The sequence below is a fragment of the Triticum urartu genome, chromosome 6A (assembly GCF_056163025.1).
Source record: "Triticum urartu cultivar PI428250 chromosome 6A, HENAU_Tu73, whole genome shotgun sequence".
Lineage (NCBI taxonomy): Eukaryota > Viridiplantae > Streptophyta > Magnoliopsida > Poales > Poaceae > Triticum > Triticum urartu.
Genome location: NC_141878.1, coordinates 288,461,712 through 288,533,800, shown reverse-complemented (window position 1 = coordinate 288,533,800; position 72,089 = coordinate 288,461,712). Strand labels below are relative to the sequence as shown.

Here is a 72,089-nt window from a genome sequence, read left to right as displayed (position 1 = left end):
TGTTGGTTCAGATGTAGGTGCGCCGGTCATCCAGTCCTGACCGGATGTCCGCTCGTTTGCTTCGGGTGCAGGGGCACCGATCGTCCTGTCTGGACCGGACGTCCGCTCGGTAGGTCTCGGCTGATGCTTCAGGCGCCGGACGTCCGGTGGCTGGGAATTTTACTTCAGCCCTCCTTCTTCTCATCCATCTTCCTCTTCTTCTTGTCCTTGCTCCTTAGCTTCTCCATGGTACCTGAGTATGCACAAAGAATCCATATGAGGTAGTAGCCATGCTTCATGTGCATCGAAGTGGAATTGTGAGAGGAGAGATGTCGCCTCGGTTTCAAGAGTTCTTGCACGTGATCGAGTCATGGGTCCACTAGGCACTTGATGAGACGATGGTAGGTCCATGGGGATGACCTTGGGATGCTCCGCATCATCTCCCCTCCCTTGGGGAAGATCCGACCTCGGATCGAAATCCTCATCACCATGGTATTGGGACAGATATTTGACGTTGAAGATGTCGCTCACGGAGTACTTGTCGCGTGGGATGTCGATCTTGTATGCGTTGTTGTTGTAGCGGGCAAGCACCTTGAATGGTCCATCGGCTCGTGGTAGTAGCTTGGACTTGCGTTCGTTGGGGAAGCGTTCCTTGCGAAGGTGTAGCCACACAAGATCTCCAATGTTGAATATCATGTGATTCTTGTTGACATTGAGCTTGGTTGCGAGTCATTGTACTTGAAGCTCAATGGTGTGCCTTGTATCTTCATGCATCTTCTTGAGGTGGTTGGCTCGGTCACTCGCGTCCATGTTTGTGCGCTCGTGGAGTGGTAGAGGTAGCATGTCCAATGGGGACAACGGGTTGAAACTATAGACACCCTCGAAGGGGAATTTGCCGGTAGTCGAATGACTTGAGCGGTTGTAGGCGTACTCGGCGATGGGTAAGCACTCCTCCCACTCCTTGATGTTCTTCTTGATTAGCATGCGAAGAAGGGTGGAGAGCGTGCGGTTTGTCACCTCCGTTTGGCCATCGGTTTGTGGGTGATAGGCCATGGAGAATAGAAGCTTGATTCCGAGCTTGGCGCATAAGGTCTTCCAAAAGTAACTCAAGAACTTGACGTCGTGGTCCGAGACGATAGTCTTTGGCACACCATGTTGATGCAATATTTCCCTACAAAAGAGATTAGCCACATGTGAAGCATCATCTATCTTGTTACAAGGAATAAAATGTGCCATTTTTGAGAAACGGTCCACAACGAGAAATATAGAATCTTTCCCATTGCGAGTCCTAGGCAAACCAAGGACGAAGTCCATGCTAATGTCTTCCCATGGTTGGTATGGAAACGGTAGAGGCATATAGAGGCCATGAGATGGAGCTTTGCGACATGTCGAACATCAGTTGGTGAAGCGGTTGACGTCCTGAAACATCTTTGGCCAAAAGTAGCTCTTCGAGAGCGTGGCGAACGTCTTGTCGTGTCAGAAATGTCCCATTAAGCCTCCTCCATGTGATTCCTGCAAAAGCAACAAACAAAGGGACGACTTGGGGATGCAAAGTTTGTTAGCTCTCATAATATAGCCGTCTTTGATGTAATAGCGTTCCCAAGATGTATTCGACAAACACTTGGCATAAGGAGTGGCAAAAGTTTCATCATGCTCATACAATTCTTTGATATGCTTGAAGCCAATGACATCTAACTCAAGTTGCGTGACTAGCATGCATATGCGGGAAAGAACATCCGCTATGATGTTTTCTTTACCCTTGATGTACTTGATGACAAAGGGAAAAGACTCAATGAATTCACTCCATTTAGCATGACGCTTGTTCAACTTAGTTTGACCCTTAAGATACTTGAGAGTCTCATGATCGATATGAATGATAAACTCATGGGGATGAAGGTAATGTTCCCATTCATGTAAAACGCGGACCAAAGCATATAGCTCTTTGTCATAGATGGGGTAGTTGAGTTGCGCTCCGGAAAGTTTCTCACTAAAGTAAGCTATGGGGCGCTTCTTTGCGTTAACACGCCTCCTATGCCATTACCACTAGCATCACAATGAATCTCAAAAGGCTTGTCGAAATTGGGTAAAGCGAGCACGGGAGCATGAGTAAGCAAATTCTTAAGCTCATTGAATGCGGTATCTTGGGATGGTCCCCAAACAAACAGTGCATTCTTCTTGCTCAAAGCATGCAAAGGCGAAGCAATGGTGCTAAAATCCTTCACAAAGCGACAATAGAAACCCACAAGACCAAGAAAACTATGCACTTGATGCAAGTTGGTTGGTTGCGGCAAGTCTTAATAGCATTGATCTTGGACTCATCTACATGAACACCCTTAGAAGAAACCACAAAACCCAAGAAAACGAGCTTATCAACACCAAAAAGGCATTTCTCCATATTAGCATAGATGCGCTCTTTTCTAAGAGTTTGTGAAACGGTGTGGACATGGGTGACATGCTCTTTGATAGATTTGCTAAACACAAGAATGTCATCGAAGTAAACCACAAGAAATATACCAATGTAAGGGCGAATGACATGATTCATAAGGCGCATAAAAGTGCCCGGTGCTTCCGAGAGACCCATAGGCATGAATAACCACTCATACAAACCAAACTTGGTTTTGAAGGCAGTTTTCCATTCATCGCCCTCTTGTATGCGGATTTGATAGTAACCACTCTTAAGATCAATTTTGGAAAATATAGTGGCACCACTTAGCTCATCTAGCATATCATCTAGGCGTGGAATGGGATACCTAAAACGAACGGTGATAGCATTGATAGGTCTACAATCAGAGCACATGCGAAAACTACCATCACGTTTTGGCACAAGAATGACCCGTACGGCACAAGGGCCTACACATCAAACTTTCACGCACATGTCCATGGTCTATGAGATGCTTTACTTGCCTTTGAATTTCTTTGGTTTCTTCAGTGTTGACGCGGTAGGGAGCTTTGTTTGGAAGTGGTGCTCCGGGGATGAGGTCGATGCAGTGCTCAATGCCTCATAGTGGAGGTAGTCGCGGAGGTAGCTCATCGGGCAAAACATCTTGAAATTCCTGCAAAAGAGAAGACAACACTAGAGGAAGAATGTGAGAAGTGTTAGTTTGTGGTGCATTGTCCTTGCACACGAGGACATAGTGTAGGACACTAGATGGGTTCTCACACACTTCTCTCATCTCACGTTTGGTGGCAAATAGAACTAGGTTCTTGTTTTCGCTCATCGTGGAGGGACTCAATTTGGGCTTGTGGCGCTCACTCTCTTTTTGGTGGTTCACTATCTCACCATTCTCTCCATGATGGGTGGCTTGCTTATCGGCGATCACTTGGCTTGGAGACATCGGGCGTAACACAAACTCCTTTCCTTGCATCTTGAAGCTATAGTGGTTTGTACGCCCATTGTGGACGACTCCTCTATCAAATTGCCATGGCCGTCCAAGGAGAAGATGACAAACGGTCATTGGGATGACGTCGCATTCCCAGGTGTCTTCGTAGGCACCAATCTTGAAGGAGACTTGCACTCGGTGCTTGACTTGGATGGTACCGGAGTCACTAAGCCATTGCACTTTGTATGGATGTGGATGCTTCGTCTTGGGCAATTGGAGCTTGGAGCAAAGTTCTTCACTTGCGAGATTGTGACAACTCCCTCCATCGATGATGACCTTGACGGATCGTCCATTGATGCCGGCCTTGGTGTGGAATATGTGGCATCGTTGGTCTTCTTCTTGGTCATGTTGGAGAGTCAAGACTTTGGACACAACAAGTGCGGGACTTGAGTCTTCATCACAAATGACTTGTTCGTCTTCATTGTTCACTTGGCAGTGCATGGCGACTTGCTCAAGGGCTTCCATTTCTCCTTCGCTCATGGAATCATAAGTGCCATCGTCGTTGAAGATCATGGTGCGCTTGTTGGTGCACTCATAGGACTTGTGGCCTCGGCCGCCGCAAGTGAAACACTTGAAGGAACTCGACTTGAAGGTCTCATCGGTAGGGGTTGATGATGATGAAGCTCTCGGTTTGAAGTTGCTTGTATTAGGATTGCTTGTGGTTGGCAAAGCTTTCTTGGAATTCGACTTGTCGATGTTGGAAGTAGAGGGTCTTGTAGTCGGTGTTGGAGTCGTTCAAGCTTCGTTATTGGAGAAGCCGTAGGACTTGGATGAGAACTTGGCATACTTGAAATCATCTTGCACTTGGCGTTCCGCTTTGGTAGCTTGGTGCACGAGCTCGATGAGATTTGAGTATGGTTGGAAGTCGGCGATCTTCTTGATAGGATGATTGAGTCCATTCAAGAAATGTGCAATTGTTTTCTCATCATCTTCCGTCACATTGGCTCTTATCATTGCAATCTCCATCTCCTTGTAGTATTCTTCAACGCTCTTGGTTCCTTGCTTGAGTTGTTGGAGTTTCTTGAAGAGGTTGCGGTTGTAGTAGTTAGGCATGAAGCGTGCTCTCATTACATCCTTCATTTGTGCCCAAGTAGTGATGGGTGGTTCATGTGACGCCCCGAGACCGATGCACCAGGTGTCTGCCAGTTATTCGCCTTTGTTGCCATATCATTTTCTTGCGTGTTGCATCTTGTCATGTCATCATCTGCATTGCATCTGCATGTTTTCAAAACTTGCATTCGTCCGGGTCCCCCAGTTCCGTCCGTTTTCCGTTCTGAGCCCAGACACACTTGCACGCGCCCACGGCACGACCGAAATATTATTTTATAAGTGGCCGAAAAGTGTTCTCGGAATGGGTTGAAAGTTGGCATGCGGTGTTGTTATGTTCTAGGTAGGCCTCCTGCCAAGTTTCATCGCATTCGGAGTTTGTTTGATGCCCCAACGGATAACTACAGCGACATTATAGTCGGTCAAAACGTCGGACGTTTTCGGTCTGCGGAAACAGTTGCCGGGCGGCACTCCTCTCCTCTCATCTCAGCCCAGTACAACTCACTGCCAGGCCCTACTTAACTTCTCTCGTCAGCCCGCGACCCTCCTCGCGCGCGTGCCCGAAAGCTATCCCCGACCTGGCCCGGGCAGTCGTCACCGTTGGATCCGGATCATCCCCTAACGTCTACAAAACATCTCTGTTTTGTTAATTAGGACTTCCTAGCCTATTTATTCACGACCGTCCGATTACGATCGGAGGGACGATGTAGCCCCTAAGCCTAGTCCACCTGCTATATATTCACCGGACCAAACTTTAGCCCAACCCTAAAATCTAGGAAGTTTGTCCCTGCCGCCGCCGCACTCATCTCCCACCTCGGGATCTTCCTCGATCCAAAACGCCACCAACCAGCCACTCCTCTCGATCCACCTACCACAGCGCCTGCAGCCTCCGTCCGGCTAGCCACGCCGCCGACGGACCCAACAGATGAGCCTCGCCCCTGCTCCTTCATTCCTCCTCTGATCCTCTCTCTTACTGCTCATCTCTCCCCCCTATTTCTTCCTCTACAGGAACGCCCACGCCGGCCGCTCGCGAAGGCCACGACCAGACCCGCCGTTTTCCGCGCCTGCCGGACCCCCTCTACCGCGCCGTACTCCTTCCCCGAGCTCCTCCTCGTCGGCCCAGCAGCAGCACCGAGCCACCGGCAAGCAGCAGCGCCTCCTTCCTCCCTGACCGCGGCCATACTGCGACCCTTGCCGGCGAACCCAGCAGCAATGTCGTCCTTCCACCCCTGCATCCTCACGTGCTTCCCCGCACCACCGAAGCCACCAAGACCCCGCCGCCCTGCCAAGTACTTCGCCGGAGCACCGCCGTGTCTGCGTGTTCCTCTACTTCATCGCCGCCATGGGTCACGGGTGCCTCGAACCCCCCTGCAATGCCGCCTTGCTTCGAGTGGGAATTGGCCCAGCTCCGCGCCGCGTTGACCTCCAGATCCACTGGGTGGACCACACCGTTGCAGGCCTCGATCGCCTCCAGTGCCATCGAAGCCTCGCGCCGCTGCAGGCTCCCTGCCGCGCCTCTGCTTCTACAGTCGAGCAGGAGGGAGACGCCCCTGCCTCGAGCCTTCGTTGGCCGTGGCCTCACCCTGGCCCAACTCCAGCGACAACATAGACCTCCTCCAGCGCCAAGGCCCAGTCCACCCCGGTCTAGATCCGCAACGCCAGTCGGGCCGATGTGAGCCGCCCTCCAGATCCCCTCTTCCTATTGGGCCAACATGATTTACAGAAAACCCCTCATAATTCAGGCATATAATAACTTAATAACTAAGCATCACATGTAAAAACTTAATATATGAAACTTGCTTAGAATTTTGTCTAGTTTCATAAATTGCCATTTTCATCTATGATTAAAATGTTTAAAATGCGGTTTGATTAAATTTGCCCCTATGCCATGTTAAAATTCTTTAATTCATAACTAAATAACCGTAACTCGAATTTTAATAAACTTTATATGTAAATGGGGTAGAATTTTGCCTAGTTTAACATGGTGGCATCATCTTGCATGCTTAATAACTATAAAATATGGTTTAGGGCAGAACAGTACCAAAACCTAAATTATGCACATGAGGAGTTTCCAGACTTGTTGTTTGTTGTTCCAGCCTCATTTAAACATGCCTAGATGGGTAGTTTTCATATGCTTCACCTCTTGCCATGCTAACCAACATTTAATTTTGTTGAGTACGTAAACAAGAGAGAACTAAATAAGTCATGTGGTATTTTCTTCAAAATGCAACTCCGTTGCATATTGAGCTCCACTTAATTTGTAGGGTTGCTTGTGCACTTTGCCATGCCATGCCCTCTTTAAACCGGACATGCATCATACCTGGTTGTGCATCATGCCATGTTATGTGGTGGTTGTTTACTATGTTGTTTGCTCCTTTCCGGTGTTGCTTCTTCGGGTTGGTTCCGATAATGTCGCGTTTGTGAGGATCCGTTCGACTTCGTCCATTTGTCTTCATGGACTCGTTCTTCTTCCTTGCGGGATTTTAGGCAAGATGACCATACCCTCGAAATCACTTCTATATTTGCTTGCTAGTTGCTCGCTCTTTTGCTATGCCTATGTTGCGATACCTACCAATTGCTTATCATGCCTCCCATATTCTTGAACCAAGCCTCTAACCCACCTTGTCCTAGCAAACCGTTGTTTGGCTATGTTACCGCTTTGCTCAGCCCCTCTTATAGCGTTGTTAGTTGCAGGTGAAGATTGGAGCTTGTTCCATGTTTGGAACATGGATATTTTGTTGGGATATCACAATATCTCTTATTTAATTAATGGATCTATATACTTGGTAAAGGGTGGAAGGCTTGGCTTTATGCCTGGTGTTTTGTTCCACTCTTGCCGCCCTAGTTTCCGTCATATCGGTGTTATGTTCCCGGATTTTGCGTTCCTTACGCGGTTGGGTTATAATGGGAACCTCTTGACAGTTCGCCTTGAATAAAACTCCTCCAGCAATGCCCAACATTGGTTTTACCATTCGCCACCTAGCCTTTTCTTTCCCTTGGGTTCTGCAGACTCAAGGGTCATCTTTATTTTAACCCCCCCGGGCCAGTGCTCCTCAGAGTGTTGGTCCAAACTAGAGCCCCTTGCAGCGCCACCTCGGGGAAACTCGAGGGCTGGTTTTAGTTGTACGGACTGCTCATCTAAGTGTGCCCTGAGAACAAGTTATGTGCAGCTCCTATCGGGATTTGTCGGCACATTCAGGCGGTGTTGCTGGACTTGTTTTACCATTGTCGAGGATGTCTTGTAACCTGGATGCCGAGTCTGATCGGAATGTCTTGGGAGAAGAAATATCCTTCGTTGACCGTGAGAGCTTGTGATGGGCTAAGTTGGGACACCCCTGCAGGGATTTGAACTTTCGAAAGCCGTGCCCGCGGTTATGGGCAGATGGGAATTTGTTAATGTCCGGTCGTAGAAATCCTGAAGTTGACCTTAATTAAAATACATCAACCACATGTGTAACCGTGATGGTCTCTTCTCGGCGGAGTCCGGGAAGTGAACACGGTGTTGGAGTTATGCTTGACGTAGGTTGTTTCTAGGATCACTTCTTGATCATAGTTGTTCGACCGTGCTTTTGCCTTCTCTTCTCGCTCTTATTTGCGTATGTTAGCCACCAAATATGCTAGTCGCTTGCTGCAGCTCCACCTCATACCTTTTACCTTACCCATAAGCTTAAATAGTCTTGATCGCGACGGTGTGAGATTGCTGAGTCCCCGTGACTCACAGATACTTCCAAACCCAGCTTGCAGGTGCCGTTGAACCGTGCAGATGACGCAACCAAGCTCAAGGAGGAGCTCGCTGAAGATCTTGCCCTTTGTGTTGTTTCGTTCTAGTTGATCAGTAGCGGAGCCCACTTAGGGTCGATCGGGGATCTGTGTAACATTTGGGGTAGTCTTCTTTTATTTTGGTTCCGTACTCGGACCTTGATTCTATCTGGATGATGTAATGCTTTATTCATGTAATTGTTGTGAAGTGGCGATTGTAAGCCAACTATGTATCTCTGTCCCTTATGTATTACATGGGTTGTGTGAAGATTACCTCACTTGCGACATTGCTTTCAATGCGGTTATGCCTCTAAGTCGTGCTTCGACACGTGAGAGATATAGCCGCATCGAGGGCGTTACAAGTTGGTAATCAGAGCCTTCCCCGACCTTAGGAGCCCCCTGCTTCATCGAATCGCTGGCGTTATTGAGTCTAGAAATGTTTTGAGTCATTTAGGAATTATATATATCAGAGAGCTAGGACTTCTTTTTACTCCTCAGTCCCTTCGTCGCTCTGGTGAGGCATCCTGACGTAGAGTTTTGACTCTTCTTTTCTCAAATTTCACTAAAAAAAAATTTAGGATCACGCGGGTATCTTGGAATTGTTCCGATGGTTTTGTGACGAGAACATTGTTCTTGGTGCCTCCTAACATTTAGGGGTTGTGGCAGTGTCCCGGGGAGTTGAGCTCCGAGGTGTTGTCATCACAATTTTATCGTTGCAGTTTTGGAATACCTGAGATTAGTTTCACCGACATCGAAAATCTCTTTTATGCAGTTGTTGGTGAGATAACCTCGACGTCACCAAGCACTGGGGCGGGAGTTCAGGAGTATTGCCATAACTCTTATAATGGATGCTTTTCGAAGGTTGAGGTAAACGATTTCCGAAGGTTTCTTGGTTATGTGTTGAAGGATGGATACAACTAGATGTAGGATTTTCTAGTTTGGGTGAGATGTTATGCTTCCCCTGTATCCCCAACACCTGATTGCATAACCGGGAAGTTTCGGGAGTTTATAAGTGGGAATTCAAGTAGCTCTTAGGATATCTTTCCGACAGGTGTATGATATGAAATTGGGGTTCGATGTCTAGTGGTCTGCCTATCCACGGTTGGTTTTACAGTGGTCTCGTTGTGTCTTAAAGAGTCCTTGGCTATGCCGACTCGGGGACGCTTCGTATGTCATGTGCACTGCCTTGTACATGATGGTGCTGTACGACCGAGCCCGTGTAGGCCCCACCATGAAAACTTCAGACGAAATCTCTATCATATGTTTGTTCCGGATTATTCTGCAAGCCAATCCTTTGTTTTGTTTTGAGTTGTGGTATTCGAGTTGCTTCGAAGTCAAATGTTGATTTCATCCCTTGTCTAAGTGGTGTTCTGATATTCCGATGTGAATACTAATCATTCTTGATCATCGAGATTGTCTTGCCAATCCTTTTCAACCAGTGTGCTTCTCTTCAAGCGGATCCGTCCATTTTCAACATCCGCAAGATCTAGTATCAGTTCTTCTCAACGGTGTTTGTTTCATCCGTCTCCAAGTTGCCTTTATTTTTCCCACCCTCCCACCCTCTTTCCTTCAAGGATTCGGAATTCTTAACCAACTATTATGTTATTGATGAAAAGTCTCTCCATTCTTTCCCGTCAATGTTCCTACCCGGTGGTTCTCTTGAAGATGCTCTACTCGTTCATCATTCTTCATTCTCTTCTTCTCCAGTGGATTCAAATCAAGCTTTCGGTGTTGATCTCATATCCCTTTTTCCTCATTTCAAATACCTTCGCATACCGGTGCACCTCATAATAATTCACTTCTCGCTATTCTTTTGTTTGGGAGTGCTGAAGATATCTCAGAAGGCTCGTCTTGTCTTTCAAGATCAGTTCAACCTATTTCGAGGTTGTTATCTCATTCTAGCCATTTAAATCTTACCGATGCATTCTCTCTTTTAAATTGTTCTACGGTGTTTCTTTTGAGTGGCCCCTAACCCATAGGTCTTTTCCTAGGATCTTACCTGACTCTTCCTATTCTCCCGGAGCTTTTCAAATTCATCTCAAAGTTTGACCCAAGAATGAATTTTCATCAGTCAAATGTACTTCTCCAAGATCTGTCAAATTCTTTTCATTGCTGGCTCAACCTCTTCGTTTTGATTCTTCCGGATTGTCTAAATAATTCATGGTGGTGTTTCTCGTCGTCATTCTCGGAGATTTGAAGTCCGATGAAGAGTTTCTCTCAAATCTTGGCCCGTTCTCTCAAGATTCCTGGTTCTAGCATTATACCATCCTCTCATAATTGTTGTTGATTGTGAGGTTTCTTTTCACCCATCCGGAGTAATTTTGAGTATTTTCAGTTTGATTCTCCGGAGCCCATCATCTCATAATTATTCATTCCCAGCTTTCAGTTATCGTTCTCCTAATCTTACCGGTGCATCGATCAATTATCCTCTAATCAGTTCTTGATCTCTTCGTTCTCATGTAACTAAATCCCCTCAAGATTCTTCGTTCGTTTGCTAATTCTTCCCGGCGTTTCTTTATCTTTTCTACGTTCATTTTCAATTCTTACGGTGGTTCGTGCAAGATTCCTCTTCTTTCGTTATCATATTAATTCATTCGTCGTTTCGATTCCACCGGTGTTTCGTTGAAGACCTTCTCAAGTTGGCGTGATATCTATCTTAATCCTTTCTTCGAGAATAAGTAGTATGCCAAATCCGTTGTTTGTCATCAATTTAAATTGGTGAAGGATACGCATAACGTAATCCTTATTCTTGTTCATCCAAGTGATTAATTCGTTATTCCCGAGGTGCATCAACTTCTTGATTCCAATTGTGTTCAACTTTTTCTTTTACCGGAGTTTCAAGATCTCTCATTTATCTCGTCGCAAGCTTCATCTAATCATTGCAAGGCTTCAACCTTATTCTTTTCATCCTTCACTTCTTTGTGATCATTATTTTAACCGGAGTTCTTCATGGAGGCTCTACATGAGGGTTCATAAAGGATTTAATTCCTTCTCGAAGTTTTCAGAGATTCTTTTCAGAGGAGCTCAAGCATTCTCCATCTTACAATCCGGAGTGCAATTCCTTTCTTCCATATCATTGGAAGTGGTATTATGTCATTCTTGATAATTTGAGTTCATGTTTCATGATTCATAGGTTGTTAAGAATGGGGTATTTTAAATCCATCAATCTCGTCATTTGAGTTATCTTGGGTAATATATTTCACCCTAAGCTTTCCCTAAGGATCATTGCTAATTGTGGTGCTCATAAATGATCCAAGTTCTTCATTTATCCTCCCGGTGAAACAAGTTTCTCGTCTCCTCGTTGTTATCAATCCAATCTTTTCCCTGAGTGGCAAGTTGTCACCTCATAACGATGGGATGCCTTCTATAAGACCATATCAAGCCTATTATTTTCGTTGTTGGTGTTCCAACAACTCCATTCGACTTTTCTCCTGAGGATGCCTTTTCAAGCTCTTTTGTGGCACAACTTGGCATTTTCTTCCACATTCTTTTATTTCAATTATTTATCGTCTATTCTTTTGTTCCGGAGGCATGGTGATGTTGCTCTCTTCAATCCATCATTTTGTTTGTCAAGATCATGTCCTTTTCATGCCTATCCATTTACCCGGAGTGTGGTGCCATTCTGCTCAAGTTCTTTTCACCTTATCAAGCCTTGCATCTCTTTTCAACCGGAGTGCTGTCTGAGATTTTTCCTACCCCTTGTTCCATTCATTCTATAGTTCCGGAGGCAGTGTGTTGTGGTTTCATCAAGTATCTTCTTATCTTACCAAGTTCTTATTCAATTCCTTTTCTTTTCAATCGAAGTGCTGCCCGAAGTTGTTCTTCCTTGTTCCTCTTTTTCTAACGGAGTGTTTTCAACTTCGTTCATCTCCATTACATTCTTTCTTTCAATTTGTTCAACTTCTCAAGGTTCTTTGGATTCACTCGTTTGTCAAAGAAGCAACTTAGTTTTACCTCTTCTTTTTCTCTTCTGTTTTCCCTCCGGTGCCATTCTAGATCTCGGGACGAGATCCTCTCGTAGTGGTGGAGTGTTGTGACGCCCCGAGACCGATGCGCCAGGTGTCTGCCAGTTATTCGCCTTCGTTGCCATGTCATTTGCTTGTGTGTTTCATCTTGTCATGTCATCATCCGCATTGCATCTGCATGTTTTCAAAACTTGCATTCGTCCGGGTCCCCCCGTTCCGTCCGTTTTCCGTTCTGAGCACAGACACACTTGCACGCGCCCGCGACACGTCTGAAATATTATTTTATTAGTGGCCAAAAAATGTTCTTGAAATGGGTTGAAAGTTGGCATGCGGTGTTGTTATTTTGTAGGTAGGCCGCCTGCCAAGTTTCATCGCATTCGGAGTTTGTTTGATGCCCCAACGGATAACTATAGCGAAATTATAGTCAGTCAAAACGTCGGACGTTTTCGGTCTACGAAAACAGTTGCCGGGCAGCACTCCTCTCCTCTCATCCCAACCCACTACCACTCACCGCCAGGCCCTACCTAACCTCTCTCGTCAGCCCGCGACCCTCCTCGCGCGCGCGCCGGAAAGCTGTCCCGGACCCGACCCGTGCAGTTGTCACCATTGTATCCGGATCATCGCCTAACGTCTACAAAACATCTCTGTTTTGTTAATTGGGACTTCCTAGCCTATTTATTCGCGACCGTCCTATTACGATCGGAGGGACGAGGTAGCCCCTAAGCCTAGTCCACTTGCTATATATTCACCGGACCAAACTTTAGCCCAACCCTAAAATCTAGGAAGTTTGTCCCTGCCGCCGCCGCACTCATCTCCCACCTCGGGAACTTCCTCGATGCAAAACGCCACCAACCAGCCTCTCCTCTCGTTCCACCTACCACAGTGCCTGCAGCCTCCGTCCGGCTAGCCATGCCGCCGGCGGACCCAACAGATGAGCCTCGCCCCTGCTCCTTCATTCCTCCTCTGATCCTCTCTCTTACTGCTCATCTCTCCCCCCTGTTTCTTCCTCGACAGGAACGCCGGCCGCTCGCGAAGGCCACGACCAGACCCGCCATTTCCCGCGTCTGCCGGACCCCCCTCTACCGCGCCGTACTCCTTCTCCGAGCTCCTCCTCGTCGGCCCATCAGCAGCACCGAGCCACCGGCGAGTAGCAGCGGCTCCTTCCTCCCTGACCGCGGCCATACCGCAACCCTTGCCGGCGAACCCAGCAGCAATGTCGTCCTTCCAACCCTGCATCCTCCCGTGCTTCCCCGCACCACCGAAGCCACAAGGAACCCGCTGCCCTGCCAAGTACTTCGCCGGAGCACCGCCGTGTCTGCGTGTTCCTCTACTTCATCACCGCCATGGGTCACGAGCGCCTCGAACCCCCCTGCAATGCCGCCTCGCTTCGATCGGGAATTGGCCCAGCTCCGCGCCGCGTTGACCTCCAGATCCACTGGGTGGACCACACCGCTGCAGGCCTCGATCGCCTCCAGCACCATCGCAGCCTCGCGCCGCTGCAGGCTCCCTGCCGCGCCTCTGCTTCTGCAGTCGAGCGGGAGGGAGACGCCCCTGCCTCGAGCCTTCCTTGACCGTGGCCTCACCCTGGCCCAACTCCAGCGACAACGTAGACCTCCTCCAGTGCCAAGGCCCAGTCCACCCCGGTCCAGATCCGCAGCGCCAGTCGGGCCGATGTGAGCCGCCCTCCAGATCCCCTCTTCCTGTTGGGGCAACAGGATTCGGCCCAGTATCTATTTTTTTAGGCTCTGCGAATTTAGCTATTTATCCCAGGTTTTGCAGTTTTACAGAGAACCCCTCATAGTTCAGGCATATAATAACTTAATAACTAAGCATCACATGTAAAAACTTAATATATGAAACTTGCTTAGATTTTTGTCTAGTTTCATAATTTGCCATTTTCATCTATGATTAAAATGTTTAAAGTGAAGTTTGATTAAATTTGCCCCTATGCCATGTTAAAATGCTTTAATTCATAACTAAATAACCATAACTCGGATTTTAATAAACTTTATATGTAAATGGGGTAGAACTTTTCCTAGTTTAACATGGTGGCATCATCTTGCATGTTTAATAACTATAAAATATGGTTTAGGGAAGAACAGTACCAAAACCTAAATTATGCACATGAGTAGTTTCCGGACTTGTTGTTTGTTGTTCCGGCCTCATTTAAACATGCCTAGATGGGTAATTTTCATATGCTTCACCTCTTGCCATGCTAACCAACATTTAATTTTTTTTGATTACCTAAACGAGAGAGAACTAAATAAGTCATGTGGTGTTTTCTTCAAAATGCAACTCCGTTGCATATTGAGCTCCACTTAATTTGTAGGGTTGCTTGTGCACTTTGCCATGCCATGCCCTCTTTAAACCGGACATGCATCATACTTGGTTGTGCATCATGCCATGTAATGTGGTGGTTGTTTACTATGCTTTTTGCTCCTTTCTGGTGTTGCTTCTTCGGGTTGGTTCCGATAACGTCGCGTTTGTGAGGATCCGTTCGACTTCGTCCGTTTCTCTTCATGGACTCGTTCTTCTTCCTTGCGGGATTTCACGCAAGATGACCATACCCTCGAAATCACTTCTATCTTTGCTTGCTAGTTTCTCGCTCTTTTGCTATGCCTATGCCGTGATACCTACCAATTGCTCATCATGCCTCCCATATTGTTGAACCAAGCCTCTAATCCACCTTTCCTAGCAAACCGTTGTCTGGCTATGTTACCGCGTTGCTCAGCCCCTCTTATAGCGTTGTTAGTTGCAGGTGAAGATTGGAGCTTGTTCCATGTTTGGAACATGGATATTTTGTTGGGATATCACAATATCTCTTATTTAATTAATGCATCTATATACTTGGTAAAGGATGGAAGGCTCAGCCTTATGCCAGGTGTTTTGTTCCACTCTTGCCGCCCTAGTTTCCGTCATATCGGTGTTATGTTCCCGGATTTTGCGTTCCTTACGCAGTTGGGTTAAAATGGGAACCCCTTGATAGTTCGCCTTGAATAAAACTCCTCCAGCAATACCCAACATTGGTTTTACCATTCTCCACCTAGCCTTTTCTTTCCCTTGGGTTCTGCAGACTCAAGGGGCATCTTTATTTTAATCCCCCCGGGCCAGTGCTCCTCTGAGTGTTGGTCCAAACTAGAGCCCCTTGCAGCGCCACCTCGCGGAAACTCGAGGGCTGGTTTTAGTTGTACGGACTTCTCATCTGAGTGTGCCCTGAGAACGAGATATGTGCAGCTCCTATCGGGATTTGTCGGCACATTCGGGCGGTGTTGCTGGACTTGTTTTACCATTGTCGAGGATGTCTTGTAACCTGGATGCCGAGTCTGATCGGAATGTCTTGGGATAAGGAATATCCTTCGTTGACCATGAGAGCTTGTGATGGGCTAAGTTGGGACACCCCTGCAGGGATTTGAACTTTCGAAAGTCGTGCCCGCAGTTATGGGCAGATGGGAATTTGTTAATGTCCGGTTGTAGAAAACCTGAAGTTGACCTTAATTAAAATACATCAACCGCGTGTTTAACCATGATGGTCTCTTCTCGGCGGAGTCCGGGAAGTGAACACGGTGTTGGGGTTATGCTTGACATAGGTTGTTTCTAGAATCACTTCTTGATCATAGTTGTTCGACCGTTCTTTTGCCTTCTCTTCTCACTCTCATTTGCGTATGTTAGCCACCAAATATGCTAGTCGCTTGCTGCAGCTCCACCTCATACCTTTTACCTTACCCATAAGCTTAAATAGTCTTGATCGCTAGGGTGTGAGATTGCTGAGTCCCCGTGACTCACAGATACTTCCAAAACCAGCTTGCAGGTGCCGTTGAACCGTGCAGATGACGCAACCAAGCTCAAGGAGGAGCTCGCTAAAGATCTTGCACTTTGTGTTCTTTCGTTCTAGTTGATTAGTAGCGGAGCCCAGTTGGGGTCGATTGGGGATTTGTGTAACATTTGGGGTAGTCTTCTTTTATTTTGGTTCCGTAGTCGGACCGTGATTGTATCTGGATGATGTAATGCTTTATTCATGTAATTGTTGTGAAGTGGCGTTTGTAAGCCAACTATGTATCTCTGTCCCTTATGTATTACATGGGTTGTGTGAATATTACCTCACTTGCGACATTGCTTTCAATGCAGTTATGCCTCTAAGTCGTGCTTCGTAATGTGGGAGATATAGCCGCATCGAGGGCGTTACAGTTCACCACTTGCCTCGCGGCACTCTCTTGACGCGGAGGGTTGTCAACCTCGTGTTGCTCTTGTCGCGTAGGATTCCCATTGTCGTCATGCTCTTGATGAACTTGATGGTCTTGGCGAGCTTGTGGAGGAGCGCGTCGAGTCGAGGAGGAACTAGACGATGCATGCGAGCTTGAAATCGTCGTTCTTGAATTTCTTCGTGAAGTGCTTCCTCTTGTTCATGGGCTTGTCGGCCTCAGTCGGCCTACAGCTTGTTGCACCTCAAGTGCTTGAGCGTCACGGAGTTGTTGTTCTTGACGTTGAGCCTCGGCATCTTGTGCATTTTGGTGTAGATGCGCGCGTTCTTCCTCTTCGTGTTGGCGTTGTCGTTGCCGTTCTCGTGCTAGCGCAAAGGCTTCTTTGGTTTGACGTCATCGATGTTCTTGTGAGTCGGTGTCTCGAACGGATTGAGGTTTGCTTGACGCTCGTTGCGCGCGGCACGTCAAAGAGTGTTTGAAGACGATGTACTTGAGCCGGAGAGGGTAAAGTCGGAATGGCGACTTGAACGGCTCCTTCTTGAAGTGGAAGAAGAGCGGTTGAGCAACAAAGCGCGAATCTTGTCCATCCTTGTGTCATTCTCTTGCTTGTGATCGTCGAGCTTGTGGTCGAAGTAGTCCCTTGTACGTTGCTCGGAAAGTCACAAGTCGTCGGCAAGGTTGTCGATGCGTTCACTCATAGCTTGTTGCTCTTGATGCAAAGCACGTTGTGCACCAAAGAGGTGACTCTTGGTGACGAAGGAGTTCATGTTGTCGTCTTCCTCCACGAAGAGTGGGTTGGTATAAGTACTTGGCCTATCCATCATTCCAAGACAAATGTGAGTGGTAGAAAGAGAAGAACAAATACCAAATGTACCTTGACCGAAGTTGAAAGTGAATCGATGATCACTCCAATGTAGGACAAGGAAATAGCCCAATTAGTACGAATTCTCATTGGTTTCTCACACCTACACAAGTAAAAGCTTATGGTGGAGCTTGGTTAGGATGGTGGCACAATTTTTAATGTGAATGTAAGCAAGATTCAATAATGTTGGAAAAGATTCGCAAGATGCAATGCAACAAGTAGACCAAGCATATACGGTACATGGAAACACACGCGCAAAAAGATAAGTGGGGTTGTGCAACCAAGGGTGAGCCAAAATGTGGAATCCACAAAAATGCTCTTGTTGCACAACACTAGAGAGACGCTAGCACGATTGCACTGTAGGCGGATACAAGAACTTGTGCACAACCTACTTAGCAAAAATGCAACGACTTCTATCCCAAATATGTTCTCTGCATGGTGTTGCTATGATATGATCCAAAATGATTGAGTATGACAATCTTAATGTTGGATGATGCTATGGTTCTTGCTTAAAATCTCTTTGCTTATCTTTCCTCTTTGCTTAAAAGCTTGGTTGGCTCTTTGATGTTTGAGCTCTTTTCTCATGCAATGCTTGACGAACCAAGATAGCAAGTGAGTATGCTGTGACAACTTTGTGACACAAGAGATGATACCATTACAGGAAACAATGATGTATGTATGTATGCCATGGGAAGTATGATCACAAATGTGCAGAAGTCTCATTGCCAGCAATACTCAATGGCTAGTCTCGATGGGTAAGCAACGCAAAGGATTAAGGCTATGATGGCTATCAATGTAATGGCAAGAGTGATATGTCCAATACCTAGATGAGGTTACCGGTCTTGCTTCCAGTATGGTGTCAAAATGGTGGCACGAATACCAAGTCATAGTCGAGGTGCTTGTTGTTGATGACGCGTCTGTGGCGAAAATGAGCAGCGATGATGTCGATGTCAAACCGTACCTAGATAGCCGAAACACAAAAGGATACGGTACCGCAACTCAAATTATCAAAACCAACTGCGACCAAAAGCGTTGGAGTAGGTAGTGGGTAAGTGGTGGTGTGGGATGGGATATTGGAAATGTTTGCGGAAGTCGATGGTGGTGTAGCTGAAGAAGTGGTGGAAGCCTAAACAAAAGTTTGAGTGAAATCAGTTTCAGAGTAGCGGTCATCCGGAAATGGACGGATGTCCGGTCGCCAGACGTCCGGTAGGGTCGGAAATCCGCTAATTTCAGCTCGGTTTAGAGGTTCTGGTCGTCAGGTGGTTCCTGCGGCTCCAGACGTCCGGTAAGTTGCGGTCGTCCAGTGGGTCGGGTTCAAAAATGATATGATTTCGTGGATTTTGGATGGATTTCGAGGTGGGAATGGTGGGGGATGGTTAGATCCACTTGCAACACAACAACTTCGCGGATCAAAACCAACAAAACATCATCAAAACTCACAAAACACAAGAAAAATTTTTGGGGCTATTTTTGTGGGGATTTTTGGATTAGGACGAAAAACAACAAAATCAAGCTAGAAAACGAAGAGGGGGGCTCCGAAATTGTGATCAACCTTGCTGTAGGTACCAAGATGATGTAGGGTAGAGACCCTAATTGCCCGATCTTTCACGAAAGGAGCGGATCCTGGGGAAATCTCGAAGAACATGGGGAAGAACGGAAGGAAAACACAAGAGGAAATCACTAAACCGACACGAATATGTCACACATGGGCTAGATCCTTGAGTACATAGAACGATACACGAATCCACGGACAACTAGGGACGATACACGGTAACCGGTTCTTCTCCGTGAGGAGGTCTTGAATCCACTAGGGGATCTTCCCGTAAAGGGGGCTTGAATCTTCTTGGAGGATTTTCTCTGGTGGAGGCTCGAATCTCCGAGGAGAAGGTAACCAAGTGGATGAGCAAAGCTCTCTCACAAATATGAGCTAAACATTTGCTAACCATAGAAAGGAGGTGGGAGAGGTCTATTTATAGTCTATGTGCAAATGGGGGCGAAAGTAGGGGTACATGGGCCTTGGCCCGAATCTGGACGCAGCCAGGTACCGGACGTCCGCTGGTGGCCGGTCGTCCGGTGTCTTAGGAGCGGCCGGTCGTCCGGTGTCCTCCGGACGTCCGCTGGTTCTGCTCTGTGATGGGGGTGCCGGACGTCCGGAAACATTGGACTTCCGCTGATGTTGGTTCGGATGCAGGTGCGCCGGTCGTCCGGTCCGGACCGGACATCCGCTCGTTTGCTTCGGGTGCAGTGGCACCGGTCGTCCGGTTTGGACCGGACGTCCGCTCACTGGGGCTCGGCTGATGCTTCAGGCGCCGGACGTCCTGTCCCGGCCGGTCGTCCGGTGGCTGGGGCTTTTCCTTCAGCCCTCCTTCTTCTCCGTCTTCTCGTCCATCTTCCTCTTCTTCTTGTCCTTGCTCCTTAGCTTCTCCATGGTACCTGAGTATGCACAAAGTATCCATATGAGGTAGTAGCCATGCTTCATGTGCATCTAAGTGGAATTGTGAGAGGAGAGATGTCACCTCGGTTTCTAGAGCTCTTGCACGTGATCGTGTCATGGGTCCACTAGGCACTTCATGAGATGATGGTAGGTCCATGGGGATGACCTTGGGATGCTCCGCATCAGATGAGTACTTGGCATACTTGTAATTGTCTTGCACTTGACGTTCCGCTTTGGTAGCTTGATGCACTAGCTCGATGAGGTCCGAGTATGGTTGGAAGTCAGTGATCTTCTTGATAGGATGGTTGAGTCCATTCAAGAAACGTGCCATAGTTTGCTCATCATCTTCCGTGACGTTGGCTCTTATCATGGCAATCTCCATCTCCTTGTAGTACTCTTCGACGCTCTTGGTTCCTTGCTTGAGTAGTTGAAGTTTCTTGAAGATGTCGTGGTTGTACTAGGTAGGAACGAAGCGTGCTCTCATGACATCCTTCATTTGCGCCCAAGTAGTGATGGGTGGTTCACCTCTTGCCTCACGGCACTCAATGACTTGTTCCCACCAAACGAGGACATAGTCTTGGAACTCAAGGGATGCCATCGCGATCTTCTTCTCTTCTTCATAGTTGTGCAAATGGAAGATTTTGACGACCTTCAATGCCCATCAAAGGTACTCTTCGGGATCGTTGCTTACATTGAACTTGGGCATGGTGAACTTTACACTACTAGGGAAAAGCCTATACACAGAATCTTACCAGCAGCGCGCTTTAAAATCAGGCACTGCTGCTAAGTAGCAGTAGCGCGGGTTTTTAACCCTCGCTACTACTAAGTTGATAGCAGTACCGCTGGTTTTTTACCCTCGCTACTACTAAGCGGTCTCTACCGTGCCCCCCGGGACATGCCATAGTAGTAGCACGGGTTTTTAACCCTCGCTACTACTAAGTTGATAGCAGTAGCGCTGGTTTTTACCCCTCGCTACTACTAAGCGGTCTGTACCATGCCCCTGGGCCATGCCATAGTAGTAGCGAGGGTTATAAACCCGCGCTACTACTAAGTTTTTACCCCTCGCTACTACTAAGAGGTCTCAACCGTGCCCCTTCGGGACATGCCATAGTAGTAGCGAGGGGTAAAATCCCTCGCTACTTCTAAAGGTCCTATTTTGAAACTCTACCCCCCCCCCCCCCGGTGGATCGCCTTTTCGGTTTTTTAAAAAGCAAAAGAAAATGATAAAAACTTCAAAAATTAAAATCCTTCAAGATGTAGTTATGTTACTACATCTACTAGTTAGGAAAATTTAAAAACTTAAATTTGGACATGTTTTGCAAAAAGTGTAGGGAAATGTAAAACGGCTATAACTTTTGCATACGATGTCAGAAAAAAATGTATAATATATCAAAATGTTCAGCACGAAAATCCGCATACAATGGAGACCGCCTACAGCCTATTTGGAAATTTTTAGAATCCTCAAATTCTAAAAGGAAAAAAAGTTATGCTCAAATTTCAGTTTTTTTTATTTTGGTCAAATCTGGTCAAACTGTGGTCAAACTACTTATTCAAGAAGTATTAGTGTTACTAAATAATTATTCAAGAATATTAGTGTTACTAAATAATTATTTCAAGTTTTGGAATTTTGGTCAAATCTGGTCAAACTGTGGTCAAACTTTGATCAAAATGTGGTCAAACTCCTTATTCAAGAAATATTAGTGTTACTAAATAATTATTGTTTTTTAGAACAATAGTTTTAAACTCAAACAGCGAAATGTGTGACTTCATGCTCAAGCTAAACTCCCGAGGGTTAATAGGACTGACATCTTACTATTGTCAGGAAAACAACAAGTGCAGACTTGGAATCGAGGGAGAATAGAACCCAGAAGTTAAGCGTGCTCAGGCTGGAGTAGTGAGAGGATGGGTGACTGTCCGGGAAGTTAGATGATTTGGAATGATGAGGGGTGATTAGAGATTAAATTGAGCAGTGATGAGGGTGATTAGAGATTAGAGGTTAAAATAATTCAGAAATTTGAAAATTCGCGCAAAAAATTCGAAAAAAATTCCGCGGGTTAGTAGTAGCGCGGGTTTTTACCCACGCTACTACTAACGGACGTAGTAGTAGCGCAGGTGGCACCCGCGCTGCTGCTATACGTTAGCAGTAGCGCCGGCCCCCGCGCTGCTAATAGGCCCAAAACCCGCATTGCTGCTAGGCTTTTCCCTACTAGTGTTAGCTTGCCGTAGCATTGCTCTTCATTGTGTTGGGGTCGGGGATGATGATGCCCATGTTGTTGATGATCGTCAAACTCGTTGTGCCCTTGGCGAGGAGGGTTGTCAACCTCGTGTTGCTCTTGTCGTGGAGGATTTCCATTGTCTTCATGCTCATGGCGAACTTGATTTCCTTGGCGAGCTTGTCGAGGAACTTGTTGAGCTGGACGTTGCACGCGAGCTTGAAATCTTCGTTCGTGAGCTTCTTTGCAAAGTGATTCTTCATGTTCACGAGCTTGTCGGCCTTGGTTGGCTACGGCTCGCCTTGAATCTTGGAGGGCACGTTGCGCCTCAAGTGCTTGAGCTTCATGGAGTTGTTGTTCTTGGCGTTGTGCCTCGACATCTTGTGCATCTTGGTGTAGATGCGCTCGCTCTTCCTCTTCATGTTGGCGTTGTCGTTGCCGCTCTCGTGCTAGCGCAAAAGCCGCTTGGGTTTGACGTTGTCGGTTCTCTTGAGAGTCGGTGTCGCATAGAGGATTGAGGCTTGCTTGACAGTCGTTGCGCGCGGCACGTCGAAGAGTGTTTGATGTCGGTGTATTTGATCCAGAGAGGGTGAAGTCGGAGTGTTGATTTGAGCAGCTCTGTCTTGATTAGGACAAAGTGGAAGAAGAGCGGTTGAGCAACAAAGCACGAATCTCTTCCATTCTTGCGTCATTCTCTTGCTTGTGATCGTCGAGCTTGTGGTCGAAGTAGTCCCTTGTACGTTGCTCGGAGAGTCGCAAGTCGGCGGTGAGGTTGTCGATGAGTTCACTCATTGCTTGTTGCTCTTGATGCAAAGCACATTGTGCACCAAAGAGGTGGCTCTTGGTGACTGCTACCTCTTGAGCACTTGCGTTGGTTTTCCCTCGAATAGGAAAGGGTGGTGCGGCAAAGTAGCGTAAGTATTTCCTTCAGTTTTTGAGAACCAAGGTATCAATCCACTAGGAGGCTACGCACGAGTCCCTCGCACCTACACAAAACAAATAAATCCCCGCAAAGAACGCGATAATGGGTTGTCAATCCCTACACAGTCACATACGAGAGTGAGATCTGATCGATATGATAAGATAATATTTTTGGTATTTTTATGACAAAGATGCAAAGTAAAATAAAAGGCAATGAAAATAACTAAGTATTGGAAGATTAATATGATAAAGATAGACCCGGGGGCCATAGGTTTCACAAGTGGCTTCTCTCAAGAGAATAAGTAATTTAGGGTGGGTGAACAAATTACTAATGAGCAATTGACAGAATTGAGCATAGTTATGAGAATATCTAGGTATGATCATGTATATAGGCATCACGTCTGAGACAAGTAGACCAACTCCTGCCTGCATCTACTACTATTACTCCACACATCGACCGCTATCCAGCATGCATTTAGAGTATGAAGTTCATAAGAACAGAGTAACGCCTTAAGCAAGATGACATGATGTGGAGGCATAAATTCATGCAATATGATAAAAACCCCATCTTGTTATCCTCGATGGCAACAATACAATACATGCCTTGCTGCCCCTACTGTCACTGCGAAAGGACACCGCAAGATTGAACCGAAAGCTAAGTACTTCTCCCATTACAAGAAAGATCAATCTAGTAGGCCAAACCAAACTGACAATTCGAAGAGACTTGCAAAGATAACCAATCATACATAAAAGAATTCGGAGAAGATTCAAATATTGTTCATAGATAAACTTGATCATAAACCCACAATTCATCGTTCTCAACAAACACACCGCAAAAGAAGATTACATCGAATAGATCTCCACAAGAGAGGGGAGAACTTTGTATTGAGATCCAAAAAGAGAGAAGAAGCCATCTAGCTAATAACTATGGACCCGTAGGTCTAAGGTAAACTACTCACACTTCATCGGAGAGGCTATGGTGTTGATGTAGAAGCCCTCCGTGATCGATGCCCCCTCCGGCGGAGCTCCAGAACAGGCCCCAAGATGGGATCTCGTGGATACAGAAAGTTACGGCAGTGGAATTAGGGTTTTGGCTCCATATCTGATCATTTGGGGGTACGCAGGTATATATAGAAGGAAGAAGTACGTCGGTGGAGCAACAGGGGGCCCATGAGTGTGGAGGGCGCGCCTGGGGGGGGGGGGTAGGCGCGCCCCCTACCTCGTGGATCATGGGTCTTGTTCGTTCCAAAAATCACGTTCCCGAAGGTTTTATTCCGTTTGGACTGCGTTTCATATTCCTTTTCTTCGAAACCAAAAATAGGCAAAAAATAGCAATTCTGGGCTGGGCCTCCGGTTAATAGGTTAGTCCCAAAAATAATATAAAAGTGGATAATAAAGCCCAATAATGTCCAAAACAGTAGATAATATAGCATGGAGCAATAAAAAATTATAGATACGATGGAGACGTATCAGTGACGTAGGAGTTCATGTCGTCGTCGTGCTCAATGAAGAGTGGGTTGGTAGAAGTACTTGGCCTATCCATCATACCAAGAGAAAAATGTCAGTGGTAGAAAGAGAAGAACATATACCAAATGTACCTTGACCGAAGTTGAAGGTGGATCAATGATCACCCTAATGTGGGACATGGAAATAGCACAATTGGTACCAATTCTTGTCGGTTTTTCACACCTACACAAGTAAAAGATTATGGTGGAGCTTGGTTAGGATGGTCGCACAAAATTTGATGCAATTGTAAGTGAGCTTCAATAATGTTGGAAAAGATTCGCAAGTTTGCAATGCAAGTAGACCAAGCAATATACAGTACACGAAGAGACACACACCAAAATATAAGTGGGGTCGTGCAACCAAGGATGAGCCAAAATGTGGAATCCACAAAAATGCTCTTGTTGCACAACGCTAGAGAGACTCTAGCATGATTGCACAATAGGCGGATACAAGACTTGTGGACAACCTACTAAGCAAAAATGCAACGACTTCTATTCCAAGTATGCTCTATGTATGGTGTTTCGATGCTATGACCCAAGATGATCTAGTATGACAATCTTAATGTTGTATGATTCTATGGTTCTTTCTTAAAAGCTCTTTTATTATCTTTCCCTTTTGCTTAAAAGCTTGTTTGGCTCTTTGTTGTTTTAGCTCTTTTCTCATGCAATGCTTCACAAACCAAGATAGCAATTGTGTATGTGATGACAACCTTGTGACACAAGAGATGATACCAATATATGCACCAATGATGTATGTATGCTATGGGAAGTATGATCACTAATGTGCACAAGTCTAATTGCTGTCAATACTCAAAAGCTAGCCTCGATGGGTAAGCGACGCAAAGGAGTAAGGCAATGATGGCTATGAATGTAATGACAAGAATGATGTGTCCAATACCAAAATGAGGTTACCGCTTCTTGCTTACGGTATGGTGTCAAAAGGGTAGCACGAATACCAAGATGTAGTTGAGGTAGTCGTTGTTGATGACGTGTCCGCGGCAAAGATGAGCGGCGGTGATGTTGATGTCGAACCGTACCTAAATAGCCGAAACACTATAGGACACGGAACCGCAACTCAAATTCCCAAAGCTCGAAGTGGAAAAACGTGTCAGAGTGCGAAACGGGTAAGCAATGGTGGTGGTATGTGGAAGTGGTGATGGTGTATAGGTGGTGGGAGTGTGTATGCGGAAGTGGGGTGGTGGTGGTGACTAAACTAAAAAAATTCAGTTTCGTCAGGTATCGTCGGGCGTCCGGGATGGGCCGGTCGTTCGGTCGTCGGACGTCCGGTGTGTGGGAACATTTCGGGCACGGGATGAACTGCACGTGGGCGGGGTGGATGAGGTGAAATATGTCAAATTCGGCCGGTTTCGTGGGTGGAAAAGGTGGGGAAAGGGGGAAAAAAGCTAGATCAACTCAAGACAAAGCAAATCCACGGATCAAATCCAACAAAACTTCGTCAAACAAACAAATCACAAAAAAAATTGGGGCTATTTTTGGTGGGGATTTTCGAAATTCAGGAAGAACACAACAAAATCAAGCTAGAAAACGAAGAGGGGAGGCTCTGAAATCATGATCAACGTGGCTCATGATACCAAGATGATGTAGGGTTGAACCCTAGACGGCCGATCTTTCACGAAAGGGGCGGATCCCGCGATGAACATGAAGAACACAAGGGGAAACACGAGGGGGAATCACAAAGGGGGACAAGGTGAAACACTCAAACCAACAAGATTAAGTCACACATGTGCTAGATCCACGAGTACGTAAGAGATCACACGATCCAAGGACAACTAAGGATGATACAAAGGTAGCCGGTCTTCTCCGTGAGGAGGTCTTGAGGTCTTTTCCGCAAGGAGGTCTTGAATGCAAAGGGATCTTCTCCGAAGAGGGGCCGCGGTCTCCCTCATGGAGTAGATCCGATGTGGATGAGCAATGCTATATCTCTATTATGAGATAAACCAATGCTAACCCTAGCTAGAAGGAATAGGAGGTGTATTTATAGTCTTAGTGCAAAAGAGGGGCGAAGGGGTACATGGGCTGCGGCCCAATACGTAACAGCACACAGGTGTCGGACGTCCCTAGATTCGGCTCGGGTGGTCTTCGGTCGGATATCTAGTCGGGGTCAGTCGTCCGGGCGGCTTCGGAAATCTGTAGTTTTGGTTCCGGTGTGGGTATGTCGGACGTCTGGGCTGGGTCGGACATCCGGAGCCTGGAGATTGTCGGACGTCCGGCCCTGGTCGGTCGTCCGGAGCCTGTAGCTTCTTCCGCATCTCTTCTTGTTCACGTCCATCTTCCTCTTCTGATTCTCCTTGCTCCTTAGCTTCTTCATAGCTAACTCCTTGACACCTGAGTATGCATAATGTCTCCGTTTGAGGTAGTAGCCATGTCTCATGTGCATCGAAGTGAACTTGTGAGAGGAGAGATGTCACCTCGGTTTTGAGAGCTCTTGCACGTGCTCGTGTTATGGATCCGCTAGGCACTTGGTGAGACGATGGTAGGTCCATGGGGATAACCTTGGGATGCTCCGCATCATCTCCCCTCCCTTGGGGAAGATCCAACCTCAGATCAAATTCTTCATCACCATGGTAGGGCGAAAGGTCCTTGATATTGAAGATGTCGCTCATGTTGTACATGTCGCGCGGGAGGTCAATCTTGTAAGCGTTGTTGTTGTAGCGTGCGAGCACCTTGAAGGGTCCATCAGCTCAAGGTAGAAGCTTGGAGTTGCATTCGGCGGGGAAGCGGTCTTTCTGAAGGTGTAGCCACACAAGATCACCAATGTCGAATACCATGGGTTGCTTCTTGATGTTGAGCTTGGTCGCAAGTCGTTGTACTTGGCGCTCGATGCTGTGCCTTGTATCTTCATGCACCTTCTTGAGATGGTTCACACGTGCACTTGCGTCCAAATTGATGTGCTCTTGTAGTGGTAGAGGGAGAATGTCCAATGGGGACAATGGGTTGAATCCGTAGATGACCTCGAAGGGGGACTTGCCGGTTGTTGAGTGTCTTGCTTGGTTGTAGGTGAACTCGGTGATTGGTAGGCACTCCTACCACTCCTTGACGTGTTTTCTTGATGAGCATGCGAAGTAGAGCGGAGAGTGTGCGGTTGGTCACCTCTGTTTGGCCGTCGGTTTGTGGATGATACGCCATGGAGAAGAGTAGCTTGATCCGAGCTTGGCGCATAGGGTCTTCCAAAAGTAGCTTAGGAACTTGACGTCGTTGTCCGAGACGATTGTCTTTGGCAGTCCATGTAGACGCAATATTTCCCTACAAAAGATATTGGCAACATGTGAAGCATCGTCTATCTTGTTGCAAGGAATGAAATGTGCCATCTTAGAGAAGCGGTCCGCAACGACAAATACCGAATCCTTTCCAATTCTAGTCCTAGGCATTCCAAGTACGAAATCCATGCTAATGTCTTCCCATGGTTGATTTGGAATTGGGATAGGCATGTAAAGGCCATGGGATTGAGCTTTAGACTTAGCTCTGCGACATGTAGAGCATCGGTTGGTGAAGCGGTTGACGCCGCGAAACATCTTGGGCCAATAGTAGTTCTTGGAGAGCATGGCGAAAGTCTTGTCGCGTCCAACATGTCCCATTAATCCTCCTCCATGAGATTCCTGTAAAAGCAACAAGTGAAGAGAAGACTCGGGGATGCAAAGCTTGTTAGCTATCATAAGATATCCATCTTTGATGTAATAGCGTTCCCAAGAGGTATGCGTCAAGCATTTGGCATAAGGAGTAGCAAAAGTAGGATCATGCTCATAGAAGTCTTTTATGTGCTCAAAGCCAATGACATCCAATTCAAGTTGAGTAACAAGCATGCATATGCGGGAAAGGGCATCCGCCACAATATTTTCCTTACCTTTAATGTACATGATGATATAAGGAAAAGACTCAATAAATTCACTCCATTTAGCATGACGCTTGTTCAACTTGGTTTGGCCCTCAAGTACTTGAGCGTTTCATTATCAGTATGAATGATGAATTCATGAGGGCGAAGATAGTGTTCCCATTCTTGCAAAACTCGCACTAAAGCATATAGCTCTTTGTCATAGATGGGGTAATTGAGTTGTGCTCCGGAAAGTTTTTCACTAAAGTAAGCTATGGGGCGCTTCTCTTGCGTTAACACACCTCCTATGCCATTACCACTAGCATCACAATGAATCTCAAAGGGCTTGTCAAAGTTGGGTAATGCAAGCACATGAGCATGAGTAAGCAAATTCTTAAGTTCATTGAACGCGGTATCTTGAGGTGATCCCCAAATAAAAGGCACATTTTTCTTACTCAAAGCATGCAAAGGCGAAGCAATGGTGCTAAAATCTTTCACAAAGCGACGATATAAACCCGCAAGGCCAAGAAAGCTATGCACTTGATGCAAGTTGGTTGGTTGGTTGTGGCCAAGTTTTGATAGCATTGATCTTGGAGTCATCAACATGAATTCCCTTAGAAGATACAACAAAACCCAAGAAAACGAGCTTATCAACGCCAAAAAGGCACTTTTTCATGTTAGCATAGAGATGCTCGTCTCGAAGAGTTTGGAAAACGGTTCAAACATGGGTGACATGATATTGAAGAGATTTGCTATGTGACAGCCTGGATTTTTGCCTTCTCTCTTTTTCCAGACTTGTCTTCTCTCTTTTTCCGGATGTGGTTTTTACCGTGGTTTTTGCCGTGACTTGATTTGGGTTTTGGATCATTTCAAATGGACTTGTCACTTGGGCATATCCTTGGCTTTCACCTAAGTGACCTATCTACCTTATTCCTCTAATAAATCCACAAAACAATCAAACTTTCTCTCTGAAATTCAATTCAGAAACTTGTGCTCCAAAGCAACACCCATTTTTCTTGCCCAGAAAAATATGAAATAATTCCTGAATATTCTTAGAACATTGGCACACCTTCCCATGCAAAAATATTGCTTCACTTTTTGTAATAATTTTGATGTAGAAAATCATTTCTCTTCTGGCCCAAAATTCCAGTTTACATCAAGTACATTTTTCCTTGAGCTTTTGGCCTTGATCTTTCTTGAGCTTAAACACCCTCCTAAGAAACCCTAAACCCTAGGAGATCAACCCTAATGGCCTTCTAGAAGGTGGCCAAACTTGGCGACCAAGTTTCTGTTTAGAACCTTGCCAGCTTAGTAGAGTCTAGTCTGGTCGGCCTGGGCATGAGCTATCACCTCTCTTAGACTAAACACTGCACGGACAAACGCATAGACAAGGTTTGGCCGAGCCTGGGCATCGTTTTGACCCTGCCAGCTTGGTGACCGCGCGAGGACACGACGCCTGGCAACGTCTCGACGCGCTCTGGCTGGCATTTTCCCCTTTGTTTCGCGTGTGCTCGTTCCAGCGCTCGCCGACACCTGCCGTGCCACACCACCGACCCCGACCCATCACCCTTGAATGCTCCCTGGCGCTCGCTGACGCCGAAGCCGCCGCAGGAAGCACGGGCCTGTCGTGGCCAAAATGCCACAGTGCGCACGTGCGCTTGTCCACTTCCTCCACCACCTCCTGTGCTCGTCCACGAGCGTGGGCAAGCTCCTGCGTTGACACTGAGTGTTTGCCCCCTTGCCTTGGAGCTTCTCTTCGTCATTTGCCGCGTGTCCAGAGAGCTCCGGCGGCGACACGCCCCCCCTCGCTCTGGCTATATATAGAGACCCTGCCTCGAATCCTAGCCAAACACCACTCCACACCATCTCCACGAACACATAGACGAGCAGCAGCTCGGTCGGGTAGGCCTCTGGCCGTCGCCCCAACCAGAGGACTCCGGCGATCCACGCAGGCTAGCCGACGCTCTCCGGTGCCTCTCGAGCTCAAGCAACTACTTGGGCGGGGCCTTGGTGGTCTGTTGGTGCTATCTGGACGCTGCTGAGCCCTCGGAGCCGTCCCTAGCCGTCGTCGTCAACCTCTCCGGTGAAACCCGTCCGCCACCATAGCTTGCGATCTCAACCACGAGCAGCTCCGTCCACCCCACGCCAAAGCCACGGGTACAGGCAGGTGCGCCACCAGCCCCGCTTCAAACATATTCCTCTAGCCTAGCCCCAAACCCCCTCGTCGCCAATGTGAGCTCCAACGAAGCCCCGCCGCTCTCTGATCTCGCTATCCCCCCCTCTCTCATGACACACGGGACCCACCTGTCGGTCCCACCACTCGTGCCCGAAGCGGTACGAGTGGAGGCGCCTTTCCCATTTATGTCTTTGACGTCACCCCCTAGTTTTCTTTTTACTTCAAATATTATTCAGAAAATTGACTAAACTTTGACCAGCCACCACTTCTAAACCATAAGTCCAAATGATTTGATTCAGAAAGCTCTAGCAACACACCAAAAGGTGGATTTTTCCTTGCTGCCTAGAATTTCTGGTGATTTTCATAATGTGTTTTGATAATTATTTTTGTGGTTCTAAATTCTTTTCAGAAGGAGAAGCTTGTCTTGAAGCAAACCAAGAGGGCTGTGATCCTCCTCTACACTAAGGCAAGCCACACCAGCATTTGGATGGTGTTATTTCAATATCTATGATTTTCTACTTGAATATGAGTTCTTATTTGCATTTAAAATTTGATAAATAAATTTGGTTAATTGCTAGTTACTTTACCCTGCTTGATATGCTTGTTTTAGCTACTGGTTGAATGCATGAACTTGTTTGGCTAAGTAGAGTAAAACTTTGCACTAGATATATGGCTATGGAAATTAATGATAGTTATCTTATTAAGTGATATTTTCAATTAAGTGATGAGCTCATAAAAATATTGTTTTATAAATAAAAAAAGTTATAACCAGAGAAGTTTTGGTTGTTAGTATTGCAAGATGTTTATGAGTTTGATCCATGACAATGAGTTGTTTGCATTGCATGTCAAGTAGTTGCATGATTATGGCATTATATCATGTTATTGATAAAATGTTTTTATCAAAGCTAAACTTGATTAAGTTCAACTTGAATATGTCGTTGATCACATCATGGTGCCACTGAATCGGGTTTTCAATTCAGTGTGCCACATTTACCTTATGGCAAGGTCTTGATTTGGTCCTTTGTTGTAGCTCTCACCGGTGTGTAACACCCACGATGTGGCTATATATCCCACGTGTCGGGGCATGACTTAGAGGCATAACCGCATGGTAGGCTTTTTGCAAGATGGGTAATCTTTACACATCCCATGTACTGAATAAGAAAGGGATAAAGAGATGGCTTACAATCGCCACTTCACACAATACATAAATATAGCATACATCATCCAGAATACAATCAAGGTTCGACTACGGAACCAAAATAAAGAAAGACAACCCCAATTGCTAGATCCCCGATCGTCCCAACTGGGCTCCTCTACTAATCATCTGGAAAAGAAACATAGTAACAGCCCGAATCCTCGTCAAACTCCCACTTGAGTTCGGTAGCGTCCCCTGCACTGGCAGCATCGGCACCTGCGTCTGTTTGGAAGTATCTGTGAGTCACGAGGACTCAACAATCTCACACCCTCGCAATCAAGACTATTTAAGTTTAAAGGTAGAAAAGGGTAGTGAGGTGGAGCTGCAGCAAGCACTAGCATATATGGTGGCTAACTTACGCAAAAGAGAGCGAGAAGAGAAGCAAAGCACGGTCGAGAAAACTAATAAGTGATCAAGAAGTGATCATGAAACTACTTACGTTCAAGCATAACACGAGACCGTGTTCTCTTCCCGGACTCCGCCGAAAAGAGACCATCACAGCTACACACGCGGTTGATTCATTTTAATTAAGTTAAGTGTCAAGTTCTCTACAACCGGATATTAACAAATTCCCATCTGCCATAACCGCGGGCATGGCTTTCGAAAGTTCAACCCCTGCAGGGGTTTCCGAACATAGCCCATCACAAGCTCTCACGTTCAACGAAGGATATTCCTTCTCCCGGGAAGACCAGATCAGACTCGGAATCCTGGTTACAAGACTTTTCAACAATGGTAAAAAAAGACCAGCAAGACCGCCCGATGCGCCGACATCCTAATAGGAGCTGCACATATCTCGTTCTCAGGGCAACACCGGATGAACACTACGTACAGCTAAAACCAGCCCTCAAGTTTCCCCGAGGTGGCGCCGCAAGTGGCTCTGGTTCGAACCAAGACTTACACAAGCACTGGCCCGGGGGGTTAAAATAAAGATGGCCCTTGAGTCTGCAGAACCCAAGGGAAGGTGATAGGTTGTTAGGCAAATGTAAAACCATGGTTGGGCCTTGCTGGAGGAGTTTTATTCAAAGCGAACTGTCAAGGGGTTCCCATAACACCCAACCGCGTAAGGGACGCAAAATCAAGGAACATAACACCGGTATGATGGAAACTAGGGCGGCAAGAGTGGAACAAAACACCAGGCATAAGGCTGAGCCTTCCACCCTTTACCAAGTATATAGATGCATTAAAGTAAACAAGATATAATAATGATATCCCCACAATATCCATGTTCCAACATGGAACAAACTACATCTTCACCTGCAACTAGCAACGCAATAAGAGGGGCTGAGCAAAGCGGTAGCATAGCCAAACAACAGTTTGCTAGGAAAGGTGGGTTAGAGGCTTGACATGGCAATAAGGTAGGCATGTTATAGCAAGTGGTAGGTATCGTAGCATAGCAATAGAGCGAGCAACTAGCAAGAAAAGATAGAAGTGATTTCGAGGGTATGGTCATCTTGCCTGCAAAGTTCTCAGAGTTGACGAAAGCTTGATCCTCGTTAGCGTACTCAACAGGTTCCTCGATCACGTACTCGTCTCCCGGCTCTACCCAAAGCAAGAACATAAGCAACGGACCAACAATCAATCACGGTGCAATGCACAAGCAACATGATGCAAAACATGGCATGATATGCGAGATGTGATATGCAATGCATATGCGTGCTCCAGAAGGAAAAGATTGATCAAGGCATCAACTTGGCAAACCAAGTATGCCGCTGGAAAGATGAGATGATTTTGGTCGAAATCGATATAAAGATCACCGGAATCGGATGCACGGTTTGCAAATGGCAAGCAAAACAAGAATGGCACAATTCTGCGATTAACAGCACGATGCCATCTAGAATGCAACGAGAAACTAAGCTACTGAACCCCAACATAGCAACAAAGAAAATGGAAGTGATCTAATCAAGATGCTTGACAAAACATGAACACTGAGCTACGGCTAAATCACACCAGAGCAGGTTCAAATAAGCATGGCAAAAGTGCAAAAGATATCAGCATCACAAACTTAGAGAAAATACCAACATGTCATGAATTAACATCAGGAAGCAATGTTTGGAGCAAGAAAACAACATGTTACAGTAACAGATCATAGCAAAGCAAGGCATGGAATGAATCTACTAAATGCATAGAACAAAAGTCCCTTACTAATCATGAGCCAAAAAGGCACAGAAGGTATGATTCCACCCATGTAAACATAGCAAGTTTCGTTAACAAATTTAGACTTAGCAGAAAACTGAGCATGGCATAAACAGAATTATGAAGGCCTCTTTGCGAGCTTGATTCACTCACCACAAGGCATTGCATGACAGAATAAGCATACTAAAAGAAAGAAGACATGTTCATAAGGCTAACCATGTCAATAACAAGTTTATAGCTTGCTTGGATCAACTACAACAACCATGGAAAAAATGATTAACACGTAAACAATCTGCCAGGAACATTTTATAGCAAAAGTAGAGCAAGATTAAGACATGCTAGGGCACTCCATAATTGCAAACAGGGGCATGAATGGATAGATCATAACTATATGTCCAAATCAGCCTTACTGAAGAAACTCAAAACAAGCATAGATCTCACTGTAGCATCATGGTTACATGGCATAAAAATAACAGCAGGGAAATGACTTTGTAAAATCCCAAGTCCCTGAAATCAGCAATATCACGAAGGCTACTTTGCATGCTTGTGCTAGTCACACCATTGATCACAAAAATACATGGCAAGCACCTCTGTAAGATGGCATGCCATATATCAAAACACATGTAGAGCTCATGCCCATATGATGCACACAACAAATGTGACAAAAATGACAAATCCTCTTAAACTGATAAGTAACAGGAACAAACATTTTATAGCAATCTTGCATCAGTGATTTGGGAATCAAGATGGACTCAAACAAGCATGTCACAATGGAGTGAAATGAAGAGCATCTCCCAATGAACATTTATATATATCATGCGTATGAAACGGTGCTACGTTCGTGGAGTTATGATGCAATGAACAGGGGCACATAATAACAGAAATCAAGGACTTAACAGTTTTCCAAGGAAAAACATGAGCGCTAGATAACCAAACGATGCACAGGGCGCTGGATAAGGGCAAGGCTCACCATGGGCTTCGGCCCAGGATTAGGGGTGCGCAGCTGGGCTATGGAAGTGGACCGGGCCCGTGACGTGGCCTGGGCCAGAGCTGGGTCATGGTGCGTGTTCTCGCACGCACACGTGCTTGCGGGCAGGCCAACAATGTCGTTGCGGTAGCGTGGTCCAGCGTAGTGGGAGGCTGGCGAGGAGGCATCGGGGTCGGCGGGGACACCGGGATCCAGCGGATCTCGACCCGGAGGATCCATTCTCGGCGCTAGGGCGGAGCACGGGGCATCGGCGGCGGCGCTCGAAGCTTGGCTCCCATGGCGGCGGCTGCAACTATGAGAGAGACAGGGAGGTTAGAGAGGAGTTATCCTTGGAGGGAGGAGAGGAGAGCGGGGTGGCGCGACCTATGGTTGGCAGCGGCGGATCCAGAGACCTGGTCGCCGGAGGCGGCGTCGGGGAGGAGAAAGTCGGGCGGCACGAGATGCTCGGGATCGGGCTGCTCTCGATCCGGATCGAGCGAGGCACTAGGGAGCAGGGAGAGCCAGGTGGCGGAGGGACTCGGGCCTGCTTCGTCTTGGCGCGGGATGAACGTGGGCCGGGCGGGCCTCGGCAGCGGGGAAGCTAGGGAGGCGATGTGGGGCGCTCCCATAGGCCCGAGGCAGCGGGGACGACGGAGCTGGCCCGTGGGATGGCGACAAGTGGTGTTGAGGGGCTGGCTGGACGTGAATTTCCAAGGAGAAGGTGGAAGGCAGTGGCTGATGATTAGGGGGGCGCGGAAATCGAGGAGGAGGGGAAGGAAACTCCAAATTTGGAAGGAGGGGTTTCCTTTTATTGGTAGGGTTAGGTTTTGAGGGGTTAGGAGAGGGTTTTCGGACCCTTCGATCAAGATCAGACGGCACCGGTCGAGAGGGGGGTTGGTTGGGCCTAGGTAGGTTTAGTGGGCTATGTAGGAGAGGTCTCCGGCTGAGAAGAGGGAGACGAAATGCAGCCCGACAAGGTTTCTCGAGACCGAAAACATCCGACGGTTTGACCGACTATACTGCCGCTATAGACATCCGTTGGGGCATCAAACGGACTCCAAATGGAACAAAATTCGACAGGCGGTCTGCCGGTAGTCTACCAAGGCCACTTGGCAAATTTCAATCCATTCCGAGAATGTTTAACACCCGCTCAGGAAAAGAGAATAGAAGGGGACGCCGGTGCATGTAGGATGTCGGATTGCAAAACAGACAACGGGGAAAATGCTCGGATGCATGAGACGAACACGTATGCAAATGCGATGCACATGATGGCATGATATGAAATGCATGACATGAACAAAATGCAAAACGAAAACAAAAACAAAACCCAACCACAAAGGGAATAACATATCGCATCTTCGGAAAAGGCAAGAGTCGGAGTTACAAATATGGAAAGTTGTATCCGGGGCGTTACACAGTGCCTCCCGCGAGGGAAGGTTATGGGCCTGCATACCCTGGCCCGGTAGGCAGACATAACCTTGTGTGCTCATTTTTTTGTTTTTATGGTACCTTGTCCTCGTTTGGGGCCATTTTTGCCATGACGGTAGCCATTGGTGTCTTTGGTAGACACGGGGCCACCCAAGACCTAGCCCTGAGAAGGAGTTGGTCGGAGTGGCCAGGGAGAGTGCATGACAAAGGGAGGGTTTCGTCAGAATGCTTTGTTCCATCCGAATGGGAATGCGAGGCCACGTGTTTCGTAGTGTGGGTAAAGTGCGCTACCTCTGCAAAGTGTATTTAATCTATCGATAGCCGCGTCCTCGGTTATGGGCATAACTCGTGAGTAAGTCACACCATGGATCAACTTTTATAATAAAACTTGCAAACTAAGTGATTGTTGTGATGCATTTGTTCGTGGTGAGTCATGAACTCTTGAGGTGTTCATGAGTGTTTGGTTTCAGGTGTGACCCCGGTGCGGTCACCGTTTGCTTACGAGGTAACCGTCTGGTAAGTGAGTCCGTGTTACTCGGTGCATGTTTTGTTTGCATTGCATCCATAGTATTTCTTGCATTGAATTAATCAGACTAATTATCACAATATTGTCTGTCATCATGCTTATGTTTGTTGTGAGCTTGCAAGTACATTCAATGTACTGACCTGGCATGTTATGCCAGCTTTCTGGCAAGTCGGTTCGCATCGGAGCGCATCTGGTGTGTAGGCCGTGTCCACGTCGGTGTCCCTCTGCTATGGAGTTCCACTTTGTCGTTCTTCCGCTGCCGCGTAGTTCGTGTGATCGAGGCCCAGCCATGTTCATTAAATAATGTACATACTATTCAGCACCACCGTGTGTGCCGCTTGGCCTCATGTAACGATGTAATTTCAGACTTATGTAACCTGCTAGCATCAATAAAGCGGTTGTTTCTGTACCATGTTGTTGTGTATTGCCAGAAGACTTGATCTCTGGGCTGGCAATGCAGGGTAAACCGATTGCTCTGAGCCGGGGTGCCACAACGCTTGGTATTAGAGCCGCACTGATTGTGGGACACGCTAGACCGCTAGTGCATTAGTGAAACGGTAGATAGTTTCGTTTGAGTGCCGGTAGTCATAGAAATTGGTTGTTGCATTACATGCATGTTTATTTGTTGTTATTACTAACCGTATGGTTTGTGAGTGTAGATGGCACCAGTACCGATCTTGTACCATCATGAGCCAGCTCCGTACACATCGCCGCACCTGCTTCAGAATGTTTGGCGACGACTTTATACAGAGGGTGTTGATCCAGAGTATCGGGTGTATAGCGAGCATCTGGCCGGTGCATTGTATGAGTATTATGTTGAGGTCCTTCTACACCCCATTTCCTCTTCCAGCGCTTACACTCGTTCGACTAAGGGTGGTCTTGCTTCTACACCATCTGAGGCGGTTTAGTTTGCTGCTATCGAGGCTCTTGTAGACTTGCGCTACAACGAGGTTCTCATGCACACCCACCCTAGTCTTTTCTACTACCCATCCCTACACGAGAATGGGCGTATCCGTTTTCCCTTGATTAATATGGCGTGCGATCGTCCCACTAGCCACCTTTCTTGCTACATCACCACTAGTTACCTCCTGAACTACGAGTTAGCTCGGGAGCTTTCACGCGATCACACCGCTCTCGCGGCTGCTCGTATGAGGAACCCTCTTCCCGCTGTCATCTATACTACTCCAGTTCCTTCTGCCTCTGTTCCCCCGGTGACCTCGCAGGTTACCATTAACTCTCTGATGGTTAACCCTCGCAGCACTCCTGCTGCATGGTCTTCTGTTGTCGCTACTCATGCCGCTCCTATGCTCCTGAGGGATGGCCCTCGAGGCAGCTCTAGTGCATACCTCTTCCCCCGGAGGTCTCTACTATCAGTTCAGGATCTGGGTCCGGCTCCGGAGAGGAGCCTGCAGCAATAGATCATTAGAGTATCGATGTAGTCATGAGCATGATGTATGGCTGTAATCGCACTTGTCATGATGCGTACTTTCATGTACAAGGGTAGTAGACCTGTTGTGATGTTTACTTTCATGTTGGGACTATGTATATTTATGTTGGACTCTTTTATTCGACCGGGTTTTCATTCGCAGCTTTCTTCCGGGATTTATCATTAGCCTTTTTCCCCATTTTATAATTTTCTGACCATGGTTGCTATGTATTGGGCAAACGAAAAATAGGATGACGCGTGGAGGCAGCAATAGGCAAGCTTGTGAGGATGTCCCTGTCCGTCGCTCCGCAAGACAGGTAGGACGTTCCCCTGAGCCATACCCACCACCTCCGTATCCACCGCCACATCGGCCTTCCACTGAGCAAATCCTGCGAATGTTTGAAGAAAGAAGGAGCAACAATCTGTTGGAAATACTGAAAAGTGTACAAGTTATGGTTGGGCAGAATGGAAACCAGAATGGCCATCACTCCAAGCTGTCAGATTTTCAGCGAACCAAGCCTCCCAGTTTCAGCCACGCTATTGATCCATTGGACGCCGATGACTGGCTAAGGACTATTGAGTGGAAACTGGAGATTGCTCACACTAAAGAAGGAGACAAGGTTCCCTTGGCAACGCATTATCTCAAAGGAGCTACCGCTATATGGTGGGACAATGCCAAGACAATGTGGCCTGCAGACGAAGAAATTACTTGGACAAAATTCAAGGGTCAGTTCCACAAGTATCATATTCCCACTGGAGTTATGAAAATTAAGCAACGTGAATTCCTCGCTCTCACTCAAGGGAGCATGATCGTCAACGAGTATCTGAATAAATTCAACCATTTGGCCCAGTATTCTTTCCACGATGTTGCCACAGAAGAGTGGAAGATCGACGAGTTTCTTGGAGGCCTGAATCGGCATCTCAGGTGCACGCTCAGAATGTTTGATTTCCCAGACTTCCTTACTCTGGTAAACAAGGCCCTCATCGCAGAAAGGGAACACAAGCTCCTGCAGGACAACAAGCCAGCTGTTAACGACCACAAGCGCAAATTCGAGCCAAAGAAGGATATGCAACCAGTTCAAAAGGCTCGTACTTGGCAACAGACTCAGGTGGAGTACAAAGCCAACTGGCAGCAGAATGTCAACAAGACTACCACTCAAGTAAAGAATGTCGTGACCAGCCCGATGTGTGATGATTGTCAGCGCAACAATTCAGGCTTCAGCTGTGGTCAAACCGGACACTACGCAAGACAGTGTCCCAAGAACAACAAACAAGCAGCTACATTACATCCGCAAGTCAATTACATGGAGCCGTATTCCGCCCCAGATATGATCCAAGGACAAATTCATCACATCTCCGCAGACGAAGCCCAAGAGGACCCCGAAAGTCGTCATTGGTATGTTTCTCGTTAATGACATACCCGCTGTAATTTTATTTGACTCGAGGGCTTCCCACTCTTTTATTTCGCGGAGTCTTTCTTCCCAAAACAATTTTCCTTGCACGATTTTGGGAAAGCACATGCTGGTACAACCCCCGGGATCCTTACTCAGAAGCAATCTCGTCTGCCGAAATTTGGAAATTGACATCAAGGGCGTCAAGTTTCCAACATCATTGATAATCATCAACTCCAACAAATTGGATGTCATTCTGGGCTTGAATTAGTTAACTCAATATCAAGTCTGCATCAGTTATGCGACCAGAGAAGTTACCCTGGAAAATATGGAAGGTCGCACCACAAGTTTTTTGTGCCTGCAAGCGCATACCCACAAAAGATATGGTTTTCACATCCGTGGCAGAAGAGGTGGAATTAATTCCAGTGGTCAGTGTTCATGAGGAATTACCAGGCATGCCGCCAAACCGAGAATTGGAGTTCGCAATTGACTTGGTGCCTGGAACCACCCCGATAAAATAGAAATATTATCGGAAGCCTTCCTCAGAATTGGTGGAATTGAAGAAAAAACTGGATGAGATGCTGCAGAAAGGATATAGTCGTCCAAGCTCTTCACCATGGGGATCACCAGCAATCTTCGTGGATGAAAAGGATGGCAGTCTACGAATGTGCGTAGACTACCGATAGCTGAATGACGTCACCATTAAAAACATGTATCCACTGCCAAGGATTGACAATCTGTTTGATCAACTCAGTGGGGCCAAAGTATTCTCAAAAATTGATTTGAGGATTGGATATCATCAACTCAAGATAAAGAAGGAAGATATTCCTAAGTCCATGTTCACCACTAGGTACGGTCTTTACGAATACACCGTTATGTCCTTCAGCCTCACCAATGCTCCTGCCTTCTTTATGCATATGATGAACAAGGTGTTTATGGACTTCTTGGACAAATTTGTGGTGGTGTTTATTGATGACATCCTCATTTACTCCAAGAGCAAGGACGAACACAAGGAGCATCTTCGAGCAGTTCTACAAAGGCTTCACGAACATCAACTTTATGCCAAATTCAGAAAATGTGAGTTCATGCTCCAACAAGTGGGATTCCTCGGGCATGTCCTCTCGGCAGCAGGAATCTCAGTGGACCCAAGCAAGGTAAAGGATGTACTTGATTGGTCCACACCCGCAACAGTTTCCGAAATCCGGAGTTTCCTTGGACTAGCTGGATATTATTACCATTTTATCGAAGGCTTCTCCAAGATCGCCAAGCCAATGACTGAGCTTCTTAAGAAGGATAAGCAGTTCGTATGGACTGAGGACTGCGAACGGAGTTTCAATGAGTTAAAAATCAGGCTGACATTGGCACCAGTATTAACTCTTCCAAACATCTACCGCAGTTTTGATGTCTACTGCGACGCATCCAGAAAATGACATGGGTGTGTACTCATGCAAGATGGCAAAGTGGTGGCCTATGCATCTCGCCAACTGCGGAAACATGAAGGAAACTATCCTACTCATGACTTGGAATTGGCCGCGGTGGTGCACACTTTAAAAATCTGGAGACACTATCTGATTGGAAAGAAGTGCCAGATATTCACCGACCATAAGATTCTCAAGTATATATTCACTCAGCCCGATTTGAACCTTTGACAGCGAAGATGGCTCATGTTGGTTAAGGACTACGACCTCGGAATAAATTATCACCCAGGCAAAGTTGATGTGATGGCTGACACCCTCAGCCACAAACCAGCCAACCTGAATGCCCTAATGGATTCCTTGCCTCCAAAGCTTTATGAAGAAGTCATGCAGCTAAACTTGGTAACCACCGCTGCCCGTCTGGCCAATATATTGGAAGTTGCCCCTACTCTCGAAGAAGATATCCGTAGTGCTCAAGCGGATGATAAGCTGTTAAAAATATATGTTCACAAGATGCATCAAGGGCACGCACCGGATTTCTCTATGATCACCAAGGTTCGCTAAGGTTCCGAGGAAGACTTTGTGTACCCAACCAAGAAGGTCTGAAGAAGAAAATATTGGCAGGAACACATGAAACACCATACTCAATTCACCCCGGTGGTACCAAAATGTATGAGGACCTTCGTCAGGTATTTTGGTGGGATGGAATGAAGAAAGACATCGCATACTTTGTGGCCTGCTGCGACATATGCAACAAAGTAAAGGCGGAACACCAAAAACCCTCCAGACTCCTCCAACCTCTGCCGGTATCCCAATGGAAATGGGACGATATCTGCATGGATTTCATCACCGGGCTACCAAAGTCTCATCGAGGAAATGACGCAATATGAGTCATAATGGACACCTTAACAAAGGTGGCACATTTCCTTCCTATCCAGACCACATACCATGCAAATCAACTCGCACAACTGTATGTGTCAAGAATTGTCAGTATGCATGGAGTACCCAAGACTATCACCTCCGATAGGGGATCTCTCTTCACTTCTGCATTTTGGTCCCGACTACATCAAGCCTTGTGGACTGCTTTGAAATGCAGCACGGCTTACCATCCTCAGACAGATGGACAGACTGAGTGAGTAAATCAAATACTCGAAGATATGCTCAGGGCATGTACATTGGCCCAAGGGACCAAGTGGGAAGATTGTCTACCCTACGTCGAGTTTTCCTACAACAATAGTTTCCTGGCCAGCTTAAAGGTGTCACCCTATGAAGCCCTGTATGGCCAGAAATGCCGCACTCCATTGAACTGGTCTAAACTGGAGACAGGCGCATTTTTGGGACTGATTCAATGCTCGACGCAGAGAAGCAAGTCAAGGAAATCTGAGACAGACTGCAATTGGCCAAATCTCAACAGAAGAGCTACTATGATGCCAAACATCGTCAGATCAGCTTCGAACCCGGAGAACATGTATATCTCCGAGTCACCCCTATGAAAAGAGTCAAGAGGTTTCAGACCCGAGGAAATTTGGCACCCAGATATATAGGTCCATTCCCTGTCATGGCCAGAGTCGGAACAGTTGCATATCAGTTGGAATTGCCACTAGAACTGTCAGAAGTACACAATGTGTTTCACATATCATAGCTAAGGAGATGTATCTCGCCACCGGAGAAAAGTACTAATATGGCAGAGATAGAATTGGCTAAGGATTTGACTTATGAGGAAAAGACAATCGGAATATTGGATCAGACAAAAAGGGTCACTCGCAGCAGAGAAATAAGGTTTTACTAGGTTCAGTGGGAGCATCACACCGAAGAAGAAGCAACCTGGGAAAGAGAGGCATTTTTAAGGACTGCATACCCAGAATTGTTTTCCCAAGTAACCGAATCTCGAGGACGAGATTCATCTTAAGTGGGCGAGGTTTGTGACAGCCTGGATTTTTGCCTTCTCTCTTTTTCCGGACTTGTCTTCTCTCTTTTTCTGGATGTGGTTTTTACCATGGTTTTTGCCCTGAATTGATTTGGGTTTTGGATCATTTCAAATGGACTTGTCACTTGGGTATATCCTTGGCTTTCACCCAAGTGACCTATCTACCTTATTCCTCTAATAGATCCACAAAAAAATCAAATGAATATTTTTCATAAAAGAAAAATATTCATTTTTCTCTCTGAAATTCAATCCAGAAACTTGTGCTCCAAAGCAACTCCCATTTTTCTTGCCCAGAAAAATCTGAAATAATTCCTGAATATTCATAGAACCCACACCTTCCCATACAAAAATATTGCATCACTTTTTGTTATAATTTTTCTGTAGAAAATCATTTCTCTTCTGGCCCAAAATTCTAGTTTTTACAGCAAGTACATTTTTCCTTGAGCTTTTGGCCTTGATCTTTCTTGAGCTTAAACACCCTCCTAAGAAACCCTGAACCCCAGGAGATCAGCCCTAATGGCCTTCTAGAAGGTGGCCAAACTTGACGACCAAGTTTTTAGTCAGAACCTTGCCAACTTAGTGAAGGAAATATGCCCTAGAGGCAATAATAATGTTATTATTTTATTTCCTTATATCATGATAAATGTTTATTATTCATGCTAGAATTGTATTATCCGGAAACATAATACTTGTGTGAATACATAGACAAACTAAAACGTCACTAGTATGCCTCTACTTGACTAGCTTGTTAATCAAAGATGGTTATGTTTCCTAACCATAGACATGTGTTGTCATTTGATTAATGGGATCACATTATTAGTACAATGATGTGATTGACATGACCCATTCCACTAGCTTAGGACCCGATCGTTTAGTATGTTGCTATTGCTTTATTCATGACTTATACATGTTCCTATGACTATGAGATTATGCAACTCCAGTTTTTCGGAGGAACACTTTGTGTGCTACCAAACGTCACAACGTAACTGGGTGACTATAAAGGAGCTATACAGGTGTCTCCAAAGGTAAATGTTGGGTTGGCGTATTTCGAGATTAGGATTTGTCACTCCGATTGTCGGAGAGATATCTCTGGGCCCTCTCGGTAATACACATCACATAAGCCTTGCATGCATTGCAACTAATGAGTTAGTTGCGAGATGATGTATTACGAAACGAGTAAAGAGACTTGCCGGTAACGAGATTGAACTAGGTATTGAGATACCGACGATCGAATCTCGCGCAAGTAACATACCGATGATAAAGGGAACAACATATGTTGTTATGCGGTCTGACCGATAAAGATCTTTGTAGAATATGTGGGAGCCAATATGAGCATCCAGGTTCCGCTATTGGTTATTGACCGGAGACATGTATCGGTCATGTCTACATTGTTCTCGAACCCGTAGGGTCCGCACGCTTAAGGTTTCGATGACAGTTATATTATGAGTTTATGAGTTTTAATGTACCGAAGTTAGTTCGGAGTCCCGGATGTGATCACAGACATAACGAGGAGTCTCGAAATGGTCGAGACATAAAGATTGATATATTGGACGGCTATATTCGGACACCGGAAGTGTTCCGGGTGATTTCGGAGAAAACCGAAGTGCTGGAGGGTTACCGGAACCCCCTCGGGAGAAGTAATCGGCCATATGGGCCTTAGTGGAGAGAGAGAAGGGCAGCCAGGGTGGGCCGCGCGCCTCCTCCCCCCTTGGTCCGAATTGGACTAGGAGAGGGGGGGCGGCTCCCCCCTTTCCTTGTCCCTCCCCACTTCCTTTCCCCCTCCTAGTAGGAGTCCTACTCCTACTAGGAGGAGGACTCCTCCTTGACGCGCCAATAGGGCCGGCTGGCCTCCTCCCCTTGCTCCGTTATATACGGGGGTAGGGGGCACCCCTAGAAACACAAGTTGATCCACGTGATCATTTTCTTAACCGTGTGTGGTGCACCCTTCCACCATAATCCTCGATAATATTGTAGCGGTGCTTAGGCGAAGCCCTGCGACGGTAGAACATCAAGATCGTCACCACGCCGTCGTGCTGACGGAACTCTTCCCCGACACTTTGCTGGATCGGAGTCCGGGGATCGTCATCGAGCTAAACGTGTGCTAAAACTCGGAGGTGCCGTAGTTTCGGTGCTTGATCGGTCGAGCCGTGAAGACGTACGACTACATCAACCGCGTTGTGCTAACGCTTCCCCTGTCGGTCTACAAGGGTACGTAGATCATACTCTCCCCTCTCGTTGCTATGCATCACCATGATGTTGCGTGTGCGTAGGAATTTTTTTTGAGATTACTACGTTCCCCAAGACTTAGTAGAGTCAAGTCTGGTCGGCCTGGGCATGAGCTATCACCTCTCTTAGACTAGACACTACACGGACAAACGCGTAGACAAGGTTTGGCCGAGCCTGGGCGTTGTTTTGACCATGCCAGCTAGGTGACCGCGCGAGGACACGGCGCCTGGCAACGTCTCGACGCGCTCTGGCTAGCATTTTCCCCTCTGTTTCGCGCGTGCTCGTTCCAGCGCTCGTCGATGCCTGCTGACACCGGAGCCGCCGCAGCAAGCACGGGCACATCATGGCGAAAATGCCACAATGCGCACGTGCACTTGTCCACTTCCTCCACCGCCTCCTGTGCTCGTCCACGAGCGTGGGCAAGCTCCTGCGTTGACGCTGAGTGTTTGCCCCCTCGCCTTGGAGCTTCTCGTCATCATTCACCGTGTGTCCAGAGAGCTTCGGCGGCGACATGTCCCCCCTCGCTCCGGCTATATATAGCAACCCCGCCTCGAATCCTAGCCAAGCACCACTCCACACCATCTGCACGAACACATAGACGAGCAGCAGCTCGGTCAGGCAGGCCTCTAGCCGTCGCCCCGACCAGAGGACTTCGGCGATCCCCGCAGGCCAGCCGCCGCTCTCCGGTGCCTCTCGAGCTCAAGCAACTGCTTGGGCGGGGCCTTGGTGGTCTGTTGGTGCTGCCTAGACGACGCTGAGCCCTCGGAGCCGTCCCTAGCCGTCGTCTTCAACCTCTCCAGAGAAACCCGTATGCCACCGTAGCTTGCGAGCTCAACCACGAGGAGCTTTGTCCACCCCACACCAAGCCACGAGTACGGGCAGTTGCGCCACGAGCCCCGGTTCAATCATATCCATCTAGCCTAGGCCCAACCCCCTCGCCGCCGGTGTGAGCTCCAACGAAGCCCCGCCTCTCTCTGATCTCGCTATCCCTCTCTCTCTCTCCTGACTCGCAGGACACACCTGTCGGTCTCACCACTCGCGCCCGAAGCGGTACGAGTGGAGGCGCCTTTCCCGTTTACGTCTTCGACGTCACCCCCCTAGTTTTCTGTTTAATTCAAATATTATTCAGAAAATTGACTAAACTTTGACTAGACACCACTTCAAAACCATAAGTCCAAATGATTTGATTCTTTATGCATTGTGTTTGTTCCAGAAAGCTCTAGCAGCACACCAAAATGTGGATTTTTCCTTGCTGCCTACAATTTCTGGTGATTTTCAGAATGTGTAAATTCTTTTCAGAAGGACAAGCTTGTCTTGAAGCAAACAAAGAGGGGTGTGATCCTTCTCTATACTAAGGCAAGCCACACCAGCATTTTTATGGTGTTATTTCAATATCTATGATTTTCTACTTGAATATGAGTTCTTATTTGCATTTAAAATTTGATAAATAAATTTGGTTAATTGCTAGTTACTTTACCCTGCTTGATATGCTTGTTTTAGCTACTGGTTGAATGCATGAACTTGTTTGGCTAAGTAGAGTAAAACTTTGCACTAGATATATGGCTATGGAAATTAATGATAGTTATCTTATTAAGTGATATTTTCAATTAAGTGATGAGCTCATAAAAATATTGTTTTATAAATAAAAAAAGTTATAACCAGAGAAGTTTTGGTTGTTAGTATTGCAAGATGTTTATGAGTTTGATCCATGACAATGAGTTGTTTGCATTGCATGTCAAGTAGTTGCATGATTATGGCATTATATCATGTTATTGATAAAATGTTTTTATCAAAGCTAAACTTGATTAAGTTCAACTTGAATATGTCGTTGATCACATCATGGTGCCACTGAATCGGGTTTTCAATTCAGTGTGCCACATTTACCTTATGGCAAGGTCTTGATTCGGTCCTTTGTTGTAGCTCTCACCGGTGTGTAACACCCACGATGTGGCTATATATCCCACGTGTCGGGGCATGACTTAGAGGCATAACCGCATGGTAGGCTTGTCGCAAGAGGGGTAATCTTTACACATCCCATGTACTGAATAAGAAAGGGATAAAGAGTTGGCTTACAATCGCCACTTCACACAATACATAAATATAGCATACATCATCCAGAATACAATCAAGGTTCGACTACGGAACCAAAATAAAGAAAGACAACCCCAATTTCTAGATCCTCGATCGTCCCAACTGGGCTCCTCTACTGATCATCTGGAAAAGAAACATAGTAACAGCCCGAATCCTCGTCAAACTCCCACTTGAGTTCGGTAGCGTCCCCTGCACTGGCAACATCGGCACCTGCGTCTGTTTGGAAGTATCTGTGAGTCACGAGGACTCAACAATCTCACACCCTCGCAATCAAGACTATTTAAGTTTAAAGGTAGAAAAGGGTAGTGAGGTGGAGCTGCAGCAAGCACTAGCATATATGGTGGCTAACTTACGCAAAAGAGAGCGAGAAGAGAAGCAAAGCACGGTCGAGAAAACTAATAAGTGATCAAGAAGTGATCATGAAACTACTTACGTTCAAGCATAACACGAGACCGTGTTCTCTTCCCGGACTCCGCCGAAAAGAGACCATCACAGCTACACACGCGGTTGATTCATTTTAATTAAGTTAAGTGTCAAGTTCTCTACAACCGGATATTAACAAATTCCCATCTGCCATAACCGCGGGCACGGCTTTCGAAAGTTCAACCCCTGCAGGGGTTTCCGAACATAGCCCATCACAAGCTCTCACGTTCAACGAAGGATATTCCTTCTCCCGGGAAGACCAGATCAGACTCGGAATCCTGGTTATAAGACTTTTCAACAATGGTAAAACAAGACCAGCAAGACCGCCCGATGCACCGAAATCCTAATAGGAGCTGCACATATCTCGTTCTCAGGGCAACACCGGATGAACACTACGTACAGCTAAAACCAGCCCCCAAGTTTCCCCGAGGTGGCGCCGCAAGTGGCTCTGGTTCGGACCAACACTTACACAAGCACTGGCCCGGGGGGTTAAAATAAAGATGGCCCTTGAGTCTGCAGAACCCAAGGGAAGGTGATAGGTTGTTAGGCAAGTGTAAAACCATGGTTGGGCCTTGCTGGAGGAGTTTTATTCAAAGCGAACTGTCAAGGGGTTCCCATAACACCCAACCGCGTAAGGGACGCAAAATCAAGGAACATAACACCGGTATGATGGAAACTAGGGCGGCAAGAGTGGAACAAAACACCAGGCATAAGGCTGAGCCTTCCACCCTTTACCAAGTATATATATGCATTAAAGTAAACAAGATATAATAATGATATCCCCACAATATCCATGTTCCAACATGGAACAAACTACATCTTCACCTGCAACTAGCAACGCAATAAGAGGGGCTGAGCAAAGCGGTAACATAGCCAAAAAACAGTTTGCTAGGAAAGGTGGGTTAGAGGCTTGACATGGCAATAAGGTAGGCATGTTATAGCAAGTGGTAGGTATCGTAGCATAGCAATAGAGCGAGCAACTAGCAAGCAAAGATAGAAGTGATTTCGAGGGTATGGTCATCTTGCCTGCAAAGTTCTCAGAGTTGACGAAAGCTTGATCCTCGTTAGCGTACTCAACAGGTTCCTCGATCACGTACTAGTCTCCTGGCTCTACCCAAAGCAAGAACATAAGCAACGGACCAACAATCAATCACAGTGCAATGCACAAGCAACATGATGCAAAACATGGCATGATATGCGAGATGTGATATGCAATGCATATGCTTGCTCCGGAAGGAAAAGATTGATCAAGGCATCAACTTGGCAAACCAAGTATGCCTCTGGAAAGATGAGATGATTTTGGTCGAAATCGATATAAAGATCACCGAAATCGGATGCACGGTTTGCAAATGGCAAGCAAAACAAGAATGGCACAATTCTGCAATTAACAGCACGATGCCATCTAGAATGCAATGAGAAACTAAGCTACTGAACCCCAACATAGCAACAAAGAAAATGGAAGTGATCTAATCAAGATGCTTGACAAAACATGAACACTGAGCTATGGCTAAATCACACCAGAGCAGGTTCAAATAAGCATGGCAAAAGTGCAAAAGATATCAGCATCACAAACTTAGAGAAAATACCAACATGTCAGGAATTAACATCAGGAAGCAATGTTTGGAGCAAGCAAACAACATGTTACAGTAACAGATCATAGCAAAGCAAGGCATGGAATGAATCTACTAAATGCATAGAACAAAAGTCCCTTACTAATCATGAGCCAAAAAGGCACAAAAGGTATGATTCCACCCATGTAAACATAGCAAGTTTCATTAACAAATTTAGACTTAGCAGAAAACTGAGCATGGCATAAACAGAATTATGAAGGCCTCTTTGCGAGCTCGATTCACTCACCACAAGGCATTGCATGACAGGATAAGCATACTAAAAGAAAGAAGACATGTTCATAAGGCTAACCATGTCAATAACAAGTTTATAGCTTGCTTGGATCAACTACAACAACCATGGAAAAAATGATTAACATGTAAACAATCTGCCAGGAACATTTTATAGCAAAAGTAGAGCAAGATTAAGACATGCTAGGGCACTCCATAATTGCAAACAGGGGCATGAATGGATAGATCATAACTATATGTCCAAATCAGCCTTACTGAAGAAACTCAAAACAAGCATAGATCTCACTGTAGCATCATGGTTACATGGCATAAAAATAACAGTAGGGAAATGACTTTGTAAAATCCCAAGTCCCTGAAATCAGCAATATCACGAAGGCTACTTTGCATGCTTGTGCTAGTCACACCATTGATCACAAAAATACATGGCAAGCACCTCTGTAAGATGGCATGCCATATATCAAAACACATGTAGAGCTCATGCCCATATGATGCACACAACAAATGTGACAAAAATGACAAATCCTCTTAAACTGATAAGTAACAGGAACAAACATTTTATAGCAATCTTGCATCAGTGATTTGGGAATCAAGATGGACTCAAACAAGCATGTCACAATGGAATGAAATGAAGAGCATCTCCCAATGAACATTTATATATATCATGCGTATGAAACGGAGCTATGTTCATGGAGTTATGATGCAATGAACAGGGGCACATAATAACAGAAATCAGGGACTTAACAGTTTTCTAGGGAAAAACATGAGCGCTAGATAACCAAACGATGCACAGGGCGCTGGATGAGGACAAGGCTCACCATGGGCTTCGGCCCAGGATTAGGGGTGCGTAGCTGGGCTATGGAAGTGGACCGGGCCCGTGACGTGGCCTGGGCCAGAGCTGGGTCGTGGTGCGTGTGCTCGCACGCACACGCGCTTGCGGGCAGGCCAACAATGTCGTTGTGGTAGCGTGGTCCAGCGTAGTGGGAGGCTGGCGAGGAGGCATCGGGGTCGGCGGGGACACCAGGACCCAGCGGATCTCGACCCGGAGGATCCATTCTCGGCGCTAGGGCGGAGCACGGGGCATCGGCGGCGACGCTCGAAGCTCGGCTTCCGTGGCGGCGGCTGCAACTATGAGAGAGACAGGGAGGTTAGAGAGGAGTTATGCTTGGGGGGAGGAGAGGAGAGCGGGGTGGCGCGACCTGTGGTTGGCAGCGGCGGATCCAGAGACCTAGTCGCCGGAGGCGGCGTCGGGGAGGAGAAAGTCGGGCTTCACGAGATGCTCGGGATCGGGCTGCTCCCGATCCAGATTGAGCGAGGCACTAGGGAGCAGGGAGAGCCAGGTGGCGGAGGGACTCGGGCCTGCTTCGTCTTGGCGCGGGATGAACGTGGGCCGGGCGGGCCTCGGCGGCGGGGAAGCTAGGGAGGCGATGTGGCGCGCTCCCATAGGCCCGGGGCAGCGGGGACGACGGAGCTGGCCCGTGGGATGGCGACAAGTGGTGTTGAGGGGCTGGCTGGACGCGAATTTCCAAGGAGAAGGTGGAAGGCAGCGGCTGATGATTAGGGGGGCGCGGAAATCGAGGAGGAGGGGAAGGAAACTCCAAATTTGGAAGGAGGGGTTTCCTTTTATTGGTAGGGTTAGGTTTTGAGGGGTTAGGAGAGGGTTTTCGGACCCTTTGATCAAGATCAGATGGCACCGGTCGAGAGGGGGATTGGTTGGGCCTAGGTGGGTTTAGTGGGCGGTGTAGGAGAGGTCTCCGGCTGAGAAGAGAGAGACGAAATGCAGCCCGACAAGGTTTCTGGAGACCGAAAACATCCGACGGTTTAACCGACTATACTGCCGCTATAGACATCCGTTGGGGCATCAAACGGACTCCAAATGGAACAAAATTCGACAGGCGGTCTGCCGGTAGTCTACCAAGGCCACTTGGCAAATCTCGATCCATTCCGAGAATGTTTAACACCCGCTCAGGAAAAGAGAATAGAAGGGAACGTTGGTGCATGTAGGATGTCGGATTGCAAAACGGACAACGGGGAAAATGCTCGGATGCATGAGACGAACACGTATGCAAATGCGATGCACATGATGGCATGATATGAAATGCATGACATGAACAAAATGCAAAACGAAAACAAAAACAAAACCCAACCACAAAGGGAATAACATATCGCATCTTCAGAAAAGGCAAGAGTCGGAGTTACAAATATGGAAAGTTGTATCCGGGGCGTTACACAGTGCCTCCCGCGAGGGAAGATTATGGGCCTGCATACCTTGGCCCGGTAGGCAGACATAACCTTGTGTGCTCATTTTTTGTTTTTATGGTACCTTGTCCTCGTTTGGGGCCATTTTTGCCATGACGGTAGCCATTGGTGTCTTTGGTAGACACGGGGCCACCCAAGACCTAGCCCTGAGAGGAAGTTGGTCGGAGTGGCCAAGGAGAGTGCATGACAAAGAGAGGGTTTCGTCAGAATGCTTTGTTCCATCCGACTGGGAATGCGAGGCCACTTGTTCCGTAGTGTGGTTAAAGTGCGCTACCTCTGCAAAGTGTATTTAATCTATCGATAACCGCGTCCTCGGTTATGGGCATAACTCGTGAGTAAGTCACACCATGGATCAACTTTTATAATAAAACTTGCAAACTAAGTGATTGTTGTGATGCATTTGTTCGTGGTGAGTCATGAACTCTTGAGGTGTTCATGAGTGTTTGGTTTCAGGTGTGACCCCGGTGCGGTCACCGTTCGGTTACGAGGTAACCGTCTGGTAAGTGAGTCCGTGTGACTCGGTGCATGTTTTGTTTGCATTGCATCCGTAGTATTTCTTGCATTGAATTAATCAGACTAATTATCACAATATTGTCTGTCATCATGCTTGTGTTTGTTGTGAGCTTTCAAGTACATTCAATTTACTAACCTGGCATGTTATGCCAGCTTTCTGGCAAGTCGGTTCGCATCGGAGCGCATCTGGTGTCTAGGCCATGTCCACGTCGGTGTCCCTCTGCTATGGAGTTCCACTTCGTCGTTCTTCCGCTGCCGCGTAGTTCATGTGATCGAGGCCCAGCCATGTTCATTAAATAATGTACATACTATTCAGCACCACCGTGTGTGCCGCTTGGCCTCATGTAACGATGTAATTTCAGACTTATGTAACCCGCTAGCATCAATAAAGCGGTTGTTTCTGTACCATGTTGTTGTGTATTGCCAGAAGACTTGATCTCTGGGCTGGCAATGCAGGGTAAACCGATTGCTCTGAGCCGGGGTGCCACAACGCTTGGTATTAGAGCCGCGCTGATTGTGGGACATGCTAGACCGCTAGTGCATTAATGAAATGGTAGATAGTTTCGTTTGAGTGCCGGTAGTCATAGAAATTGGTTGTTGCATTACATGCATGTTTATTTGTTGTTATTACTAACCGTATGGTTTGTGAGTGTAGATGGCACCAGTACCGATCTTGTACCATCCTGAGCCAGCTCCGTACACATCGCCGCACCTGCTTCAGAATGTTTGGCGACGACTTTATACAGAGGGTGCTGATCCAGAGTATCGGGTGTATAGCGAGCATCTGGCCGGTGCATTGTATGAGTATTATGTTGAGGTCCTTCTACACCCCATTTCCTCTTCCAGCGCTTACACTCGTTCGACTAAGGGTAGTCTTGCTTCTACGCCATCTGAGGCGGTTCAGTTTGCTGCTATCGAGGCTCTTGTAGACTTGCGCTACAACGAGGTTCTCATGCACACCCACCCTAGTCTTTTCTACTACCCATCCCTACACGAGAATGGGCGTATCCGTTTTCCCTTGATTAATCTGGCATGCGATCGTCCCACTAGCCACCTTTCTTGCTACATCACCACTAGTTACCTCCTGAACTACGAGTTAGCTCGGGAGCTTTCACGCGATCACACCGCTCTCGCGGCTGCTCGTATGAGGAACCCTCTTCCCGCTGTCATCTATACTACTCCAGTTCCTTCTGCCTCTGTTCCCCCGGTGACCTCGTAGGGTGCCGTTAACTCTCTGATGGTTAACCCTCGCAGCACTCCTGCTGCATGGTCTTCTGTTGTCGCTACTCATGCCGCTCCTATGCTCCTGAGGGAGGGCCCTCGAGGCAGCGCTAGTGCATCCCTCTTCCCCTGGAGGTCTCTACTATCAGTTCAGGATCTGGGTCCGGCTCCGGAGAGGAGCCTGCAACAATAGATCATTAGAGTATTGATGTAGTCATGAGCATGATGTATGGCTGTAATCGCACTTGTCATGATGCGTACTTTCATGTACAAGGGTAGTAGACCTGTTGTGATGTTTACTTTCATGTTGGGACTATGTATATTTATGTTGGACTCTTTTATTCGACCGGGTTTTCATTCGCTGCTTTCTTCCGGGATTTGTCATTAGCCTTTTTCCCCATTTTGTAATTTTCTGACCATGGTTGCTATGTATTGGGCAAACGAAAAATAGGATGACGCGTGGAGGCAGCAATAGGCAAGCTTGTGAGGATGTCCCTGTCCGTCGCTCCGCAAGACAGGAAGGACGTTCCCCTGAGCCATACCCACCACCTCCGTATCCACCGCCACATCCGCCTTCCACTGAGCAAATCCTGCGAATGTTTGAAGAAAGAAGGAGCAACAATCTGCTGGAAATACTGAAAAGTGTACAAGTTATGGTTGGGCAGAATGGAAACCAGAATGGCCATCACTCCAAGCTGTCAGATTTTCAGCGAACCAAGCCTCCCAGTTTCAGCCACGCTATTGATCCGTTGGACGCCGATGACTGGCTAAGGACTATTGAGTGGAAACTGGAGATTGCTCGCACTAAAGAAGGAGACAAGGTTCCCTTGGCAACGCATTATCTCAAAGGAGCTACCGCTATATGGTGGGACAATGCCAAGACAATGTGGCCTGCAGACGAAGAAATTACTTGGACAAAATTCAAGGGTCAGTTCCACAAGTATCGTATTCCCACTGGAGTTATGAAAATCAAGCAACGTGAATTCCTCGCTCTCACTCAAGGGAGCATGATCGTCAACGAGTATTTAAATAAATTCAACCATTTGGCCCACTATTATTTCCATGATGTTGCCACAGAAGAGTGGAAGATCGACCAGTTTCTTGGAGGCCTGAATCGGCATCTCAGGTGCACGCTCAGAATGTTTGATTTCCCAGACTTCCTTACTCTGGTAAACAAGGCCCTCATCGCAGAAAGGGAACACAAGCTCCTGCAGGACAACAAGCAAGCTATTAACGACCACAAGCGCAAATTCGAGCCAAAGAAGGATATGCAACCAGTTCAAAAGGCTCGTACTTGGCAACGGACTCAGGTGGAGTACAAAGCCAACTGGTAGCAGAATGTCAACAAGACTACCACTCAAGTAAAGAATATCGTGACCAGCCCGGTGTGTGATGATTGTCAGCGCAACAATTCAGGCTTCAGCTGTGGTCAAACCGGACACTACGCCAGATAGTGTCCCAAGAACAACAAACAAGCAGTTGCATTACATCCGCAAGTCAATTACATGGAGCCGTATTCCGCCCCAGATATGATCCAAGGACAAATTCATCACATCTCTGCAGACGAAGCCCAAGAGGACCCCAAAAGTTGTCATTGGTATGTTTCTCGTTAATGACATACCCGCTGTAATTTTATTTGACTCGAGGGCTTCCCACTCTTTTATTTCACAGAGTTTTTCTTCCCAAAACAATTTTCCTTGCATGATTTTGGGAAAGCACATGCTGGTACAACCCCCGGGATCCTTACTCAGAAGCAATCTCGTCTGCCGAAATTTGGAAATTGACATCAAGGGCGTCAAGTTTCCAACATCATTGATAATCATCAACTCCAACAAATTGGATGTCATTCTGGGCTTGAATTGGTTAACTCAATATCAAGTCTGCATCAGTTATGCGACGAGAGAAGTTACCCTGAAAAATATGGAAGGTCGCACCACATGTTTTTTGTGCCTGCAAGCGCATACCCACAAAAGATATGGTTTTCACATCCGTGGCAGAAGAGGTGGAATTAATTCCAGTGGTCGGTGTTCATGAGGAATTACCAGGCATGCCGCCAGACCGAGAATTGGAGTTCGCAATTGACTTGGTTCCTGGAACCACCCCGATAAAATAGAAATATTATCGGATGCCTTCCTCAGAATTGGTGGAATTGAAGAAAAAACTGGATGAGATGCTGCAGAAAGGATACATTCGTCCAAGCTCTTCACCATGGGGATCACCAGCAATCTTCGTGGATGAAAAGGATGGCAGTCTACGAATGTGCGTAGACTACCGATAGCTGAATGACGTCACCGTTAAAAACAAGTATCCACTACCAAGGATTGACAATCTGTTTGATCAACTCAGTGGGGCCAAAGTATTCTCAAAAATTGATTTGAGGATTGGATATCATCAACTCAAGATAAAGAAGGAAGATATTCCTAAGTCCACGTTCACCACTAGGTACGGTCTTTACGAATACACCGTTATGTCCTTCAGCCTCACCAATGCTCCTGCCTTCTTTATGCATATGATGAACAAGGTGTTTATGGACTTCTTGGACAAATTTGTGGTGGTGTTTATTGATGACATCCTCATTTACTCCAAGAGCAAGGACGAACACAAGGAGCATCTTCGAGCAGTTCTACAAAGGCTTCACGACCATCAACTTTATGCCAAATTCAGCAAATGTGAGTTCTGGCTCCAACAAGTGGGATTCCTCGGGCATGTCCTCTCGGCAGCAGGAATCTCAGTGGACCCAAGCAAGGTAAAGGATGTACTTGATTCGTCCACACCCGCAACAGTTTCAAAAATCCGGAGTTTCCTTGAACTAGCTGGATATTATTACTGTTTTATCGAAGGCTTCTCCAAGATTGCCAAGCCAATGACTGAACTTCTTAAGAAGGATAAGCAGTTCGTATGGACTGAGGACTGCGAACGGAGTTTCAATGAGTTAAAAATCAGGCTGACATTGGCACCAGTATTAACTCTTCCAAACATCTACCACAGTTTTGATGTCTACTGCGACGCATCCAGAAAAGGACATGGGTGTGTACTCATGCAAGATGGCAAAGTGGTGGCCTATGCATCTCGCCAACTGTGGAAACATGAAGGAAACTATCCTACTCATGACTTGGAATTGGCCGCAGTGGTGCACACTTTAAAAATCTGGAGACACTATCTGATTGGAAAGAAGTGCCAGATATTCACCGACCATAAGAGTCTCAAGTATATATTCACTCAGCCCAATTTGAACCTTTGATAGCGAAGATGGCTCAAGTTGGTTAAGGACTACGACCTCGGAATAAATTATCACCCAGGCAAAGTTGATGTGATGGCTGACGCCCTCAGCCGCAAACCAGCCAACCTGAATGCCCTAATGGATTCCTTGCCTCCAAAGCTTTATGAAGAAGTCATGCAGCTAAACTTGGTAACCGCCGCTGCCCGTCTGGCCAATATATTGGAAGTTGCCCCTACTCTCGAAGAAGATATCCGTAGTGCTCAGGCGGATGATAAGCTGTTAAAAATATATGTTCACAAGATGCATCAAGGGCATGCACCGGATTTCTCTATGGATCACCAAGGTTCGCTAAGGTTCCGAGGAAGACTTTGTGTACCCAACCAAGAAGGTCTGAAGAAGAAAATATTGGCAGGAACACATGAAACACCATACTCAATTCACCCCGGTGGTACCAAAATGTATGAGGACCTTCGTCAGGTATTTTGGTGGGATGGAATGAAGAAAGACATCGCATACTTTGTGGCCTGCTGCGACATATGCAACAAAGTAAAGGCGAAACACCAAAAACCCTCCAGACTCCTCCAACCTCTGCCGGTATCCCAATGGAAATGGGACGATATCTGCATGGATTTCATCACCGGGCTACCAAAGTCTCATCGAGGAAATGACGCAATATGGGTCATAATGGACACCTTAACAAAGGTGGCACATTTCCTTCCTATCCAGACCACATACCAGGCAAATCAACTCGCACAACTGTATGTGTCAAGAATTGTCAGTATGCATGGAGTACCCAAGACTATCACCTCCGATAGGGGATCTCTCTTCACTTCTGCATTTTGGTCCCGACTACATCAAGCCTTGTGGACTGCTTTGAAATGCAGCACGGCTTACCATCCTCAGACAGATGGACAGACTGAGTGAGTAAATCAAATACTCGAAGATATGCTCAGGGCATGTACATTGGCCCAAGGGACCAAGTGGGAAGATTGTCTACCCTACGTCGAGTTTTCCTACAACAATAGTTTCCTGGCCAGCTTAAAGGTGTCACCCTATGAAGCCCTGTATGGCCAGAAATGCCGCACTCTATTGAACTGGTCTAAACTGGAGACAGGCGCATTTTTGGGACTGATTCAATGCTCGACGCAGAGAAGCAAGACAAGGAAATCTGAGACAGACTGCAATTGGCCAAATCTTGACAGAAGAGCTACTATGATGCCAAACATCTTCAGATCAGCTTCGAACCCGGAGAACATGTATATCTCCGAGTCACCCCTATGAAAGGAGTCAAGAGGTTTCAGACCCGAGGAAATTTGGCACCCAGATATATAGGTCCATTCCCTGTCATGGCCAGAGTCGGAACAGTTGCATATCAATTGGAATTGCCACTAGAACTGTCAGAAGTACACAATGTGTTTCACATATCATAGCTAAGGAGATGTATCTCGCCACCGGAGAAAAGTACTAATATGGCAGAGATAGAATTGGCTAAGGATTTGACTTATGAGGAAAAGCCAATCGGAATATTGGATCAGACAAAAAGGGTCACTCGCAGCAGAGAAATAAGGTTTTACTAGGTTCAGTGGGAGCATCACACCGAAGAAGAAGCAACCAGGGAAAGAGAGGCATTTTTAAGGATTGCATACCCAGAATTGTTTTCCCAAGTAACCGAATCTCGAGGACGAGGTTCATCTTAAGTGGGCGAGGTTTGTGACAGCCTGGATTTTTGCCTTCTCTCTTTTTCCGGACTTGTCTTCTCTCTTTTTCTGGACGTGGTTTTTACCATGGTTTTTGCCCTGAATTGATTTGGGTTTTGGATCATTTCAAATGGACTTGTCACTTGGGTATATCCTTGGCTTTCACCCAAGTGACCTATCTACCTTATTCCTCTAATAGATCCACAAAAAAATCAAATGAATATTTTTCATAAAAGAAAAATATTCATTTTTCTCTCTGAAATTCAATCCAGAAACTTGTGCTCCAAAGCAACCCCCATTTTTCTTGCCTATAAAAATCTGAAATAATTCCTGAATATTCATAGAACCCACACCTTCCCATACAAAAATATTGCATCACTTTTTGTTATAATTTTTCTCTAGAAAATCATTTCTCTTCTGGCCCAAAATTCTAGTTTTTACAGCAAGTACATTTTTCCTTGAGCTTTTGGCCTTGATCTTTCTTGAGCTTAAACACCCTCCTAAGAAACCCTGAACCCCAGGAGATCAGCCCTAATGGCCTTCTAGAAGGTGGCCAAACTTGACGACCAAGTTTCTGGTCAGAACCTTGCCAGCTTAGTGAAGGAAATATGCCCTAGAGGCAATAATAATGTTATTATTTTATTTCCTTATATCATGATAAATGTTTATTATTCATGCTAGAATTGTATTATCTGGAAACATAATACTTGTGTGAATACATAGACAAACTAAAACGTCACTAGTATGCCTCTACTTGACTAGCTTGTTAATCAAAGATGGTTATGTTTCCTAACCATAGACATGTGTTGTCATTTGATTAACGGGATCACATTATTAGTAGAATGATGTGATTGACATGACCCATTCCACTAGCTTAGGACCCGATCGTTTAGTATGTTGCTATTGCTTTCTTCATGACTTATACATGTTCCTATGACTATGAGATTATGCAACTCCCGTTTTTCGGAGGAACACTTTGTGTGCTACCAAACGTCACAACGTAACTGGGTGACTATAAAGGAGCTCTACAGGTGTCTCCAAAGGTAAATGTTGGGCTGGCGTATTTCGAGATTAGGATTTGTCACTCAGATTGTCGGAGAGATATCTCTGGGCCCTCTCGGTAATGCACATCACATAAGCCTTGCATGCATTGCAACTAATGAGTTAGTTGCGAGATGATGTATTACGAAATGAGTAAAGAGACTTGCCGGTAACGAGATTGAACTAGGTATTGAGATACCGAGAATCAAATCTCGGGCAAGTAACATACCGATGATAAAGGGAACAACATATGTTGTTATGCGGTCTGACCGATAAAGATCTTCGTAGAATATGTGGGAGCCAATATGAGCATCCAGGTTCCGCTATTGGTTATTGACCGGAGACATGTCTCGGTCATGTCTACATTGTTCTCGAACCCGTAGGGTCCGCACGCTTAAGGTTTCGATGACAGTTATATTATGAGTTTATGAGTTTTGATGTACCGAAGTTAGTTGGGAGTCCCGGATGTGATCACGGACATAACGAGGAGTCTCGAAATGGTCGAGACATAAAGATTGATATATTGGATGGCTATATTCGGACACCGGAAGTGTTCCGGGTGATTTCAGAGAAAACCGAAGTGCCGGAGGGTTACCGGAACCCCCCCGGGAGAAGTAATCAGCCATATGGGCCTTAGTGGAGAGAGAGAAGGGCAGCCAGGGTGGGCCGCGCGCCTCCTCCCCCCTTGGTCCGAATTGGACTAGGAGAGGGGGGGGCGGCGCCCCCCTTTCCTTGTCCCTCCCCACTTCCTTTCCCCCTCCTAGTAGGAGTCCTACTCCTACTAGGAGGAGGACTCCTCCTTGGCGCGCCAATAGGGCCGGCTGGCCTCCTCCCCTTGCTCCTTTATATACGGGGGTAGGGGGCACCCCTAGAGACACAAGTTGATCCACGTGATCATTTTCTTAGCCGTGTGCGGTGCACCCTTCCACCATAATCCTCGATAATTTTGTAGTGGTGCTTAGGCGAAGCCCTGCGACGGTAGAACATCAAGATCGTCACCACGCCGTCGTGCTGACGGAACTCTTCCCCGACACTTTGCTGGATCAGAGTCCGGGGATCGTCATCGAGCTAAACGTGTGCTAAAACTCGGAGGTGCCGTAGTTTCGGTGCTTGATCGGTCGAGCCGTGAAGACGTACGACTACATCAACCGCGTTGTGCGAACGCTTCCGCTGTCGGTCTACAAGGGTACGTAGATCATACTCTCCCCTCTCGTTGCTATGCATCACCATGATGTTGCGTGTGCGTAGGAATTTTTTTTTTTGAAATTACTACGTTCCCCAAGACTTAGTAGAGTCAAGTATGGTCGGCCCGGGCACGAGCTATCACCTCTCTTAGACTAGACACTACACGGACAAACGCGTAGACAAGGTTTGGCCGAGCCTGGGCGTTGTTTTGACCATGCCAGCTAGGTGACCACGCGAGGACACGGCGCCTGGCAACGTCTCGACGCGCTCTGGCTAGCATTTTCCCCTCTGTTTCGCGCGTGCTCGTTCCAGCGCTCGTCGATGCCTGCTGACACCGGAGCCGCCGCAGCAAGCACGGGCACATCATGGCGAAAATGCCACAATGCGCACGTGCACTTGTCCACTTCCTCCACCGCCTCCTGTGCTCGTCCACGAGCGTGGGCAAGCTCCTGCGTTGACGCTGAGTGTTTGCCCCCTCGCCTTGGAGCTTCTCGTCATCATTCACCGTGTGTCCAGAGAGCTTCGACGGCGACATGTCCCCCCTCGCTCCGGCTATATATAGCAACCCCGCCTCGAATCCTAGCCAAGCACCACTCCACACCATCTGCACGAACACATAGACGAGCAGCAGCTCGGTCAGGCAGGCCTCTGGCCGTCGCCCCGACCAGAGGACTTCGGCGATCCCCGCAGGCCAGCCGCCGCTCTCCGGTGCCTCTCGAGCTCAAGCAACTGCTTGGGCGGGGCCTTGGTGGTCTGTTGGTGCTGCCTAGACGACGCTGAGCCCTCGGAGCCGTCCCTAGCCGTCGTCTTCAACCTCTCCAGAGAAACCCGTATGCCACCGTAGCTTGCGAGCTCAACCACGAGGAGCTTTGTCCACCCCACACCAAGCCACGAGTACGGGCAGTTGCGCCACGAGCCCCGGTTCAATCATATCCATCTAGCCTAGGCCCAACCCCCTCGCCGCCGGTGTGAGCTCCAACGAAGCCCCGCCTCTCTCTGATCTCGCTATCCCTCTCTCTCTCTCCTGACTCGCAGGACACACCTGTCGGTCTCACCACTCGCGCCCGAAGCGGTACGAGTGGAGGCGCCTTTCCCGTTTACGTCTTCGACGTCACCCCCCTAGTTTTCTGTTTAATTCAAATATTATTCAGAAAATTGACTAAACTTTGACTAGACACCACTTCAAAACCATAAGTCCAAATGATTTGATTCTTTATGCATTGTGTTTGTTCCAGAAAGCTCTAGCAGCACACCAAAATGTGGATTTTTCCTTGCTGCCTACAATTTCTGGTGATTTTCAGAATGTGTAAATTCTTTTCAGAAGGACAAGCTTGTCTTGAAGCAAACAAAGAGGGGTGTGATCCTCCTCTACACTAAGGCAAGCCACACCAGCATTTTTATGGTGTTATTTCAATATCTATGATTTTCTACTTGAATATGAGTTCTTATTTGCATTTAAAATTTGATAAATAAATTTGGTTAATTGCTAGTTACTTTACCCTGCTTGATATGCTTGTTTTAGCTACTGGTTGAATGCATGAACTTGTTTGGCTAAGTAGAGTAAAACTTTGCACTAGATATATGGCTATGGAAATTAATGATAGTTATTTTATTAAGTGATATTTTCAATTAAGTGATGATCTCATAAAAATATTGTTTGATAAATAAAAAAAGTTATAACCAGAGAAGTTTTGGTTGTTAGTATTGCAAGATGTTTATGAGTTTGATCCATGACAATAAGTTGTTTGCATTGCATGTCGATTAGTTGCATGATTATGGCATTATATCATGTTATTGATAAAAAGTTTTTATCAAAGCTAAACCTGATTAAGTTCAACTTGAATATGGTGTTGATCACATCATGGTGCCACTGAATCAGGTTTTCCATTCAGTGCGACCACATTTACCTTATGGGAAGGTCTTGATTCGGTCCTTTGTTGTAGCTCTCACCGGTGCTTCTCGCGAGGGATGGTTATGGGCGTGCGTACCCTGGCCCGATAGGCAGACATAACCTTGTGTGCTCATTTTTGTTTTTATGGTACCTCGTGCCCGTTTGGGACCGTTTTTGCCATGATGGTGGCCGTTGGTGTCTTTGGTAGACACGGGGCCACCCAAGACCTAGCCCTGAGAGGGAGTTGGTCAGAGTGGCCGGGGAGAGTGCATGACAAAGGGAGGGTTTTGTCGGAATGCTCTGGTCCACCCGAATGGGAATGCGAGGCCAGGTGTTCCGTAGTGTGTGTAAAGTGCGCTACCTCTGCAGAGTGTATTTAATCTATCGATCGCCGCATCCTTGGTTATGGGCATAACTCGTGAGTAAGTCACACCATGGATCAACTTTTATAATAAAACTTGCAAACAAAGTGATTGTTGTGATGCATTGGTTCGTGGTGAGTCATGAACTCTTGAGGTGTTCATGAGTGTTTAGTTTCAGGTGTGACCCCGATGCGTCACCGTTTGGTTACGAGGTAACCGTCTGGTAAGCGAGTCCGTGTGACTCGATGCACGTTTTGTTTGCATTGCATCCGTAGTATTTCTTGCATTGAATTAATCAGATTAATTATCATGATATTGTCTGTCATCGTGCTTATGTTTGTTGTGAGCTTGCAAGTACATTGAATGTACTGACCTGGCGTGTTATGCCAGCTTTTAGGCAAGTCAGTTCGCATCAGAACACATCTCGTGTCTAGGCCGTGTCCACGTCGGTGTCCCTGTGCTATGGAGTTCCACTTCGTCGTTCTTCCGCTGCCGCATAGTTCATGTGATCGAGGCCCAGCCATGTTCGTTAAATAATGTACATACTGTTCAGCAGCACCATGTGTGCCGCTTGGCCACGTGTAACGATGTAATTTCAGATTTATGTAACCCGCTAGCATTATAAAGCGGTTGTTTTTGTACCATGTTGTTGTGTATTGCTAGAAGACTTGATCTTTGGGCTGGCAATGCAGGGTAGACCGGTTGCTCTGAGCCGGGTGCCACATGCTATAAATAAGGATATCATCGAAGTAGACCACGATAAACACACAAATGTAAGGGCGAAAGACATGATTCATAAGCCGCATGAAAGTACCCGGTGCTTCCGATAGACCCATAGGCATGACTAACCACTCATATAACCCAAACTTGGTTTCAAAAGTGGTTTTCCATTCATCACCCTCTTGTATGCGGATTTGATAGTAACCACTTTTAAGATAAATCTTGGAGAATATAATGGCACCACTAAGTTCATCAAGCATATCATCAAGGCATTGAATGGGATACCTATAGAGAACGGTGATAGCATTGATAGGTCTACAATCGGAGCACATGCGAAAGCTACCATCTCGTTTTGGCACAAGAATGACCGGAACGGCACAAGGACTCAAACTTTCACGCACATGTCCATGGTCTATGAGATGCTTTACTTGCCTTTGTATTTCTTTGGTTTCTTTGGGGTTGACACGGTAGGGAGCTTTGTTTGGAAGAGGTGCTCCGGGGATGAGGTCGATGCGGTGCCTGATGCCTCGTAGTGGAGGTAGTCACGGAGGTAGCTCGTCGGCGAAAACATCTTGAAATTCCAGCAAAAGAGAAGACAACACAAAAGGTAGAGCGTGAGAGGTGTTAGCTTGTGTTACATTGTCCTTGCATAAAAGGACATAGTGTAGGACACTAGATGGGTTCTCACACACTCCTTGTATCTCACTTTTGGTGGCAAAGAGAACTAAGTTTTTCTTGTCGCTCATTGTGGAGGCACTCGATTTGGGCTTGTGGCACTCACTCTCTTTTTGGTGGTTCGCTCTGTCACTATCTGAAAGTGTGTTATATCGACTAGAGGGGGGTGAATAGGGGATTTTTATGAATTCTTCACTGAGGAATTTGCAGGTGAGGAAATTCCTTAGCGAAGAACTACTAGTAGCGGAATAAGTACTCAAAAGTAAACATAACAGAGCACAAGCATAGACATCATGATGAAATGAAGACAAGCACAGAGTACAGAAAGCATAAACACATGATAACACAGGATGAAGACAAACAAACTGAAGAAATTGAACTGAGGAAATTGAGAAAGTCTTCAATCAAAGTCTTCAAACACAGATACGAACAAGCACTCAACACAGTTATGAGGAAATGAAACAGTTGAGGAAATAGAACCAATTAGCTTGGGGAAGACAATGATTTGGTAGACCAGTTCCAACTATTGTCTCAGTTGTACGTCTAGTTGGAGCGGCTAGGTATTTAAACCCGAGGACACACAATCCCGGACACACAGTCCTCACCGTATTCTCCTTGAGCTAAGGTCACACAGACCTCGCCCAATCACTCGTGGTAAGTCTTCAGGTGACTTCTGAACCTTCACAAACTTGGTCACTTGGCTATCCACAATTCCTCTTGGATGCTCTAGACCTTGACGCCTAACCGTCTGGAAGAAGCATAGTCTTCAAAGGTAACAACCGTCGGATCCACGCGGGATCAATCTCTTCAGTGATGCTCAATCACTTGGGGTTTGTAGGTGTTTGGGTTTGGGTTTTCCTCACTTGATGATTTTTGCACAAAGTCCTCGGAGGATGGGATGCTCTCAAATGACAAGTGTCAGTTTTCTCGGAGCAGCCAACCAGCTAATGGTTGTAGGGGGCGGCTATTTATAGCCTAGGGAGCAGCCCGACATGATAAGACTTAAATGCCCATCAATGATATGACCGTTAGGTGGGTAGATATTTTGGGACAGCTGGCTCATAGCACAACAACGGTCGGAAATTTGAGTATCAAATTCCTCAGGGCTATCATGTTCCTCACTGTGTAGGTAATCCGCACTGGCGAATTCCTAACTCCTTAGTCAGAACAAATTCCTCAGAGACCAGAAGAACTTCGTCTCTTTCATTTAAGAATATGACTGAACTGTATGATATTTCCAATGGCTTCGCTCGAAGGGATTGGTAGGTGTAATATTTTGAGTTGAGCATCACATGAAATTTTTTTCCTTAGTATTTCCTCGACCCCCTTTAACAGTACGGTGTTTCTTATGACTCAAGAAAGAGAAAATGAAACTACGAAAACAAAAGTATTCACGCTTCATGTTCCTCGGATGAATTCCAAGTCTTCAGGATTGCACCAATTTCTTCACTTTCAAAGTCTTTGGAAAGTCTTCAGAAATCCAAAGTCTTCAGTCGAAGAACTTCATTTTTAGGGGTCGACTTTCTCTGTAAATATCAAACTCCTCATAGACTTATAGACCTGTGTACATTCAAAAACACATTAGTCCCTTAACCTATAAGTCTTCAATACACCAAAGTCACTAAGGTGCACTAGATGCACTTACAATCCCCCCCTTTTTGGTGATTGATGACAATATAGGTTAAGTTTTCAACGGGGATAAACATATGAAGTGTAAATACTGATATTGAGGAATTTGATTGCAAGATATAGAAGAACTGTCCCTGAAGATGTGCATGATGAGGAATTTGCTTTTGAACCATTGCACACTTGAAGAATAGAATCATGGAGATCTCCCCCTATATCTTGTAATTCATACACGCATTTGACATATCATAATGAGGAATTTGAAATGCAAAATGAAATATGGTGACTGATGTAATTCAGCATGCGTGCATTAACATATATGAGGAATAAGCATGCAGAAAAACACATCAAACGTATCAGAGCACCAATGGGGTTTAAGTTTACAACTCGATCCAATAAAGTTTCAGAAGAACGAGAGTTGTAATTTAGCCAAAAAACGCCCATATAGACAGACCCACTTGAAGACTAACTCAGAATTCTCCCCCTTTGTCATCGAATGACCAAAAGGATGGAAAATTAGGACTACCGCCCCTGAAGAATATCAAGTTGATGAAGGAGCGCCAGCGTTGTTGGGGTCGTTTGTCATGGAAGGGCCTGCTTCAGTGTCGTCCAAGTCTTCATGCTCGTCGGTGTCGCTTGATGAAGAATAGGAGCTGGACACCAAAGGAGGAACCTTGACCATCTTGTATTTCTTCGATGGAGGTGCAGACCAGTCAAAATCTTCCTTGAGACCCATTTGCTTGAGATCTTCTCACCATACAGATGTGATAGAATAGCCCAGGTGCGACCGAAGACTTCATGGAGGTAGTAATGGTTTTTCTTCACTACATTGTGTGTAGCAGTCATGTTGTCAAGAAATGAACCAGACTGACGCTTAACCCATTTATGGTTTTGATCCACCTTCTGGTGAAGACTAAGCAGAAGCTCATGGCCAGTCATCACACGAGGAGCATTGGCTTGAGGAGTAGACTTGGGCGCATTGGCAGCAGAGTCATGTGTGGAAGAGTCATCATTGGTGGAATAAGATGCAGCTTTGCGAAACTGACCATCCAATGGACAAATGCCTTCATCAATGACTGCAGGGGCCTTGCCCTTTTCATCAGTTGAAGTAAAAGCCTGCTTGAGGACTTCAATCAGGGGCAGATAGCTAAGGTGATTCTGAGAAGCAGCCTTGTAGTTGAGTGAAGACCTTGTCCTGAGGAATCTCATAATCCAAGGTGCATAAGGTGTAGCTCAAATGGAGAAAGTGCAGCATTTGCCAGAGTCCTCATGAAGAAATCATGATAGTTGATAGGAATGCTATGTATGATGTTGAATAGCAGATTCTTCATGATGCCAACTATTTCCTCATCAGATGAGTCATGGCCTTTGATGGGACTCATTGTCCTCGTTAGAATGCGATAGACAGTCCAAGGCACATATAGTAATTCCTTCACGAGGAATTTGGTTCATGGGGCCTGACCTGGCTTTAAAGGCTTCATTAGAACTTGCATGTAGTGATTTGTAAGCTCAGGTTCACTGTCGATGCAACGAGCAGCTTCAAGGGGAGGACTGAGTGGTAAAGCACGAAGCAATTCAGTAGCTGGTGCCGTGTAGTGAGTGTTTTCAGACATCCAGTCCAGCACCCATGGATTCACATCTTCAGAATCTCATGTGATGTGCAGCGTCGCATAAAATTGAATAATGAATTCTTCATTCCAAGCACAGATGTCAGTGTAGAAATTTAACAGTCTAGCATCGTGAAGAACACTGAGGAATGGCACGAAGCATGGCAGAGATTCTATATCCACATGAGGAATGTGCTCATGGTAGAGGATTTTGTCTTTGTTGAACAGCACTGAGGAATAGAAATTAGCCTGGCTGGCAGTCCAGAAACGCCTTTTCCTAATGCGAGCAGAGTCATAGGGGTTGTAGTCTATGAAGAATACGTGCTCGCCGAAGAAATCATCAGCCTTTAATTTTTTGCTTCCTGGAGAATGGATCCTTTGGCTTGGGTAGAGGAGTGTCAGTGAGTTGCATCACAACCTCAGGAATCGCAATCTCAGGTTCTTCAGGCTGAGGAATTTCTGGTTCCTCTTCAGTGGCAGTCTGCGTCTTCAGGTGTTTAGCAGCAGCAGTTTCTTCAGCACTAGTGGCTGGAACGTATAGACGCAGTGGGGTGAGTTTCTTCAGAGCCCATTTGAACAGTTTGTGCAGGGGACTGAGGTATTTGCTGTAAAGGTGTGAACAGTGCAGAGTTGGGATGCTGGCTTTTCCAAAATTCATCATTTAGCACAGGTGTGGGACAACCAATGTCCACATCTTCATCTTCCATTTATTCAATGCCAGCCTCTTCAGCTGTGAATTGAGGCATAGGCGAGGAAACAACTGGTGTTGATGGGATTGTATCCACTTCAATTTCTTCATCCATCTGCTCTGACGAAGCAGCAGAGGGATTCTCTTCATCGGATTCACTTGGAATCGCATATTATTCATCAAAAGGAACAAGGTCCTTTGATGGCATGGTTGAGATAGGAACAGCATCAATGAGGTTTGCAAATGAGCTAGTAAATGGCTTCATCTCCTTTTGAGTTGAAGAATCTGATGCAGTTGATGTCTTCCTTTTCTTCACAGCTACACGCTCTGCAGGCTTGGTCTTCTTCACATCTGATGCAGATGGAAGGATCGGAGTTGGTGTAGGCGCATGAGGAGCAGAGGAATATGGTTGATTTTCTTCAGGCACAACTGATGCAGTTGCCCTGATTTCTGCATTTTCTTCAGGCGCACCACTAGTGGATGCCTTGGCAATTTCTTCAGTGGCTGGAATGCAGTCATCAGCCCTGGAACTCACATTTTCTTCAGCAGCCTGAAAGTCATCAGCTGTGCTGGCATGTTCTTCAGTTGGCTGAGCAGATGCTTCAGCCTGAGGAATTTCCTGTTGCGATGGAGCTGCAACATTTGAGGTGAACTTCTCAGTCATTTTAACAAACCTGACCTTGGCTCCTTGCCAATCTGCATAGTAGGCTTTGAAGTCATCGCTGAGGGTTTTGATTTTAGACTGGATTTTTACAAGTTCATCCATTGTCATGGTGACAACGTTGTTCTTCAGAAATTTCTCCTTCTTATATTGCGCTTTCTTGATCTGCCTGACCTTCTCATATTTCCATTTTTCTTCTTGGATGAAATGGGTCAGCATGTGACTTTGGCCAGGAGTCAACTTGAAATCAGGCATAGGAGTGCTTGAGTCCTTGTGCTAGAGATCAATATAGTCGAGGATCAACCTTGGATACAAAAGCAGTGGCACATTTGTGCCTTTGGCTCTAGCGGCCCTGACTTGCCTATCTCTGATGATCTCAGCAAGTTCTTCATCATCAGCTTCGTCTTCTTCAGACGGCACTTGGAAGCCGACGTGCTTCTTCTGAGGACTAGGGCGAGGACCTTGTCCAGCAGTGGCCTTTGTCATCAGCAAAGAGGGTCCCGTTGAAGAATTGGGTGCAGCTGAGGAACTAGCTGAAGCTCCTGAGGCAATAGAGATGCCTGTAGTCCTTTGGCATGTGGCAAGATGCACAGGTGCAGAGGACTTTGTCGGAGCAGCTGAGGACTTTGGAGGAGTTGAAGATTTTGGAGGAGCAGGAGCAGCATGAGGAATTGGCCTTGAGGGCCTTGAAGATTCTGGCTGTGAGGGCATTGCTGAGGAACTTGGCCTTGAAGGCACTGAAGGTCAAGCACTTGGCTTACATGCAGGCTTCTTTGCCATAGATTTCTTCGGCTTGACAGAGGCCTCAGTAGCAGTAGCAGCAGTGGAGTGTTCATTGAATTTCCTCACCGCTTCTTTTTCTTGTTTGCCCAACTTGGCCTAGTGCTTGACCCATTCTTCAGGAAAGTCCTCACCACGCTTGACGCTGGTGGGATCCGCTTCTTGGCCACGTGCCAATGGAGGTCTTGAGCATGGAGGGGTAACAGCGAATTTCTTCATGTATTTGGGAGTAACGTATCTGTACTCCCTCCACTCTATAGCCCATCTCCTCTCTATCTTCTGAATGCGCACCTTGCGCTGATTTTTATGTTCCTCAGGAGGTGTGCAGTACCCAGCATAGATGTCATCAGGGATTTCAAATGTTGTGTTGACCTCTGTCTTCTTTCCTCCTTTCTGTGGCTTCTTACCATCAGCCATTTTCTTCAGTTGAGGAATTTGAACAATCGAATTTTTTGAAGAAGTATGCAATTTTTCTTCGAGGAATGCTGCAAATGAGTTAAGTTGATGAGAACCTAGTGATTCAGCAGTGGACATGAGTACCTATGAATAGAGTATAGTTGCGAGGAATTTGGAGAGGTCATATGTGTTCTCAGAAGGTTTTGTAAAAAGAACAAGTTTGAGGAATTTGACCAGATGAGTCTTGAAGAATTTCACTAAGCATTCTTTGATCTTAGGTTCCAGAGATGTATAGATCGAAAATCCACACATTTGAGGAATCTTGAAGAAAAACATAGCTTAGAGAAACGAATCAAGAACAAATGACATGTGAGGTGTTTTAGTGTGTGAAGATTTGAAGAAAAACACCTTTGAAGATTTTGTAGATAATCATTTGAATCATAGAGGGCAGTAAAAGTATCTTTTAATTACCCTAAACGAAGAACACGACGAACTGTGAGGTGGAGAAGTGAAGTTCCTCTATGCAGATCTTCCACGCCCTAACTCGGTGGAGGAAGACGGCTACGGCGGTGGCAGAGTGAAGATTTCCGCGGCCGGCGCGAGTACGGCGGCAACGAGGTTGAGGCAGTGAAGCTCTTCCTCACCGGCGATGATGAAGTAGCTGCGACGCTAGGGTTTGAGAAGCTCGAGCTGGAGAAGGAGGTCATGCGGAATAAAGGAAGTGAGGAAGGGGAGAGGGGGTATTTATAGCCATGGTGAAAAACTGTTCGCCCGAAGAATTTGGACGAACGTGCCCCTGACCCTTCTCATTCGCATGACATGTATCATCCACGTACTGAGAAGTGGAGATCGTGTGAGATCGTGGGTGAATAGATAAGTATATCGTGGGATGCAGAACGGTTTGAGCGGCAAAGCCGAAAATTTAGATAAGATAGGTTTTAAAGTTCCGTTCGCAATTTCTTCAGCTGACAAGGACATAGTGAAGATTTTGAACGAGTTTCAAATAGAACGCATATGAAGAATTTGTGAAAAAATTGGGTTGAGTATAGCATAGAGGGGGAAGGGTCCGATCACATTCACTTAGCAGAAAAAACAACTTGAAGAATTAGCCATAAGTGAATGCTGTAGAGGACATAAACTCATATATATATATATATATATTTCAACTTTTGGTGGTGGCGTGACCCACCATATAAGAATGATGATTTCAGACACTGCGTCCATTTGTAGTAGGGTTCTGAGAATCAAATTCTTCATTAATTTCTTCACACTTAGAGTGTTATTCTTCATTGATTGAAGAAAAACGTTTCTTCATGTGTTGCACATCTAAGTCATCAATTTTGCATAAGTGTTAGGATGAGTGTCCTTTTCAAGGAACAATCGAAGACTCTAAGATATTTAGCTCACACCGCAACTTGCTAAATCTCTTCTCATCCAAGGGCTTTGTGAATATATCGGCTAGCTGTTCTTCAGTCTTCACATGCTCAATAGAAATGTCACCCTTCAACCCATGATCATGAAGAAAATGATGACGAATCTGAATGCGCTTTGTCTTCGAGTGCTGAACTGGGTTGTGAGCAATCTAGATGGCACTCTCAATGTCACAGAAGAGAGGCACATTCTTCATGTTGACGCTGTAGTCCTTGAGAGTTTGCTTCATCCATAGCAATTGAGCACAGCAAGAACCAGCGGCAATGTACTCAGCTTCAGCAGTAGATAGTGATACGCAATTCTGTTTCTTCGAGGACCAACAGACCAAAGATTGTCCGAGGAAATGACATGTACCAGATGTTGACTTGCGGTCCACATGATCACCAGTATAGTCAGAGTCAGAATATCCAATGAGGTCAAAAGCCGAGCCTTTGGGGTCTGTTTCTTCGAGGACCAACAGACCAAAGATCGTCCGAGGAAATGACATGTACCAGATGTTGACTTGCGGTCCACACGATCACCAGCATAGACAGAGTCAGAATATCCAATGAGATCAAAAGCCGAGCCCTTGGGGTACCATAATCCAATTGTTGGTGTGTGAGCTAGATATCGAAGAATATGCTTCACAGCCTTATGGTGTGATTCCTGCAGTGTAGCTTGAAATCAGGCACACATGCAAACACTAAGCATAATATCTAGCCTAGATGCACATAAGTACAATAAATAACCAATCATGGAGCGGTATACCTTATGATCGAAGTCGATACCATTTTCATCAGTGCACAGATGGCCATTTGTGGGCATAGGAATTTTGACGCCTTTGCAATCTTGCATGCCGAATTT

General features: G+C 46.4%; 1 protein-coding gene across 1 annotated transcript; it reads left to right on the top strand.

The window, feature by feature from the left end:
- Nucleotides 1-38,339: 38,339 nt before the first annotated feature.
- On the top strand, nt 38,340-57,410 carry LOC147965031 (uncharacterized). Its single transcript, XM_087530254.1, is given in 6 exon segments — nt 38,340-39,104; nt 53,932-54,552; nt 55,380-55,438; nt 55,509-55,515; nt 55,674-56,574; nt 57,352-57,410. Coding segments are annotated over 6 exon segments (2,412 nt in total).
- The last annotated feature ends 14,679 nt before the right edge of the window (nt 57,411-72,089 follow it).